The 72,089-nt window shown below is 40.7% G+C and overlaps 1 protein-coding gene across 1 annotated transcript; it reads right to left on the minus strand.

Moving 5' to 3' along the window:
- Positions 1-13,331: 13,331 nt before the first annotated feature.
- On the minus strand, positions 13,332-14,883 carry LOC147426976 (uncharacterized). Its single transcript, XM_086498747.1, has one exon. The coding sequence runs from the start codon at positions 14,268-14,270 to the stop codon at positions 13,782-13,784; it is 489 nt and encodes a 162-aa protein (XP_086354873.1). The 5' UTR covers positions 14,271-14,883; the 3' UTR covers positions 13,332-13,781.
- Between the last annotated feature and the right edge of the window lie 57,206 nt (positions 14,884-72,089).

Below are 72,089 nucleotides of genomic sequence, written 5' to 3' on the forward strand. Positions count from 1 at the left end.
TTTTTTCCACTGCACAAAGTCCTTTTGAGGTCCTTCTTTGGATGATTCTTTTGAATACCTCCAAGAGTGAGCTCCCCATGGTGCTTGCATGCATGCCACATACCCTTGACCTTATTTGGTAGGTCTATTATTGAGATCATGATATAAGTGAATAGTACAACTAAGAAAATCAAATATTGAGGGGTCTAAAAAAATATGTACATGTCAAATATAAATAATATAGGTGGAAAAAATATAAAGGGGTCAAAATAAATCTCTCTCATTATAAGTCTACCATAAACAGATGAATATTGTTGGTGGTCTAATTTATGAGAGTAATAGAGAATAGATGTAGGAAGGAAAAAAAAAAGTGAAAAAATATAGACATAAATAAAACTAGTTTTTTTGGAGTTTTATTGGGATGGAGTTACACCAAAAATAAGAGAAGCTTGCATGAAATTATTTTTATATGGAATAAAGAGTATGCAAAATGGTAAGAAAAAATATGGTAATGGTGAGTCAATGTACATAGCATAAATAACACACCATAGGTAGAAATATTTAAATAAATACCAAAATAATTATGAAAAATCCTTTTATTTAGGCCCTATATACAATGAAATATTTATACACAAATGGGCCATAATATTTTTTATTTTTTTGGCTCAACTAGCCCAGTGACTAGCTAATTGACGATTTTTAAGAAGATATGGGAAAAGTCCCCTAACTCACACACGCCGATGTACAGTGAAATGGTAGGCATAGCCACAGTGTTTGAGTGATTTGATAGGGTGAGGTAGCTTACTATGGCAATTATGGAAAGCCGAAAAACGGCTATCAACACCACCCAAGACATCGTAACCAAGTTTCCATCATGCCAACCTACTATGAGACTTGCTAATTGCTAGTTAGGATATTTGAAAATAAAAGGATATGGACCAACCACATGTTGAAGCACTTGAAATGCATCCATAAGATCACCAAGTAAGGAAAGATCACTTTAACTTGCTTCTCTATCGCATCCTCAATATCTTTATATTGGACAAACATAGGGCACGTATCACTGCGTACATCCTTTAGAGATGGCACTAGCATCAAATCCTTGCATACATAGACTGCCTTTCCATTGCTTTCATGATTCATTACCTTTAAATCATAACCACTAGAAACCCTAGCTCTAGTAAAGCACATAAATCAATGTTAAATCCACATAGCATTACTCTCTCCTACATCATCCTCATTTGGCATGAAAAATCTCGACCATAGTCCGTCATCTCATATTCATTACAACTATCCATGTCTTGCTTTTGTAAAGTTGATCCTTCCCAAGAAATACATTGATCTTTTTGCAAGGCTACCATGTCCTTTACAAATGGATTTTGTAACCTTATGTCATCATCACATATATTGCAATACCAACTATCACTAGATTCAGATGTGTCACTATCGTTCGATGCCTCATCCTCATCACTTTCATTCTTCTCATCTCCACTTTCCATGCTACGTCTGAGAAAATCACATTTATTTGTTGTGTCCTTGAAATTTTCCACCATAGGCATGTGTATGCTTTACATATTGCTATCCTTGCCAACATAAGCATTTGCATATTGTTTTCCTTGCCAACATAAGCATTTGCAACTATGACTTTATGGATGTTTAAAGCTCATCCACAGTATCCATAGTGGGTTTAGACAAAGGGTAATTCATGCCTATATCAAACACTGATTTCTCTCTTTTCGTAGTGCTATCTTCAATGCTCCACACATGGAATTGCGCTCTTTATCTTGCACTTTCATCTTATGGAATAGTTGCAAAACACTTATGAACACCTATATTCTTTGGCTATTTGTAAAAGTATAATAAAATTCCTCTTTAGGAATGGATTCCACATGCAACACAACATCTTTCCAAACTCTCCAAGAATCATCAAATCTTGCCCAAAATTCTGCAAGAGAATCATGTTCTTGCATAAACATACTAGTGACTTATTTCCATGCATCTTGGTGAGGGATCAATTTCTTTAGCCACTTTATAAAGAACCTCTTAAACCTATTTCTCATCTTGTCACAAGCTCTAGAACTAATCTTTTGCATTCTATTTAACCACAAAATTGATTCTTGCAAGCTTTTGTGTCTTACTTGGAACCACTCACCATAAACACATCAAGTTAAACTCATTATAAGATACTAGCCAACCATGTGCATCCTCAAAACCCATGAAAATAGATGGTTGGAATGGAACCACCATCATGGAATGTCCTTAACATTAAAAATTAGGAAACATCGTCACTCAAACTTCAACTTTTGAGTGCACAACCGGAAAATCTCGCACCCCAATAAGATCGCCAAAAGATGACGGAGCAAACGGCGCCGTACATACACTCACACAACGTTGCACCTTTACATAACACAAGTAATTCACTTTCTTTCCTCATCACCTCACACACATCCACTCAAGATCTCAATGAGAATCCTCCTCCCAACTCAATTTGAGCTCCAAACTACAAGCCCTTGCCTACCTGCAAACACTATGTAGTGTGTCAAGTTGATCAAGGTTTAGAATTACACTCAATCGCTACCAAAGGACACAAAAAATGCCATCAAAAAAATTGCAAGCACAAAAGGAAACTCCCAAACTATTGAAAAAGATTTGTCAAAGTCCACTCTATTGCACTCTTTGGTGTAGCCTCAACCCCTTCGTGACGCCGATACAAGGTCACATAGTCTTGGAGAAAGCCGCACCTTCTTCCCTCAATTCCTCGCACACACACATCCATGGAAACCTCAAAACTTCCATAGAGTCTCACAAGTGAAAATTTAAAGTGAATAAACTCTCATTCACTCCTCGATGCACTTAAAAATAGGATGCAAACAAGAGGGGACTGTGCAGTACCACCTCTAAAAACCTTTCTTCCTCTTCCACACAAATAGGTGAAAATCCTATTCTTTGATCATGCACACACTCCTTCACCTTATACACTCATGTAACATGAATAATGTGGCAAAAGTATTCCTTCCCACATTTTTTGACCTGTTTAGGTCCATTTTTTGCGAGTTTTGAACCTCAAAAGGCATTTTTTTGTGAGAAAATTCCCAAATGGACTCTGAATTTTGTATGTTTGATTATTGATACTCAACACTCATCTGCACATACCAAAATTCTATTTTTGACCTCTTGTAAGTCGATACATGCATCACTCCATATTGGGCACCGCAAAATAGACGTTATTATAGGTGTCAAACTTCTAGGCGGGATGATAGTACGCACACTTCCCACTTGCATTATTTACATTCTAGAAAGCTCTAAAATATACCCTGGAGTCAAAAAAAGTCATTTGGAACCACATCCAAGTATTTGACGCTATGTCCAAGCATGTGCATGTGCATGACTATCAAAACGTAAACATGACTATCTACAATACGTATCTTACCCTCGGGGGGTTCACTATGTGTAAAACTACCATATCACGTGTTAAGAATATAATGTACCCTTTTCTTTTAAAATTTGTAAGTTTTTTTCAAATTTGAAATAATAATGCCCTTCTGTATATATATTTCTGTAAGTTTCAAGAACTTTAAATACCTTTCTTTTGAACTCACGTGATAGGTTACATTTTTATTAGGTGACCTCCCCAGGATCTTACCCACCATATTTGAAACCCAATATCATGACAAACTTCCAAATGCATGTCTTTACATTTCTAATTACACATGCTCATGCATATACATGCTATTACATATATGACCGAAGTTGTTTATCAACGGCACACCCCTACCTTCTGAGTTCCATGCATGATACTACATTATGTGAATTACAAATATAGATGGATTAGTTACTCATGAGTAGCTTTGCATGTACCTTAGGGCTTTCATGCATCCCTGGAGCCTCATCTTGCATATTGTAGCCTAAAGGCTATGTAGATGTGGATATGAATATAGATCAGCACATGTGGAGGTTACAAAATCTACATCCACTATGTCAATACTTAAGAGGAGACCAGACAGTTGAGATGCTGATGTGATTCTTCTTCACTTACGTGTTTAGGTGTCCCTTTAGCTTGACAAGCTGCATCTACGGAGATACATGTTCACTAGATTTAAATAGCCCATTTAATGAGAAAAGTAGCCACCTCACTAGCTATGAAAGGGTACAACAATGGAGTGATTCTATTTGAATTTGATGAGCATGAGATAAGATAGTGGAGCTAGCTCCAAAAAAGGTTTTTTGAGCATTTGCTTTTTTGATTGTATGTACTATTTCAAAAATTGAGTGTAGTCAAAAAGATAAGTTGTGAGCTAGGATAGCTATCATGCCAATCCTGAGACCTCCAGGTTTCAACTGAAACTAAATTAAAGTTCAAATAACACTATAATCAAGACCTTTTATTTTTTACTTGACTATTTATTAGATTTAGAGATGCAAAATCCACACCCAAAGCTTCTCAGAGAAGGAGAGGCTCAAGGGACACAACATAGAGGTGATGTTACTTCGGTTGGTGTGCAAGTATCAAGATAATGGATATCCTAAAGCTCAAAGAGCACAAACCCTTATAGAAAGGGGGAAAAGTTTTACAATGCTCCTAAGTGTGCTCATTCGCATCACTAATATATCATGGTAGTAACTCCTCCCGGGAATGATGTGGTGAGCATGAGTTGGTACTCGTATGGGAACGTGCTAGGCCACTCACCGAATTGTGATCAATCCATAAAAGAAATTCATCCCAACGCTTTTATATTTTCAGAAGGCAAAGCCTTTATAAAGAGATTATAGGCTTATGTTGCATAGGTACATAAGCTTGACTAGCCTTGACCACAAAGGGTCCCTATAAAAGTAACAAAATCTCTATTTAAGAGCCTACCAATGCTCAGACCTTTGATTATGCATATATCAAATAATCTATGACACTCCAAATTTGAACAATAAGACAAACCCATCTCAAGACCAACCGGTGCTTGCAAGTTGAAGAGACAAACTAAGAAAAAAGAAATTGTATAAACAAGACCACAAAGTGACTCTTGGTTGAAAGAAAGTACTGGTGTTACAAAATGCGGTGTCCTTGACACAACAAACCTTTGGTGAATCTGATGTTGAAAAAAATTGAAGTATTATGTAATCCAGTTCCTTTTATTTTATATATTTTATAAGTGTACTCACAAAGTTGTGGTCTTTTACTTTATGGCAACAAGAGAATTGTCGGGTTGGGCATTGGAGACATGGGGTGCTTTTTTGGAGGGGGGAGAATGGGGAAGTGTATGGAGAAGGGAAAAACCATCTCTCTCTCTCTCTCTCTCTCTCTCTCTCTCTCTCTCTCTCTCTCTCTCTCTCTCTCTCTCTCTCTCTCTCTCTCTCTCTCTCTCTCTCTCTCTCTCTTTCTCTCTTTCTCTGTCTATGGCTCTCGCATTCACGGATTGTATGCCAATGGAAATCTTTAGCAAAAATAGCATGCTCCTTGTCCTGCTAGTGCTAGTCATGGTATGAGCAGCTAGAACCATAGCCATAGTAGCCTCTCTCTCTCTCTATGTGTGTGTGTGTGTGTGTGTCTGGGTGCAAGCTACACATAGTTCTTCACACGCCAATGGAGCTACCGGATTTGGAGAGCTTTGTGTCTTTTGATGCCAACAAGCCAACAATTGAGCATGAAATGGAAACTACATGAAGCATGAGAATTCAAGCAACTTCATCTCTCACAAGCCTCGCTTACATGAGAGATTATTGGGATACAAAGAAGTGTCAACAAAGAAGCAAGGAAACGGGTCCCAACATCATTGGGAGAGCTTCAACATGCAACTCAAGGAAGAATATTTGCTCAGATGTTGGTGCAACCAAACACGAGGTGTTTCAGCTAGCAAGAAAAAGGAGATCTTCTAGGAACTACTCCAACATAATACATTTCCAAAGCTCCAGGTTGCTGATGTTGAATCTGGTTTTGTGTTTGGCATCCACAATACACTTACACAGCTCAAGGTCTCTCGTTTTGCAAATAAACTTCTCATCAAGAAAACCTCTTTGAGCATGGTTTTAAATACTTTACGATGGCTTGGGTACTATCTCTCAGTACCAATTCCATGGGACTGCTATTATCATGTCTCTTTGTAGTGTTTTTTTTTGTGGTAATTGTTTGGTGGATACAGCGGAATGTCACTTAAAAGCTAGATACACACCAAACTTTGTTGTAATCAATCAATTCTCCAAAAGAAGCTATGTAATTCTGCTATATTTCATGATTCTCAAATTGTAAATTATAGTCTGTCATTCTCTCTTAGTCTCTCTGAGCCTACAAACCATGTAAGTGGCTGGATGGCCTTGGAAAAGGGCCCCAAGTTTTTAAGTCAAAATTCTTAGTTTTGCAACACACATTATCATTATATTGGGAATTATTGGACATCGACTGAGAGCTTCATTGCAGCTGCAAATTGTAATCAATCTTTCTCCTTGCCTGGTAACCAGAATTTGATTCCAAATAGCACATTGTGTTCCTTGTATCTTGCTCTTTAATTTAAGTGTAATCATTCTCAACTCTGTTGTAGTTTGCGGCATCTTGTCTGTGAGCTAAATTGATTGATTTGAGGTCTTAAATGGTTTTTTCTTAATGTTTTGACCTTGGAAGAGTGTTTCTAACCTTGAAGGAAACCTTTCCATGTATTTATGTTTTAGGTTTCTATATATATTTTTTGTGATGGATCGTGATTTATGTACCTTACCAGATGATTATACAACTTGGTAGGAATATGCACTTAGGTTTTATAACACCTCTCCTTAAGTTTCGTTTGGATGCTGAAAAGGTGTGATGACCTAGAGCGGTGAGATTGGTCATAGACTGATTTTCGGACTAGGAAGTGGTTGATTTGCTATTGGGGACGTATGGATAGTCCTTTAGGTTTACTTCGGTGAGATTGATGATCTCACTGAGTCTCTGTACCCCATCGCGAGTCACTTCCTTGCATATTGACATTATGTTAATACCAAAAAGCTATGATGTAGACGTCCGTCGCGGTGACCCGCTAGCATTGGCACCACTGCCAGGGACTTTGATCCTTAGGTGGTGAGTGACCTAGTTGTAAGACAAATCCTTTCCAAATATTTTGACACCCATTTTGTACACTTAGACAGTAAAGCATCTAGACGTAGGTTTAGTGCTTCGTAGACAATGGACTATAGGACCAGCCAGTGCTACTCCTTATGAGCAAAGAAAGTTGTGAGTGAAGTACAAAAAATATTTTGTTCTTTGATTTTCCCACGCGTCGAAAGGACCGTTTCACCATACAGTCCATTGTCATTTCGGTAATGTTGAATTCATTTATATTTGGGCATATACTTCAGTAATAGGAGTAGATTAAGTAACAAATTCCACCATCAACTTGGGCCAAAAGAATTAGGGTACAAACCTATCTAAAACCTTATTTTGGTCCCGAAGCCCATAACTCTGAAAAGTTGTGAAATTGATGGTCAAAGCTTCAAAGTTAAATTAGGCAAAAGGGGATATACAAGCTTGTAGGAAAAAAACTGATCAGATTTCTCCCGGTTTGCTTGTCCAACATGGATGGCAATCCATGTACCTTTCTGGCCAAATGAGTAGAAACTGTCTCCATTGCTGAGAGCTGGCTCTCAGACACCAAATCTTGATTTTGGTCAAAAATGGAGTGCTAAAAGAACATCCAAATCAAGGAATTGGGCTAAGCTGAACAAAACCTTGAAAATTGAGAAAATTTGGAGAAACTGAACTTTTATTTGTCCAAATTCAAAAAGGGGTGAGAATTGGGTTCAACTAAAGGCAAGGAGCCAACAAGAACAAAATTCATGATCAAATGCTTCCCAACATGGATCGCAATCCATGTACGTGGTTGACATTTGTACAGGACAATTGATCAATACACTCCTAAGAACTAAGGGAACAATTTTTTCTAAAGGGTCCACAATAAAAAAGTGAAAAACCTAATCAAAACACCAAAAAATAGTTGTTGCCAAAAAACCGCAAAGTAGACACAAAATATTGCTTTTGGCATGGAATTGAAAAAGTGGGTCAAATCCAAAACGACTTGGGGAAAAGTATCACCATAACCACTAATACAAACTCACTAAATCTCATGTCAAGATGATGCATAACATGGATCATGATCCATGTACCTTCTGGGGATTTGATCTGATATTTTCCAGGTGGACAAGTGATAAGATTTTGAATACTTTTCTCTAAACAACTAGTGCCAAAAAAGTTCAAAAAGTGGGTCAAAAGGGCATAAAACAGCTCAAGGTGGAAACCACTGGAACAGACACAAGGATCGACTTTTAGTTGATCTAATAAAGTCCAAATTCTACAAAACCCCTAAATTTTGACATCAAGTAGCCCAAAGAAAGATGTGTGCTAAGTTTTAGCTCAATATGCCAACTAGGTACATGGATCGCGATCCACGTTCCTCAGACACGGATTGATCCAAAACTTGCACCACGTCTAAGGAACATTCTAGGGACTCTAGTGATCATTTCAAAACTGAATTGGAATATCCAAAATCAAGCCAAAGTCCAAAATTGTCAAGCATTTTGAGCAAGTGCCGAAACTGTCCTAATCTTAAATCCAAAAGTCCATTTTAAGAAATTTTAGTGCCAAAGGATCTACTAATCATGGTGATTCTGTTGGTACCAAGAAAAGTCGTTTGCCCTCCCAACATGGATCGCGATCCCTATTCCTTTGAGTCAGAATAAGATCAAAATTTGACTAAAGAGAGTGATAATCCCCAAGAACCTGGTGGCTTTTTCAAAATTGAAATTGGCCCTGAATTGTTGATTCTGTGGGCTAAATTATGGAGTAATGAAGTATCTGATTAAATTTTGTTGATTGAAAGCTTGAACTAACAAGAGAGGCTGTAAACTCATAGCCATCAAGCGTTTTTGACAACTTACAAGTGCTAGAGAGTACAACTCAACAAGTAAGACCTAATCAGGGAAGTCAAGTCAGCCAAGGAGGTAACAAGGTTTGGATTTTGTAAGATCAATTCTTCATGTGTTTGCGATCAGGAAGATTGTACCAAATATCAATCCCAATGTCATAGACCACGTGAGCAATCACTCAACTAAAGATAGCATGAATGAAAGACCACTACATTCTCTAGAAGCTATTATAGAGGAAAGTTTTTTTGATACCTCATCAGAAAGATCATACACCCTAATGATTGAGGAATCCAGCAAGGTGAACCCTAAGGAAGGAACTTCCATAGGGGTAGGTCCTTCACAGCCTGCATCTGATGTAAGATTGTTGTATCTAAAATTTCAATTCGAGAATGTACTTAAAGCCAGAATCTATAAGGATGGAATGGACCGCTACTATGTTAAGTTGGAAAACAAACTAAGCGAGTTCTAGGACCTTGTAGATGTGGAATGACGGAGATAGATACTTTGACCAAGAGGGTATGATGTACCTAGTTGTTCACAACCCTTTTTATTGTGGACAAATGGGGATTGACGGGCACCAAGGACCAGGAAGATGAAGAGTTGGTAGATGAACCACCCAAAATGTACAAACAAAACGTTGTGCTCAGGTGCAATAACAGAACGGAGCAGTATCTTGCCATGGCACGAGCATAATGTGAAAACTAAAATATCTACCTCACTCTCAATGCTTTTGTTATGTGGGACCGAATGCTATAATGTACATAGTGTGATATATCTGAGAACAGATGCCACGATTGCAGTCGTGTACATACCTTATCGGGTGGGCAACGCCCTCGACGTGGCACTATGGCATGAATTTTTACATAAATATATGACTATTTTGCTTTAGAATAAATGTACAAATGTCAAGTGTATCTAAGTGGCACGCTCACTTTGCCTAGAAAGTTCAATGCGGACAATCTCGACCAAAAATAGCAGGTTTTGTACGTGGGCATAAAAGACATGTCCAAAGTGCTTACCAAGTGGTAAAATTATGTCAACACGAAATTTTACCTAATGGGATTTTTAGGGATTTTTCCTAGCTCATTTTGGATTTTTACGGACAAAAAGAGGTATTTTTGGGCAAAAAATGGCCATAAATTGGTCAAAAACAACCTAAACTCAGCTCAGAATGCCACATCAATGACGGTGTCATATTCTCTCAAGTTATGTTGGAAATTTTATAGCCAAGAATGAGCTCATTTGGGCACATGAGCAAGGAGATACAGCCATTCCTTCACAAGGTGCTAATGCAGTCTCGTGCTGCTTTCACTACATGGTTGAGGCTATGAGGCCTCCAATTAGGGTTTCCCCTCCTCAACTAACTACTTGGGCTTTTCCAATGAAGTATTTAAGCTTCCATGAAATGCTCATGACGAAGAATCAAATCGTAAATTAGGGTTTTTAACAGGTCGAATGAGCAATCCATCTGTGCAATTAGGAGCGAGGCTACACCTACTCTTCACACACACAACAATTTTGAGTTAATCTTGGTTCTTTTTCAAAATGGAATTTTCATAGATGGAGTTTTGTTCTTTTTTAGTGTGTTTTTTGATGCAAATCATCTACGCCTTGCTTGATTTTGCTACGAATCCTCACACTCAGAGGCCCGGCGCTTTCCTAGTCACATTGTACACTTCTTGACACATTTTTGGTGAACCCGATGCGAAGTAGCCTAGGGTGAGGGTTCAAAAGCTTCATTGAAGGTCTCAAAAAAAAAGGTTTAGAGCTATGGAGCAACAAGTGCTACAAACAGGAGCGCAGAAGGCCCTGCAAAATAGAGAAAATAGCGTATTGCAAGCCATAAGCAAACATGACCGCATACTTGGCACATCCACGAGTACATAACCAACGTTGCACATGAACAAAGAGAGACAAAGAGTGGGAGAGAGGGAGATAGCACGTGCAGGTCACCTCCCAGAGTGAAGTGATATGTCGGCACGGCGAGAGAGAAAAGAGGAGAGGAGGGAAGAACAATGTGGACACTGGGTTTCAACCTCCCCTCATGAAAGAGTGACCATTTCCCTCTTACATGTATTTGATTTATAGATTTCTTGAATGGTCAAAGTGATTACAAACTAGCCGGCCAGGCATAAATGGCCAAAGCTCATAAAAGAGCACTTGAATAATAAAATATACATAAAATGTAATGTCCTTTTGCAATAGCCTAGCTCAGTCAAGCCTTCTCCATGTGTCGGTTGTAATAAATAATAAAATATCAAATCCATAACATACCTCTCCATTGGAAAGCAATTGTCCTAGGTTACAAAGATAAGAAATCTGCAAAGGATACTTGTCAAAAAGAGTGATTAAAAATCTGTGTCAAAAAATAGCATATAGTAAAAACAATGAAACTAAACAACATTGCATATGCCTGCAATCATCCACATACTACCTATTCTAGTGTCCCATACCACTAGAATAAGCAGTATATGTCATATCCTGAGGAATCAAGATATCATTGGTCACACTCATTATTTCTCATCAATCTCAAGTACAATTCCACCCATTTCACATCCAAATCCAAAATCCACGGGTAGCAAAATCATACCAGTTACAATGGTGGTTAGACGCTGCAGCATGATTTCGTGATTGGTGTTGCCTAAATCGACGAATCTACACCAATAAGACGTGTTGCCTAAATCGGTGAATCTGCACTAATGCTACCTAAATCGGTAAATCTGCATTTGGTAGTGTTAAAAAAGTGTGAATCTCTAGTTTGTTGGTGTGTTGCCTAGATTGGCTAATCTGCACCAGATGAGCATTGACACACTACTTAAATCGGTGAATCTGTGTGCATGTGACCAATGGACTAGACTGGGCATAAAAACATAAAAAATATACTACCTTGTTCACACCACATTGGAGTAAGGTTGATTAACAAAGTATTGACAAATTGTTATGCATTAGCGGAAGCACCTCAGCTCATGTGAGTATCTGCATAGCTCAATGTGAAAAGATCGCAGTAGCAATTTCATTTAATACAAGTATTAGAGAATGCAGGTAGTTAAAAGAGCCATACTTTCTGCTAAAAGATAGATGTTAATCAAGCTGATAACTAAGCCATGTGCGTTGAATTTATGTAACCGTGTTGTTCTCTATGGGATGGTATATGTGTAGGACTTTGAAAATCATAGAATTTTGAGAGAGTGCTACTAGTGTATGATTGCTTGTGCTTATGAGAAGATTTTTCAAAACCAAAAATTGAAAATGCGGAGAGAACTTACATGTGTGCTTTTCGTAGATCATTAGACTCTGGATGATGTACTACATTTGAAAATATGTACCAGTTTGTGCGTGGGGAGAGAGGTACAAGTTGGAGACAACTATAACTAGCACATCAAAGTATAGTTGACAAACTCAAAATGTGTTCATTTGGTGTTAATAATTTGCCATGAAATAAAAGCATATTCCGTCTTATTAGTTTATAGACTGGGTAGGGAGAGGATGACAACTGAGTAGGAAGAAAAACTCTGCAGTTTTAATTTTAATAGCTTAGATCCACTAGAGTCACAAACATACATAAAATATAGAAACCAGATCCAATTTGATTGTATAACGCAATTTAAGAGACAAAATTACATTGATTACTTACAATCATTTATTATGATTAGCCTTGGATCGATTAGAAAGTTAGATGGAGTAATAAATTGTTGATTGTTTTTGTTTGAATATATGGAGAAGTCCTCTTGATATTGCAAACTATGGTAAAGGGCATGGACTAGTGTAAAGTCATGATATCACAAGCATACATCTTTTATATCATGTAAAAGCCAGGCTACAAATATGAGATTGATAAAAAAATATATAAACAATGCCAAAATTCATTGGATCTAAGCTGCTCTTTCCTAGAAGCCTCTATTTACTACATGCATTTCGAGTTAGACATACATTTATGTAAAAGAATCTATGTTTTCTGTGCAAAATCACATACTTAAGCTTATCGCTTAAACTTGTAGTGGGTACAAATTACCTAAACTAATCTAAACAGTGCCTGAAAAGTGAGATAATGTAGAACACACAAGGTATAGTCCTGTCAGTCAAAATTAGGGTGAAGTAAATGTCTAATTTTCTTGAATAGAAGAAGAAGGGTCCATCAAGTGCGGATGCTAGTCTGTGCATTAACAAGACACTCATGTGTCTGTGCATGCATATATCATCCGAATTGACAAGTGAATGTGTGTGTAAGTGTGTTTAGTTCCCTCTAGAAAATGCGATATAAAATTAATTCCCTTAACATTTGTTAGGTGACTACATGAGGTATGGTTGCTAATGAGTTACAAAAAAATATAACTACTCTTAGTTGAGGTCAACAGCTTGGAAAATCAGCCAAAAATAACAACATGTCAAAGAAAAATAAATAAATAAATAAGCAACGAACGGCTCCTTGGCAGTGAGGGCCGTCTTATGAGAGTTGTGTTGCAGGTGTGCCTAATGGAATTACAACACTCAGGTGATGCAAACAAATCTACAGAGCCCAAAGACTTCAAGAATCACGTAAAATAGTCCAGCCAGGCACAGGTACCCGAACAAGAATAGACAAACTAAAATATTTCTAAGTTGTGACTTAAAGAAATTTTAAGGAGGTGCCCAGATTTATCATTTGGCATACATTTGCCTATGCACCTTACAACTTGTAAAACTCACAGAGCAAACCGATATACCAACAAGAATTTTGTGCCACAAGGTGACCAACTAGATGAAAAGATTTTCCAAGAAAAACATGTGTTTTTAAGCTTTATGAAGAGTAAAACTTTACCACGTCTGCAAACACAAAATCCAATTCTTTACTTAAATTTTCTCTATGGAACCCTAATTCAGCTGCAGTCTGGAATCCTGCCATCTTGAACTTACTTAAAATTTTTTTATGGCACCCCAATTCAGCTGCAGTCTGGAATCCTGCCATCTTGAACTGCAGACACGAAGTCTGCAGGGACATTGGAAATATCTTTTCCAAGGCTTGCCAGCACTAGTATAGCCTCTATGCGGTTCTTTTCAGAATCGTTGACGTCTGTACCATCACCACGAGAACCATCATTATTGTCATTATCATTACTATTTGCGTCATCACCACCTCCCTCACCTCCACTGGCCAGCTCTGTTGGATAGAGAGTGGAGGAAGCACTTTGACTAAACCTGAACCTTTGAGAGTGACATGACTCTTCAACAATTCTTGTGCTGTTGTTGAAGGTTGCAAGATGCCCTACCGAAATTAAGGAAGGTTCAAACAGGGAATATAGTGAGTCCCTTATGCTTGGTTTACAGCTAGGCTGACATCCATTAAGGGAAGAGGCAAGAATTGATAGCTTCTGAGGAGCAAATACGCTTGGAGAAGATGGTGAGTGTAATGTCGTCAGATTTAGAGCCATCTTGAGGTGCAAAGGAGGGATTGCTACATGGAAAATACCACAATGAATGACAGAGAAAATCCTCTTTCACTCCTTGAGGGGTGATGAGGTGCAAGTTTAGGCCAAACGGATACAACTCGTGGGACTCTAATACAATGCTTAGGTAGTAAAAATGAAGTAAACTAAGAGTACTAAAATCGTCAGGCTAAAGTCAGCAGCAATGACCTGCATCGGCCATCGTCAGAGAAAGTATTGCAGCGGTCGCCGTAGAGTTTCGTCAATGTCCACTGTTGTAAGCAGTCTTTTGGGGGGGGGACGGCGGGGGTAGCAGACGAGGGGGAGAGAGAGCGAGCGAGTGGGGGTTTGGTTAGCGTAGAGAGACAGAGAGAGTGTGAGAGCCGAGTTGGACGATTGCAGAGAGCTAGAGAGAGAAAGGCGTTGATGAGTGCATCCCACTAATGGCCGCCAGGGTGAGAAAGAGAGAGAGAGCTGTAAGAACTCTGTGTGTGTGTGTGTGTGTGCGCGCGCACACGCGCGTGTGTGTGTTTGGCCACCAGTAGGCTTGAGAAAAACGGGTGGACGGCGGTTGCAATGGGGAAGTGTCATTTTGCAGGATTGTGCGTGAAAATGGCGACTGCAGTTGGTGAGACGGAGGTTATAAACTGAGAAAAGGGAGAGTTAAAAGAGAGAGTTGAGGGAGAAATTGTGAGGATGGCCGCCACACACAGTTGTGGGTGGTGGGGTTGGAGAACTGTGGCTTTCGGCATCCTCTGGTGGGTGTGGTTGTCCAGTTTTCGGCCACCAGTACTGGTGCATGATATGTCATTTTAGTTGGTGGGGGAGAGTGGTAGAAGAAGTTGATTGCGTGAGGGCAAAGCAAGTGTTATGGTGGGCGTCGTGATTCAAAAGTGTAAGTGTGTGTGTGTGTGGGGGGGGGGGGGGGGGGGGGGGGGTTTGGTTGCATGGTTGCAACTTCTCTTGCAGTATGGCCGGACGAACATCAGTGTTTCCGTATAGGTCCTGCCGTTGACTCTATTGTATGCAGTCGTTGCCGTTTACGGCCTGCTGCAGACGCTATTACTGCACACCGTTGCAATCTGCTCTATCTCGCTTGCAATCATTCACTCGCGGCTATTGCACATGTTTGTGGTCATCGACCTTGCACTACGTAGACATGGCACGTTCTGTCTCTCCTTTTTGTTATTTTGAAAACAAGAAGCTTATTAGAAAATTATTATTAGTATTAGAACCATTTTATTAATGGATCTTTCAAGCGCTATTTTATCGAAGATTGGGGCGGGGTCCTTTGGAGTCATCATTTCATGATCGAATTGATATGTCATGTATCTAGAGGATTTGATTCCTACAACTCTAAATTTTCCCTTCTTCCTCTCCTTACAATGTACCCTCATTCTGCCCTCCCATTACTTCTCAAAGTAGGTACTCTATAAGAAATTCAAGATTAAAAATAATCGTCCTATTAGGCTTACTAATAATCATAAAAAAAAATTAGTTTGTATGTGCGCATTTGACAATTTAAGGTTCGCATTTCAATTATCATTTCTCAAACGAGATACACATGTATTCCTATATATGAAAGAAAGGTGGAGGTCGCTTAGCTCTATTAATTGTAGCTCCTTTCCTTGTCATATCCATGCATAGTTGTGATACCAGGATCATTTCCAAAGATTTGATACCACTCCTACAAACGAGAGCACAGAAGGCCCTGCATAATCGAGCAAACAGTGTATTGCAAGCCATAAGCAAACGGAACCGCATACTTGGCACATCCACGAGTACATAATCAACGTTGCAGACGAACAAAGAGAGATAGAGAGCGGGAGAGAGGGAGAGAGCACGTACAGGTACACCTCCTAGAGGGGAGTGCTACACCAGCACGGTGAGAGAGAAAAGAGGGGAGGAGAGAAGAACAACGCGGACATTGGGTGCAATCTCCCCTCTTGCAAGAGTGACCATTTTCCTCTTGCACGTATTTGATTTATAGATTTCTTGAATGGTCAAAGTGAGTACAAACTGGCCGGCCAGGCATAAATGGTCAAAGCTCATAAAAGAGCACTTGAAAATAAAATATCATAAATGTAATATCCTTTTGCAATAGCCTAGCTCAGTTAAGCCTTTTCCACCTGTGAGCTGCAATAAATAATAAAATATCAATTCCATAACAACAAGAGCAACAGGGGGTTTGGTTTGATCCAGTCACAATGCAAATGTTTCAAGCTTTTGCGGTGTTTAATGCAACAGTAGGAAGCTACCAAAAGGAGGGAGTTTTCCTCAATTACCAAAGCACTTCAATTTGTGGTGAAGAAAATGAATCAATTCAAAGGTAAAGGTGTAACAAAGAATCTTTGTAGATATGTAAAGGAGATGGAGCTTCATCGAGTGCCCGAAGCAGAGATGGTGCAAAGTTTTGAACTAGCTGTGGTTCCCGAGATTAGAGAGCTTGTAAGGGGAATTAGAAATGAGCATGGGGCAACTTGGGAAGCATTCAAATTAGCCTTGAAGGAAGAGTATTTCATGGAGGACTCTGAAAGGATAACAAAGAGAACTTTTTTAGAGTGGGTAGTTTGCCAAAAGAGGGGATTTCGCCTACCAAATTGCTAAGGGAATTTGAACGCCGATATGATCTATTGTCAAGGACTAAAAAGGCTACGCTAAACTCGGAGAAGATAGAGCTCTTTTTGTAGGACACAGGTAAAGAGATTCAAGAGAAGCTAGAGCTACTACTTGAGGATAAGGATGCAGAACATGGTTTGAAGACAAATTGGAATGAGCTTGAAGATGCATTTCACTGCTAGCTAAGGACAACGACGGAGAGACAAGATGCTAGTTAACCCTAGTCAATCCCCAAGTGTTCGTGAGAGTCCCATAAAGCCTGTTATTGTGGTTTTAAAGAGTGACAAGTCCATTCTAGATGATATTGTCAAGGGAATACAAGAGCTCAAGTTAAAGCTTACAAGGCTAGAAGAAAAGGGGCAACCATCAAGACAATTTACAGAGCAAAGACCTCAAAACAGAGAAGGCTTTGTAAATAGATGCATATGGTGTGATAGTACTGACTATGGAAGGAGGGATTGTGAAAGTTTTAAAGACGCTTGGACAAAGGAGCTTGTTTTCTTTAAAGATAAAAAAATTCACTCAAGTGAAACCAGTAAGCTTCTTTGGAACAAACTTTGGAAAAGGTGAGATGAAGAAGCTAGTTGAGGACATGGCTATTAGCCATGCCATCTCAATGGTTGAGGAAGCTGCCTATGGGTTGAAGGTGGAGCCTATAAAGAAAAGAGGAGTCAAGGTTGGAGAAGAAGCATCTAATGGTATTAGAGAGCATGGCCATGCGCTACAAAATCTGCTATGAAGGCTAAAATGACTATAGAGGTTTTACATGAAGCTGTAGACTGCATTTAGCTAGAAACAGGTTGGAATGACCCTGTGGAGTACTCTTTGTCAATGCATGCATACATTGCCAAATGTCAAGCCAATGAGGCCATTGTCAAAGAGAAACGTAGGCGTGAGAAAGGGGATAAAAGGGCCTTCAAAACGGGCGACGAGGAGTGGAGGCAAAAATGACACAATGCGTCCTAGATCACCTTCCCCGCAACAGATGCATGTCCCTGAAGTGCCTATGCAAGAAGCCTCTACAGAAAAGAGGAAGGAAGCAACAAAATCCAAAGCAAAGGGCCTGTCCTACAAACTCCAATCCGATATAGAGGCAGCAACCGATCTCAAAACGGTTTGGAAGAGAGGATTTAAAATAGTAAGGTGGAATTTACCTTGGGTGAGGTCCTTGGAATAGCAAAGAGGGAGTTTCATGAAGAAATAATTGATATCATAAAGAGGAAGCGGAAATCTCTTATTAAATCTATCCATGTACAAGGTGAAGAAGAGAATCTAAATGCACACGGAGTACAGGTCTATGGTGAGCAAGGTGATCAAACTATTTCTGGATGCTGCAAGTCTAGGAGAGGAGTAAAACACGTTCGCTGCATGGATGATGAAGATGAAGTTGAGACCACTCACAAGAGTTACTACTTGAAGAGTCACTAGGCAAGAGAAACTACTCAGACCCTAGTAAAAGTGGGAAACATAGAAGAACCATACATTGCGTTGCTAGATCATAGGTTAGAAATTAACCTCATGTCAAAGAGTCTTTATCAAAAAGGAAAATGGCCAATTGATATAAATCATGGATGGATGATTCATGCAGCAAAAACTCATCTGGGGAGTTGTACGGAGCTTGTCTAAATGTAAAGGTGACTATAGGGGATGTGAAAGATGACCAAAATTTCTCTGTGCATGAGATGTTTACATACCCTCTTATCCTTGGGCAGCCATACATCACTCCTCCTCTCATGGATACTAAGATAATGGACGATGGGTCAGCTTATGCTAGGATAAGGAGCAGGGATGGGAAGCGTACAGTACAATTCTTTATTGTTTGTGTGGACCATGAAAGGAACCGTGAAAGTCTTAGATGTTCAGCTTATATGTGAAGCTACTAAATATATGGCTTCTCTATATACCCAAGTCCCCTCTATATATACATCATCTCATGTGTGTAGTCTACACACTTTGGGGTTCTATTTCTGTGCTCTCTCTCTCTCTCTCTCTCTCTCTCTCTCTCTCTCTCTCTCTCTCTCAACATGGTATCAGAGCAATACGTTTTCGTTTTTGATTTTTCTCATGATTGAAAACGATTTTGCAGAAACTATACGCCAAAGAGAACGGAATCGATGTGGTCTACAACTTTGCAACTGAAAGTTTTTTCAAATTCTGCACCGATTTTTAGTTATTGTTCGCGGACTGCGTACATGTCCAAAAAAAAACTTTCAATTTTTATTTTCGATTTTTCTCTTGATTAAAAACAATTTTGCAAAAACTACCCTCCAAAGGGAACGGAATCAATGTGGTCTACAACTTTGCAGAAGAAAGTTTTTTCAAATTATGCACCGATTTTGAGTTATCGTTCGCGTACTGCGTACATGTCCGAAAAGCAACTTTCCTTTTTTGTTTTCAATTTTTCTCCTAATTGAAAACAATTTTGCAGAAATTACCCACAAAAGGCAACATAATTGATGTGGTCTACAACTTTGCAGATGAAAGTTTTTTCAAACTCTGCACCGATTTTGAGTTATTGTTCGCGGACTGCGTACATACCTAAAAAGAAACTTTCGCTTTTTGTTTTCGATTTTTCTCCTGATTGAAAATGATTTTGCAGAAAGTACCAACGGAAGCACTGGAATCGATGTGGTCTACAACTTTGTAGAAGAAAGTTTTTTCAAATGTTGCACCGATTTTGACACTACAACATAACCCAAAGTTATCGATGCTCTATATATCGACGCCCGTACCTTTCCACGCACATATCGACGTTGTTTGACCCCGTCGAAAGACGCGTCGATAAGTGCGTCGATATGCGTGTGGAAATACGCGTGGAAAGGAAAACATTTTCATGCGTATATCAGCAGCTATTTCGACGCGTATATCAACGCACTTTTGGACGCTAAAAAATTGGGGAAAAAAAAGGGGAACCCGCGCGTAGGAGCCATTTTCGCCCTCAACGCGCGCGCTCAGATCTTGGCCGAAACCTGCTGCGCAGGTATTATGGCACTCTTCCGCCCCCCCAACCCCTTTCTCTCTCTCTCTACACATCGTGTGTGTGTGTGTGTGTGTGTGTGTGTAGGAAAGAGATAGAGAGAGAGTGGTGTGTGTGTGTGTGTGTGTGTGTGTGTGTGTAGGAAAGAGAGAGAGAGAGAGAGAGAAGTGTGTGTGCATGTAGGAAATTAAAGAGAGAAAAATGTATGCGTAGGAAATTAAAACTAAAGAGAGACACACACACACACAGAGAGAGAGAGAGAGAGAGAGAGAGAGAGAGAGAGAGAGAGAGAGAGAGAGAGAGAGAGAGAGAGAGAGAGAGAATTAATGTATACGTAAAAAATTAAAATTAAAGAAATAAATGAAATGAAATGTTATATTAACGTCTTCAAAAGGCCAAAGTGACCTATGAGACCAGAAAGTTACAATGTGGTGGATCTGATACAAAGTCAGAATAACAAGATGACAAAATGACAAAATAAAATATTATGGAATCCTAAACTGCTGGGTGTGGACTAAGCAGCTAAAACAGCTAGCTAGGATAGGTAGATCATAGGAGATCCAGCATTCGCTGGCGGACCTCATCAATCTCCTCCATGGTTAGTAGTCTGACCGGGCATTGTGCATGTCGAGCCAAAGTGACCTGGATCGTCTGATGCAGCCTCTGTCTATGTTGTGTAGTCTAGCCTCCGCAGTCATGGGCGTCTGGATCTCCCTAGCCTAGTCGCTCGTTCGATCAGTACGTAGAGAGATAGGGAAGTAGAGAGAGAGAGAGAGAGAGAGAGAGAGAGAGAGAGAGAGAGAGAGAAAGAGAGTGATATATATATATATATATATATATATATATATAGAGAGAGAGAGAGAGAGAGAGAGAGAGGAAATAGAGAGAGAGAGAGAGAGAGAGTGATATATATATATATATATATATAAAATATATATATATATATATAGAGAGAGAGAGAGAGAGAGAGAGATGGAGAAGTGGAGAGCGAGACAGAGAGAGAGATAGGGAAATAGGAAAATAGAGAGAGAAAGAGAGATAGTGAGAGTGAGATCGAGAGAGAGAGAAAGGGAGATAGCGAGATCGAGATTGAGAGAGAAAGAATGAGAGATAGGGTACATAGACAGAGAGAAAGAGAAATAAAGAGATAGAGAGTGATATATATAGAGAGAGAGAGAATTAACTAGAGATAGCTACAGAAATAGAGAGAGAGAGAGATAGATAGTAGATAGAGAAAGAGTTAGGTTGGCTAACCAATTGCATGTGTGAAAAGGACAGAAACTCTCTCTATCTCTCTCTCTCTCCCTCTAGAAGAAACTATGGAACTAAAAGAGCCAAAGGGGTTTTGCCCGCTACATGCATTGCCATGTACACCTGGGAGTGCACGTATGTGTCTATCCATATAGGATTTGACCAATAAAGACGAGATTTTGACCCGGTGGTCCTGATCTCCATACACCTCTGGACCGAGGTGTACGGAGATTGGGCAAGACTAGAGAATGCGAGGTAGTTTACATTGTGAGGAGTATATATATTAAACAACATTCATAATCATTGTAGATAACAACGTCATCAACTAACATGGAGGAAAAGATTGCATGCTCGTGCACGCTCTGCAAGTATCAAATCCTGCACAAGCGTAGGATATGTAATGACCATGTGCACAAGTACGGAGAGTTTGCTAGAGAAACCGTACAAAATCTACGATACGACTCCTACAGAACGGGCATCGATTTTCACGACATAGCACCTATATCTGAGAGAGAGAGCAAAAGGATTATGCGTGAAGGTCCGACCAATATAGAGCCAAGGATGGAAGCACAAAAGGGCTTAAAGACAAAAGACGACGGCATGGAGGAGATGTTGGATCCCTTCTTCTAGACAAGTGCGGAGAATGCTAACGAAGTAGCACCAGAAGCCATGCGCCTATCTCCTGAAGACATGTTGAGGAAGTTGGCACGTCCACCAATCTATGAAGGTGCCAAAATATCTCTGCTTCATACTTGTCTGGCATTTTTGAATCTTCAGTCAGTGTACGGGTGGTCAGATGCAAGCGTCACTGCTTTGTTTAGGTACATAATTTACAAAAGAGATTTTCCGATTGCAACGGTGAGGTTGATGGAGCAAAAGATGTCGTGTGCACACTCACACACCCAGACAACCCAACACAACACAAGGAATTTACTTGAATTCCTCACCTCACTCACTACCACTCAAAAGCTCCCTAAAAACTCTACCCACAAGCTCAATTCAAACTCCAAGCGCCTCGACCTACAAGCTCTTGCCTGCCCGCAGACACTACAAGGTGAGTCGAGGTGATCAACACTTGAAATCACGCTTGATGGTGACTAAAATATACAAAAAAAACCATAAAAAAACCAAAAACTCCAGCCACAAAAGGCCACTCTCAAACCATTGCAAAAGCTTCACTAAACTCCAGTCTCTTGGACTCTTTGGAGTAGCGCCAACCCTAATGGCACCGATACAGGGTCACATAGTCATGCACAAAGCCGCACCTTCTTCCTTCAATTCCTTGCACACACACATCCATGGAAACCTCAGAACTTACATAGACTCTCCCATGTGTAAAATTGAAGAGAGAAAGCTCTCATTCACTCCTCCATACACTCGAAAACAGGACACGAACGCGACGGGACAGCACTAGACCACCTGTAGGAACCCTGCTTCCTCCCACACACAGAGGGGTGAAAGTGTTGATATTTCTCTTCAAAAGTCCTCCCTCAGCTGGAACATGCACGCCACCGTGAGTGATGTGGCTATCAGAAGCCATTTCACACCTTTTTTGGCCCAATTTTGGCGAGTTTTGAACCCTGGCAGGCATTTTTCGCAGAAAAAACCCCCAAACGGACTCCAAAATTCACCAAATTTTGCACGCTTGATCCTCGATACCCAAAGAACATTTCCACATCCCCACATTCCATTTTTGACTACTGCTAGGGCGACGCCGTATCACCGCAGATCAGGCGCCGCAAATAGACAGATACCGCATGTGTCAAACTTCTCGAGCGTGATGAGAGTACCCACACTTGTCACTTGCATTATTTACATTCTAGGAGGCTCAAACACATTATCTAGAGCCAAAATAATCCACCTAGAACCATATGCAAGGCCACGATACCCTATCCACGCATGTGCGTATGCTCGACTGCCGACACGCAAGCATGAATATTTACAATGTGCACACGTTGCCCCATTTTTAAAACTTGAAACCACTTTGTAAATCTCCCAAAATGCATGTATTTACATCTTTTTGTACATATGACCATGCATATACGCACTACTTTGTACATACCAAAAGTGGTTTATCGTCATTGCCCAACCCCAAGTAGAGCATTTATGCTCAACACTTGCATCAAAACAGTGACAAAAAAACTGCAAAAGTGACCCAAAAATTCCTCCAGGATCATAGGGAAACTCATCAAGATTTATAGCAACACCTATGTGCCCAAGAATTCCACTCACACCAAATAAGAAAGCTTTTATCTTCTTGCATGAATGCCATCCTCCACCTGGATCCCAGGATAATCTAAATCTTCTCCAAGGTTGGCACATGCCATGTTGTACCATACTTTGTTCCAATCTGAAGAACCCACAAATACCTCAAAATGCAACTCATAACTAGAGCCCATTTGATTTACAACCATAAATCCCACATTATCTTCTTGATGCATTGATTGCTCTTCACTCCCCACGCCCAAGAGACCGTCACTCCAAGCATTAACAACTCCATTCCAAAATTGAAAACACGCTTCAAAAAAACTATCACCAGCATGTTCTTCTTCCAGAAAAGACATTTTCCACTTGAAAAGACAAAGACATGCATACAAGGCCACATAAGACATCATTACCCAGTCTTCATCATGCCGACTAGCCCCAAGACTCGCCAGTTGCCAATCAGGATCTTCACAGATAAAGGGATAGGGGTCAAACATACATTCAAGCATGTGAAATGCATCCATAAGATCACTATGCAAGCAAAAAGTCACTTTACCCTCCTTGTCATCCACATCCTCAAGAAGTTTATACTTAACAATCGCATGGCACATATCATGACGGACATCCCTTGGAGACGGCACTAGCATCACGGACATCCCTTGGAGATGGCACTAGCATCAAATTCTTGAATACATAGAACTCATCCCTATCACCTTCATGACCCAATACCTCTGCATCTCAACCACTAGAGGGTTGCCCAACCCCCAGCTTTGGTAAAGCACATGTATCCAAGGTCACATTGACCATCATAGCATCATCCTCTCCTGCATCATCTTCACTTGTCGATGGAGAAAGTCTTTTTCCATAGCCCACCATCTCATCATCAAAGCAAGCATCCATATCATGTTGCTGCAAAGCTCCTTCCCAAAAGATACGTTGCTCTTTGTGCAAGGCTACCATATCCTTCAATGGATATAGTGACTCTATGTCATCATCGCACCAAATCTCACAAGCATCAGATGTGTCACCATCATAGGTTACCTCATCCTTGTCAATTTCACTCTCATCATCTTCACTTTCCACACTAGTGATCAAACTTTTGCATTCATCTACGATGTCCTTGCCATTTTGCACCATGGGCATGTGTATGGTCTCTAAAATTGCTTCACATACTTCATTTGCATTGACTTTGTGCATATGGGCATCCACACCTATATCCAAGCTATTATCCTTGCTAGCATGACCACCTGCAATCATGACTTTATGCACATAAAGGTCATCCATGCCTCTAGCAACACACAAATTTCTCTCCTTTCTTAGCGCTAACTTCAATGCTTCATGCATGGATTTGGGCTCTTTCTCTTGCAATTTCATCTTTAGGACCGGCCGCAATAGACTCGTGAATACCTGTATTCTTTGGCTATTTGTAAATGTAGAATATAATTCCTCTTTAGACATGGCTTCCACATGCAAAAGAGCATCTTTACACACTCTCCAAGCATCATCAAATCTTGACCAAAAATCTGCATCAGACTCGTGCTCTTGCATAAACAAACTAGTGACCTCTTTCCATGCATCTTGGTGAGGGATCACCTTCTTAAACCGCTTCAAAAAGCATCTCTTAAGCATGCCCCAATTCGCCTTCTCATCCTGTTGATAAGCCCTCGTACCATTCTCTTGCATTACCTCTGAACACTAGATTGATACCTCCAAGCTTTTGTTCCTCACTTGGAACTCCACAACATAAACATGTCAAATCAAACTCATATGATGCAAGCCAATCGTCTGCTTCCTCAAAACCTGTGAAATTTGATGGTTGCAATGGAACCACCATCATGAAACTCCCCTCAACATCCAAAATGTGCATACATCACTGCTCAAAATCCAAATTCTGGGTGCACAACCGGCAATTTTCAATCCCCAGTAGGATTGCCAAAGGATGATGGAGCAAAAGATGTCGTGCGCACACTCACACACCCAGACAACTCAACACAACACAAGGAATTTACTTGAATTCCTCACCTCACTCACTACCACTCAAAAGCTCCCTAAAAGCTCTACCCACAAGCTCAATTCAAACTCCAAATGCCTCGACCTACAAGCCCTTGCCTGCTCGCAGGCACTACAAGGTGAGTCGATGGTGATCAACACTTGAAATCACGCTTGATGGTGACCAAAATATACAAGAAAAAAAAAACCAAAAAATAATGCCACAAAAGGCCACTCGCAAACCATTGCAAAAGCTTCACCAAACTCCACTCTGTTGGACTCTTTGGAGTAGCGCCAACCCTAATGGCACCGATACAGGGTCACATAGTCTGCAGAAAGCCGCACCTTCTTCCCTCAATTTCTTGCACACACACATCCATGGAAACCTCAGAACTTCCATAGACTCTCCCAAGTGCAAAATTGAAGAGAGAAAGCTCTCATTCACTCCTCCATACACTCGAAAACATGACACGAACGCGACAGGACAGCACTAGACCACCTGCAGGAACCCTGCTTCCTCCCACACACAGAGTGGTGAAAGTGTTGATATTGCTCTTCAAAAGTCCTCCCTCAGCTGGAACACTCACGCCACCGTGAGTGATGTGACTATTTGAAGCTATTTTACACATTTTTTGACCTTTTTTTGCCCAATTTTGGCTAGTTTTGACCCCAGGCGGGCATTTTTCGTAGGAAAAACCCCCAAACAGACTCCACAATTCACCAAATTTTTCATGCTTGATCCTTGATACCCAAATCACATCCCCACATTCCATTTTTTACCACTTCTAGGGCGACGCCGTATCACCGCAGATCAGGCACCGCAAATAGACAGATACCGCATGTGTCAAACTTCTCGAGCATGATGAGAGTACCCACACTTGTCACTTGCATTATTTACATTCTAGAAAGCTCAAACACATTATTTGGAGCCAAAATAAGCCACCTAGAACCATATCCAAGGCCCCGATACCCTATCCAGGCATGTACGTCTGTTCGACTGCCGACACGCAAGCATGAATATTTACAATGTGCACACGTTGCCCCATTTTTAAAACTTGAAACCACTTTTTAAATCTCCCAAAATGCATGTATTTACATATTTTTGTACATATTACCATGCATATACGCACTTCTTTGTACATACCAAAGTGGTTTGTCAACGTGCTTGGAGAGCTTTTTAATTTAATGTGGCTTAAAGAGGTCCTTGCGGGAGCAACTTCTCCCGGCTGGCAATGAAATGCCCCCCTCCAGGCCAGACGCAAAGCAACTATTGACCTCAGTTGGCTTGGACTACAACAAGATTCATGCATGTGCAAACGATTGCATTCTTTTTTGCAATGAATTCGCAGATTGTCTATAGTGTCCTAAGTGCAGAGCAATGCGCTACAAACAAGATGCAGGTGGCAAGACAGTGCCAGCTAAAGTGTTGCGGCATTTCCCTATTATTTCTAGGACAAAAAGCATGTTTCGTTGTGGTTCCATTGCAAAGTTGATGCGGTGGCATTCTACGAATAGATCCACTGACGCAACATTTAGGGTGCCCACTGATTCAAAGGCCTGGAGGCACATTGAAGATACCTGGACAAATTTTAAGAGTGAACCACACAATTTGCGTTTGGGCATGGCAATGGATGGAGTCAATCCATTTGGCTTGAGAAGCTCGTCATGGAGCACTTGTCCTGAGTGCCTTATCAATTACAACCTCCCGCCGTGGCTTGCCATCAAGAAGGGTCATTTGATATTAAACTTGATTGTACCTGGTAAGTTCAAGGCAAAAAACATGGATGTTTATCTAGATCCACTAGTTGACGAGCTCCAGGAGTTATGGCATGGGATCGACATAGCAGATGTGGTTGAACCAGTAGGAGAATAGCATGCAAGGATCCATGGACTTCTTATGTCGACTATGCATGATTGGCCAGGATACGGAGAAGCTTCTGGTACGTAATGGTTCTTGATATACAAAATTCTCGCTATTCGCAATCACTTTGCCTTGGCATGATTCATGCTTTAATATATGCAGGGCTAACAACTTCGGGATACAATACATGTCCAATTTGCGGGCAGTCTTTGGATGTGCGCTATTCTGCCTCTCTTCGAAAGACAATTTATCAAGGCCACCACCGTTATCTTCAAGATGGCCATCACTTCTGCGAAGGTCAGCTTGGTCGTGTCGAATGTCGTCCTATGCATGTACAAGAGTGGCATCGCCAATGGGAGCAACATGAGGGGAAACCTGTTCCAGGAATGAAACGTTTGTCCATTCTCCATACGTCGCCGTACTGGGGTGATCTACTAATTAACCATTTACTGGATCCAATGCATATATTCAAGAATGTGGGAGAGCTCCTCTGGAAGACAATCATGGGAATGAAAGAAAATCGAGCTTCACGAGATGATTTGCAGTCAGTTGGAAAGATGCCAGAGCTGTGGCCTTTCACCAATGCAGCTGGCCAAACGAAACTTCCAAGAGCGCCATGGGTATTGCTAAAAAATGAAGAGCGACAAGTTAAAAGGGTGATTTCAGAGTTCAGGACGCCAACAAGATATATGCGATGTCTCAAGACAGCATTCACCCGTGACGATCAACTGTCAGGACTGAAATCGCATGGTTGGCATAAGTTCTTGCGATTCATTCTTCCAATTGCGATCAAGGGGTGTTTAACGGAGGAAGTGCGGACCTGCATATACAAGATTTCAGAGCTAGTGCGATGGATCTCTTCCAAGGAGATACGAGAGGAATCTATTGCAGTCGCAAGGGCTAACTCCATTGAGGCAGTTTGCATGATTGAGAAGTATCTACCCACGAGATGCCTAACTATCCAAATTCACTTGCTTATCCATGTAGTAGATGAGGTTGCAGTGGCAGGTACAGTCCACAACCGTTGGATGTTCTTTCTAGAGCGGTTCATGAAAACACTTAAGGGTTTTGTTCGCCAAAAAGCGCGTCCAGAGGGGAGCATGGCAGAAGGATGGCTGGTGCAAGAGTCTCTTGTATTGACGACCGAATTTCTATCCGTTTCTGACCCAGAAATTCCTTGACTGTGGAGCGATGAGGAGGATGCAAGACTGGTGGGAGAGGAGCTGCAAGGGCAAGGGGTGCCGAAGAAAATGAACGACGCCATGCGAGAAAAGATCATGAAGTTCTGTATACTAAATTCAGCGCCGATGCAAAAATGGCTTAAAAGGTACGAAGAAGAGAAAGAGAGATGCAATAGGGAGCGACACGATTTCATGCGAAGCCGAACGACTAGAGGCTTACCCTTGCCAGACTATCTCGCTCCTCTACCTGAATTCCCTACAATGGCATGGTTGGACAAGACAGTGAGAGCAGCTTGACAGATCAAATAACCCATATCTCTAGAAGAGGAAGAGCTGGCTATTGGATGTGACTGGAAGTATCATACATACATGGCACTGTGGTCGCATGGAAAGAATTTCAGAACACAACAAATTGATAGCAGAAGAAACACGTTTGACAGTGGGGTAATGGTTAGTTTCACGCAAAAGAGCAGGGCCAGTGCCAGAGACAGGAATGAGAGCACTAGCAACCTGGATTACCGTGGTCTGGTGTCAGATATCCTGAAAGTCAGCTTCACGCGGTTTGAGATGTTTTTGTTGGATGTGAAGTGGTTCAAGGTGATTACTTCTGGTCGCAATGCAACGGTACGTAGAGATGGAAAGAAACTTGTGCAAATAGATTCTACAAAGGTTTGGACAGATGCGAGCGACACATTTGCTCTCCCTGAACATTGCGAGCAAGTGGTCTTTGTACCGGACCCTTGAGAGTGACAATGGTGGTTTGTGGTTCAGGTTGCTCCAAGAAATAAACAAGTATTTGAAGGGCAAGATCTCGTGGAGGAAAGTCAGTCAGACGACGTCCATACTACTGTGACATTAGATGAGATGGACGAAGGTATGGCAGAGGAAGCTGACAGATATATTAGGGATGACACAGACAAGGCAGAATTGACACTTGTAGATGAAGATGCAATGGATGAAGACAATCTGCCAGAACGGGTTGGGACAGATTTATGTTTGCAATTAGAGATAGACGATGATACGATGCAAGATCTTATCGATGATGCCTCACTCGTCAAGGCCTAGGCCTGTAAGTGTTTGTGTAAAGACGTTGATTTAAAATTAAGCTTAAACTTAATTTAAAGAAAGGTGTTCTGACGCTTTATTTTACTTTCTTTGTGCAGGACTTTAGTATGGCAGACCAGTTTCCAGATCCCGCTGCTATGAGTTCAAATGCATTCATGGGCTTCGTCACACGGATGACGCCTGCTCAGATGGCAGAGGCTTCTCAGTACTGGGTAGCCAGAGGCACGGGTACTACGCCTCCGGGCTTCACACCCGAGGGTGTGACGCCTATGGGGGGGATGCCTGGGGGGGGGGGGGGGGGGGGGGGGGGGGGGGGGCGCTACTGGTACGACGCCTCCGGGTACGATGCCTGCTTCTCCCATCACGGCCGCTTCAACACCTAGGGGTGCGGCAGAGGCGGGTACATGCTTATCTCAGCACAGGCGTACTCACCGATCTCGGCGATCGTCAGGTGGAGGTGGTGGTTGCTGTGGAGGAGGGTCTATAGATGCTTCAATCCCTCCTCGCTCACGACCCCTGTCCTACCCAGACACACCTCTCGACACACCTCGGACACCAATGGGGACACACGATCCTAGTGCCTCCAAGCTCTATACTGTACGGACGGATGGTTCTGTTGACATGGATAGAGTCGGGACTGAGATGAGACAGCGGATTCGCCAGCTCGCAGAGTTACAGTTTTCGACCAAAATTCTGATGCCTTGGCTTGAGCAGGATGAGGACAAAGTCAGTTACATAGTGGAGATCATCTAGAGAGAGTACTAGCCTGCTCCCGGTTCAAAGGCTGTTCCGAGGAGGTGGATCAAGGGTGTTGCACGCGACACGTGAAACATCAACGAGATGCAGCTCAATAGGCTTTCAGGACCGGCTCACCGAAGCCTTCGGGCATCCCACACGAGACGTGGCTGCAGATCAGGGAGGATGAGCGAACAGCGGACACGCGATTCAGACAGCAGCGTTAGGCCGCGCAGATACGCGAGATGACCAGGGGGACATCTCATCTTGGCAGCGGAGGCTTCGACACCTTTCGCTATGAGTTTGTAAGTTTCTAATCCAATCCTAACTATGACGTGTTTTAAAACGCGATGAATCATGTATTCTTATTACTTTTATTTTTGTATAAACACAGAATCTTGCGATGAATCGAGCCCCGACACGCCAACAGGAGACAGATGGATATCACAGAGGTATCGACACAGAAACGCTTCTGTGTCTCTTTTTCGTATAGACATATATGGTTATGGTTATTGTTCATACATTTATTGTTTTCCTTATGGTTATGGTTATTGTCATTGTCATTGTATAGACATGGTTATTTCTCCTATTCTTGTATAGACATGATTATGGTTCTTATTTTGTTTATGGTTATGTTTAACTTTCTGGTTATGCTTATGATTATTGTTAATTTTGTTTATGGTTATGGTTATCTGCATTATGGTTTTGATCAAAGTGGTTATGGCCGGTTATGGTTTTAATTTGGTTATGGTTTTGCACAAATTAAGTTCGTTATGGTTATGCTTTTAAGTTGGTATGGTTATGGTTTTTCACAAAGTTCATTTCATTTCTTTCATTGGCCTTAAATCTCATGTGAGATCCTACATGGATAGCATGTAGGAGGCGTATACATGATATGGTTTTTTTTGAAAAGTTTATGTAAAAATGAAGAGAAATCTGCCAAAATTTCTACAGGAGCACGGTTGATTTTGGTGCTGCTCGCTTTCTTGGGCAGAGGACAGGCAGTCTGGTTGTGGCTGTGTTCATCTTTTCATTGGGCACAGGCCAAGCTGCCTGTCCTCTGTCCAAGAATTTTTTTTTCTGTTATGGTCCTCGCTATGCGCGACGCTAAGCTCGTCGAAATACGCATTGATAATATTACCTTTCGACGCATATAGCGACGGTTTCGTAGGGATGCGTATATCGACGAGATTTTTGAAGAAATGCGTTGAAACCTGCGTCGAAGGTCCCTTGTTTTGTTGTAGTGTGAGTTATTGTTCGCGGACTGCATACATGCCTGAAAAGAAACTTTTCTTTTTTTCTTTTGATTTTTCTCTAAATTAAAAATGATTTTGCAGAAACTATTCGTTTGAGCCATCGGAATCGATGTGGTCTACAAATTTGCAAAAAAACTTTCTTTAAATTCTGCACCGATTTTGGGTTATCGTTCTCGGACTGCGAACATGTTTGAAAATGAAATTTTACTTTTTGCTTTTGGTTTTTCTCATAATTGAAAACTTCTCAATTATATTTTCTCTTCATCAATCATATATTTGTTACTGATGTAACTTTGCTGCAAAAGCCAGTTACATATCGTTCCGATTCAGTCGAGGCGTTGATGATCGTCCAAATTCTATCGAGCTATTGTTGGTACATGATCTTTTGTTATATGATATATTCATTCATTGATTCTCGTATAATTATTCTTTTAGAGATATAATTTACATCGTTTTATTGATAATCTCTCGTTGATACCATAGTGATTTTGATGGTACCATGATCATGTTTTGTTAGTACTTTGATCATGGTGATATTCGTTGATACCATAATGATGTTTCATTGATACCATGATGTTGTTTCGTTGATACCATGGTTATTCTCCGTGATACCGTGATATTGTTTTGTTGATGCCATGGTTATTCTTGTTGGAGCTATATATGGCTCACTCTACTGAACTTGGTCTCACCTATATATTTGTATCTTGTCCTCAATATGAAACAGTCTTTGGGAGCGTATATGGTGTGTCTCTTGCCTCGTCTCTCTCTCTTTCTCTCTACATCTCAACATGGTATCAGAGCGGTAACGATCACGCACCGATTCAATTCATGGTGACACAACAGTATGTGTATGTGATTCGCATGTAAGATTCAAAATTGCTACAAATTTTATTTTTGAGCGTTGATTCTTGTTAACTGTGGTTGTTTTGTGTTAAGAAGAATATGATTAGTGTTTTATGTGGCGTTTATTTCTAATCAATCTAATCGTTGATTACGTTTTCTTGTTGATGACACCGTGAACTTCATCTCAATTTTTCTTGCAGTTCTGCTCAAAATTTGAAGAAACGGGAAAAGCATCCTTCTTATGTTTATCGTTGACAAAACGCAGTACTCATATCTCTCTCATTCTCTATTGCGGCCTTCACCATGTATGGTGTGCAGATTCTGCGATCTTATCTTATACGTCTTCTCGCAACAAGATATGGCCATGAATATTCTCATCAACGGCTTTCCTTCTGGCCAGCGTTCTGTTCTTCCTTTCCAAGGTCAAGGATTTCCAGGCTGGAAAGCAAAGATGTTGTTAATTCTTAAAGGTGATGAACTCTCCGATGTTGTTCTTGGAAATCGTGTTTGTCCACGACGTATGGAAGTACCTTATTGCAAATTTTTAGAAGAAATCTGTTACAGAAATACTTTATTTGAGAGGGTTGCTTAGCAAGTTACAATATGAAGTTGGTACTGCCATGACGGGACAATTTGAATCTTTCAAATCTATTATTAATCAACTTGCTGCTACCGGTGATCTTGTTCCACAAAAGCAACTGATTACACTTCTCCTTGATACGGCGAAGGACTCTTCTTATGATAACATTGTTACTATTCTCTCTAATAAAGATGGTCTTGATTTCGACCAAGCTTGCATGTCTTTAATTGAATACTCTCAACGTCAAGAACATCGGAATGCTGGTCACGATACAGCTATGATTTCACAAGAGGAGACTGAGTCACAACAGATGGAACGTGCTTTTTATGCTCGAAGGCGTCCATTTCAACGAGGAAACCGCAGAGGTGGCCGTCGTGGTAATATTTTCTCTCGTCTCAAATTTCCTAATAAGCAATGTTCTTACTGCAACAGAAATGGCCATACTGAAGATGATTGTGGGGCACGTCAATATGATGAAGAACACAATATTACCACAAAACAACCACGTTTATCTAGAGACTCTTCTTCTTCTTCTTGTGAATATTGTAGACGATCTGATCATCCCACTCATATGTGCTATAAGCGTCGATTCGACATAGATCGGAATAGAGCATATGCTACTGAACATCGAAACAACATTGTACCAGAAACAAGCTGCATCCTATGTTCAGTTGCTCCAGACAGAATACTTCATGTACGTGATGGATCACTTTTTATTGTCGATTCTGGTGCTACAGGAAATATGACATATCAGTCTAAGTGGCTCCATAACTATCATCCACTGCCAGTTCAACGTGTTGTTTATCTTGCTGATGATACTACTTGTCAAGTAAAGAGTATTGGAGACTTATATCTTGGTACCTTATCTTCTTCCACTCGAATTTAGCGAGGAGTATTACATGTACCAGATCTTCAACGTAATCTTCTTTCAGTTGCTAGACTTGTTGATCTTGGTCTATTTAGTGGATTTGATCATACCAAATGCCGAATTGAGAAAGATGGACAGACTATAGCCACTTCTCCTCGAAACGGTAATTTGTTTGAACTCTCTCTCAACGATGTTGTAGCAAATATTGTCACTGCTCCAGGTGATCATGATTGCAAAGTATGGCATCACCGTTTTGTTCATGCTGATTTCTCAAAACTCCTTGATCTTCAACGTCGTGATCTTGTTCATGGCATGGATCTTAAAGCCCATCCCCATATGGGAATTTGTGAATTTTGTGCTCTTGGGAAACACAATCGTAAACCCTTTCCTCTTTCAAATACAACTCATTCTCATGACATATTGGATCTTGTTCATACAAATATATGTGGACCTCTACCTTCTTCGAGATCACAATATCGCTACTTCATTACTTTCATTGATGATTTCTCAAGGTATACGACTATATTTCTACTTAGACAAAAATCTGAAGCCTTATCTGTTTTCAAACAATTCCACAAGGCTGCGGAACTTCAAACTGGTCGTCGCCTTAAGAAGCTTCGTAGTGACAATGGAGGCGAATATGTTTCTCGAGAGTTTGTGAGTTACTGTGCTGACAGTGGAATTCATCATGAACACACTATTCCATATTCGCCTCAACAGAACGGTGTTGCTGAACAAAAGAATCGCACTATTCTCAATGCTGTAACAGTACAAGAGGTTGTGTGCTCTTGTGACGTTGTTAGCGACGGAAATACACTGGGTTTTTATAACCCCCGGCGTCGCTAAAACCGTCGCTAATAGCGTCGCTACGAGAGCGTCTCTATATGCGTCGTTATAGGCATCGCTATATGCGTCGCTATATAGAGACGCTCATAGCGACGGATATAGCGACGTTTACACAGAAGTCTATAACGATGCTTATAGCGACGCTCCAGAGCCATAAATAGCGACGGTTATAGCGACGCCCGAGAGAATTTTTTTTTGGTGACAGGGCATTGAATGCCCTTCCACCCATCAACCATATTGTACTTGATTCACTTTTTAAAAAAAGTGCAAGGGTAGATAATAGACCCAAAATAGTCACCCACAAGACGCATTGTTTGCAAAATTGACAAGCGTAAAATTGACAATTGTACACATCATAGGCAAAATGAATTGATTGGCAAATGTAATAATGAGAATTGTACAACATCATAGGCATAAAGAATTGATTGGCAAAATGAACTGCGGTGACAAATGTAATAATATACATGGTTCAATAAGACGTATAAAATCCTTCTCATGATACATAAGCTATGAGAAACCCTAAACTAATGCTATCTAGCTACGGCTAAACTGACGTCGTCTAGTCAGACGTCTCATCGCGTCCAAGCGGCGTATCTGTCGGATTCTGCAAAAAAAGACAATAAGACAGCTTTCAGTAAGTATAAACATATAACGACATTTATAAAACAATACAAAAAATAGAAAAGAGTAAACCCTAATACTAACCATGCCGCCGCGAGAACTGAGAATGTCCATTAGTGCATTTAAGCCCTTCCTGCCTGCGTACTCGCGCTCGTACGGTGTGGGATCACGTCCTGTCATCGACCACTGTCAAAACATACAAAGATTTCATTATGTTAGAATTAAAAAACTCATAAACCCTAAACTATCGAACATAAAGAGCAATGCGAAAACACTTACAAAATCGGCCTCAAATGATGCCCATCCACCGCTCCCCAAGTGGTGCGAGCTCCCTGCCTCTACTCGCGCTCTGGCTGCATCCTTTTGTTGCTTCCACTTATCGGGATTCTCGCGCGCTGCTTTCTTCGCATTCTTCCAATCTTCTTTGGCCAGCCAATCTGGCCTGTTCGACCCATGCTTGATTGCTTTTTGCACTTCGGAACGCTTGTGTTTGCAGTATTCGCGCATTCGAATCTTCATCAGGTCTTCATTGAAGCGCTGATCCCGTGTTGGAACGGGAAACTCATCATGAAGTATGCTGATGACTCTGTCTTTTAAATCACTTGGTACTTCACTCCATTTGTTTAGTATGTGGTGTCTAAACAGATGAGAGCAAAGACCACGCATGCGCGAGATCACCTTCTTGCCGTCATCATCCATGATGATGCCGCCGCTGAAGTCGATGGAGTAAGGCAAGCCCTCTGGCCGGTGACGAGTGAACCTGGGTGTCCCGGCAGGGGTCTCTAGCGCGTGTCGATGGGGGTACGGACGTCAGGTGTCTCCACCGGCGTCTGGGCCCCGAAGCGAGGAGTGTCGAGTGGGGTGGCTCCTGGCGGAGTAGGTAGAGGTGTGTAGCTGCTAGGAACAGTCAGTCGCGCAAAACCTGGCGTAGATGGCGATGCTGTGGCTGGTGTGGGGGCGGGCAAAGAAGGGGAGGGTAAAGAGCCTCTTCGAACACGAGGCGGTGTGGAGGCATCGGCGGCAGAATCCCCACAACAACCGCCATCGCCACCACTAGAGCGCCGGTGTCTAGACAAGTGTGAAGATCGTCTCGTCGACACCGAAGCTTCGGAGCGTGCCGAATGCTCCGAAAGAGAGGGAGATGCGGATGGAGTAGGAACGCGCGATGATGCGCCAGAGCGATGACGCTCCACGTACCACTGTCTCTGCTGCGGTGACGAAAGAGAAATAAACTCCTCATCATCCATACCTGCATTAAACACACGAATATTTAAACTTAATATTGAATGAATAGAGTAGACAATGACGCAAAGACCATTAAATACAATGACGTAATGACGCATATAAATACAATGACGCAATGAATTGAGTGATAGAAGAGGCAAGTCGAAAACTCAGAATTTTCAATCAAAAGATGTGAGCGCGAGTAGAAAAGAGCGTTATACACCATGGAAGGTACTTAGAGAGCCAGAGCTTTTACAACACGGAGCAAAATTGTTCAAATACAATATTTGTGGCTTTAAGAGATCTCTCTCTCATCCTCGCATAACTCAGCATAACTTCCTATATCTATATAGAGCTCTCCGTTTAAACACATATCCTCTGTTTCATTTTGTAGATCCTCTGTATGCACCCCATATAGAGTAGTAGCATCTTGATGCTCGTCTAGCACCACCGCAGCGGCTTCTGATTGAGCATCTTCTCTGATCTCCTCCATTGATGCCGTTGTGATTCGCACATGGTAGCCTTCATATGTCCTTGCACTACGAGGGGCTACCTCTATGACGTACCACCAGTTTGATGTAGACTTTGTAGGATGAAATATTACCTGCCAGAGCCACATAACTTACATGAGAGCTTTCAAGCACATAACTTGTAAAAGGGGGATGTTAACTATTTACATACTTACTTGTTCACAATGCTCGGGTAGTACGAAAGTGTCTCTTAGGTCAGTCCATTTCTTAGTAGAATCCACCTCAAGAAAACCCGACTCTCCACTACGCACAGTAGCGTTGCGACCCTCCATGATTATCTTGAACCATTGCACGTCGAACAAGTCGACAAAAAATCCTCTATAATCGATCCTCAAAATCTCTTGTAGCGTGCCGAAGTAAGTGAGTTCCTCCACCACAGGATCTGCATCAGAGGAACGTCGTCGACTAGATTGTTCAAATTTTGCCATAATTCCACAATCTTGAGTAAAACGCTTTTTGTCGATCCGTTCCACCCTAAAATGTCAACCTTTACACCATGCTGGTGTGTATGACTTATACTACAACGAACAAAGATTATGAGTGGCCGTTCAAACGTTTAGAAATAAAGTCACTAGCTAGTCGTACATTGCAAACTTACCTTGGTCGCGCAACCCCGAGAGTACTCCCACTCTTCCTCAGTGACTTCGTCACCGCATTGTTGTGCGCTTTTCAATTGGTTGTGCAACCATCTTAAGCTCATGAATGTTGGTAGGCTCTCCAGACCCGTCGGATAGTGCATCGGTGATCGTCTTCCCCGTCTCCACTCGATTCGTGCCCTTTGTCGCTCTTGCTTTGCATCCTCATATTGTGAAGTCCATTTTTGCATCACTGGATTGTGAAGCATGCAAAATCGGTTGATTTTAGCCTCTAGATCTTCCGTCATCTTCTTCTCAACACCGAGATTGCACATGACAATCCCAGATATGCGCTCATCATCTATGGTTCGCCATAGCGTGTCCCGGGCTTTGTCAAATCCGTCTAGCCACTCTCTAATGTACACTAGGGACTCTAATACCAACCAACCTTCTGCCATGCTACCCTCCGGACGTGCCTTTTGACGCACATATCCCTTAAGCGTTGTCATGAAACGTTCTAAGAAGAACATCCATCTGGAATGAACTGTGCCAGCTATTTCCACCTCATCAACTATGTGAACAAGAAGATGCACCTGAATGGTTAGCATGGTAGTAGGAAAATGTTTCTCAAACATGCACACAAGCTCCGCAGCATTTAGTTTGGCGAATGGTATGGAGTCTACGTTGATCTCCTTTTGTGAGATCCATTGCACCAGCTTTGCAAGTTTGTAGATTGTGTTACGGACGTCGAGAGACAAACATCCCTCAATGGCAACCGGTAAAATAAACTGTAAAGTATGTGCAGCAATGATATTAAAGTCCACATTTTATGCAATGATATTAAAGTCCACTATGAACGTACCTGACACATTTTATGCCAATCGTGTGACTTCAAACCGGTAAGCTTTCCTTCTTTAGTAAAACACGTTCGGAGCGAGTGCATTACGCCAGTGGGGGTACGCAAAGATCGAATGGTCTCTTTTACTTTGCGTTCTTGGGCTCCTGTGAAAATCCATGGTGCTTTAGGGAGTTTTATCGATCCATCAGACGCTGTTTGCGGCCAATATTTCTCCATACGATCCACATTTCTAAGGTCAACTCTGGCTCCCAAAGTATCTTTCTTGCCGGTCAGATGGTCCCATAGTAGATTACCCACATTCTTGAATATGTGCATTGGATCGAGCAAGTGATTGATCATGAGTCGGGGCCAGTATGGTAACTCGTACCATAGAGATAGTCTCTTCATCCCTGGAGGCAATCCGTCATCGCACATCTCCTTCTGCTCTAACCATGCTTGTGCAGACATCCTTGGTGGCTCTCTTCCCAAAAAGCCGTCGCGTAACACATGATTCTCTGGAAGATACGCTTGATGACCTTTGTAGATTTGCTTCTTCAGTGAGGGCGCCCTACGTGCATTCAGTCTAGGTCCACATGTGACACATGCTCTGTATCCGCTTGTTTGAAGCCCTGCATGTATACACATGATAATAGATCAACTATGGAAAAAAACAAGATTTACAATGTCTGAGTGAGGAGTGTCAATAGATCACCTAAGCATTCTGTTAGCCCGAGATAGTCATGCATGGTCCACATTAGAATGCCTCTGATCAAAGCATTCCGTCGTCCTGTGTGTCGGCTCATATCCAGCACCTCTATGCCAATCCACAATTGTTGTAGCTCTTCCAATAGTGGACGAAGATACACATCCATATTCTTCACTTTATATCGCCCTAGCACAATCAAGCTTAGCCATAGGTGCCCCTTCTTCGTAGTCAACCACGGGGGAATGTTGTAGTTGACGATGACAACGAGCCATACACTGTAAGATGTTGATCTTTGACCAAATGGATTTACGCCATCCATAGCCAGGCCTAAGCGCAAATTTCGAGCTTCCCTGGCAAAATCCGACCATGTTCCATCTATATGTTTCCAGGCTGCGAAATCTGCAGGAATTCGTAGCACACCATCCGAAGATTTATTCTCCTCATGCCATGATGCTAGGACGGCCATGGACTTACATTCGAAGAAATGCTTGATGCGAGGAAGCAGAGGAAAATGTCGCAAAACCTTTTGTGGAATTTTTGTCCCATGGAGATCTACTCGATATCTTTCGGAATCACATTTCGGACACTTCTCCATGTCTATGTATTCCCCTCTGAAAAGAATGTAGTCATTAGGACAAGCGTGGATAGAATTGTAATCCATCCCCAAGTTTCGCAAAATCTTTCTTGCTTCATCTCAGGAATCTGGCATCACATTGTCAGCTGGTAGTATGTGCTCTTTAAGCAATCTACACAACATAAAAATACGATACAGTCGTGTAAAAATCTATCAGATCATTATACATTTAGAGTTTTATTAAAGTAAACTAATTGTAATAGATCACTTGAAAAGCGCTGTGACGCTAGTGTCACTCCATCCAAACTTTGCCTGCTTGTTGAGAAGAACCAAGAGTGCTTTCAATCTAGACATACGTGCTCCATTATACAATGGCGTATCGGCTTCACTTTTCATATCATCATAGATAAGCCTTTCTGAATCCATGATCGTCTCGATCATTTCATCAATCTCGGGCTCAAACATTGCCTCGTTGGGAATGTGCTCTGTATGATCATCCCCCGAGCTGTCAGAGGCTACATCTTGTGGCCTCACATATGCTGCTTGACCAAAGCGCCTGCGAACACGTCTATTGGGTTGCAAGATTGCTGATTGTTGGCCAGCGTCAGAGTCCGACGAGTTATAATTGGCAACAACTCGATCTATAATAGATGGATCGAACTCGCCAAATTCGCGAACGTGCTGCAAAGAAACACGTCTTGTCCGTCGCACAGCATGCTTGCATTGATTACAAGGACATAAGACCCTCGTTGAGAGATAGGTGTTTCGGTTGGACGGTCCCACATCCTCGTCACTACTTATAATGAGGATAAAAATCTTATAACCTGGACAAAAAATTGGCATTCTTCATCTTATCTCTCTCTCTCTCTCTCTCTCTCTCTCTCTCTCTCTCTCTCTCTCTCTCTCTCTCTCTCTCTCTCTCTACCTCACATTCTCAAGTCATGTCCAATCCCCGCACACCTCGGTCTAGAGGTGCACGGAGATCAGAACCACCGGGTTATAATCTCGTCATTATTGGTCAATACCTATATTTGTGGGTACAAGAAATCTACAGACCCACGTCTACATGATACTACATGTAGTGGACAAAACCCCTTTGCCTCTTCTCTAGCTGTAGCACTTCACAGCATCTTAACATCTTTTCACAGTAGATCTTTTCACTGTTCGTTTACTTCTAAACCCTAAACCATAAGTAATTCTTGCGTGGACTCGATCTAACGTAAATAAGCGTAAATCTAACTAAAAATAAACCTAAATCTAATTTAACGTAAGTCTACATCTAACCTAATCTTTAACGTCTTTTGGGATAGTTTCCTACGACGTTAAAACTCTCTTCTTCTTGTGTGTGTGTGTGGGTAAACCTAAATAAACCTAAGTCTAATCTAATATAACATAAATCTAAATCTAACGTAAATTATGTTATATTAAAAACAAAGAACTAAACTAGCAGGGATTATAAGAACCTTAAAACTGATTTAACACATAATTTTTCACATAACTCGGCAAGAGTTGGCATTCTCATCACTAAAGATGTGAGAGTTAACTTCCGGCGGTGACGCTGCCTCATCTCCATCCACATCTGACGACAGCAATTGGCCCTTTGGACCGTTCTTGCTCTTGTTACTAACTTTGAAGTTGCTGTTGAATGACTAGAGGTTGTCTAGATGGTCATTGTCGGGGATGTAGTGACTCTTGCCGCCCTGAAGATCCACCTTCTTCCCTATCTTCTTAAGACATTTCACCAGTACTTTTGGATCGACGAAGCCCACCATGAGTGAAGGCAGCAATACCCTATATTCCATTGAGGGCTTTCTTCACCCGCTTCATGCAGGCATCGCAGTCTATGGAGACCTAAATCTAATCTAATATAACGTAAATCTAAATCTAGCGTAAATAAACGTAAATCTAACTAAAAATAAACCTAAATCTAATCTAATTTAACTTAAATAAACCTAAATCTAATTTAACGTAAATCTACATCTAACCTAATCTTTAATGTCTTTTATGATAGTTTCCTACGACGTTATAACTCTCTTCTTCTTGTGTGTGTGCGCGTGTGTAGATGTGTGTGCCAATAAAAAGAGATAAATGGTATAACCTTTCTATCACCCATGCAAAGTATGATAGATTGGTTATGCCATTTCCCTCTTGAATAATAGGTCTTGAGTTCAACTCCTCGTCGGCTAGATCTTTAGGTCTTTTAATTTTAATTAGTTTCCTACGACGTTAAATTAGTTTCTCTCTCTTTCTCTCTCAATGTGTGTGCATTTTTTTGTTTATGCATGTTTTCTCTCTCTTTTCCTCTCTCAATGTGTGCGTTTTTTGTTTATGCATGTTCTCTCTCTCTTTTCCTCTCTCAATGTGTGCATTTTTTGGTTATGCATGCTCTCTCTCTCTTTTCCTCTCTCAATGTGTGTGTGCATTCTTTGTTTATGTATGTGTGTGCGTTTTTGTTTATGTTTGTACTCTTTCTCTCTCTCTCTATCTCTCAAAAACACTATGTGTGTGTGTGTGTGTGTGAGAGAGAGAGAGAGGGAGAGAGAAAGAGGGGAAGGGAACATGAGAGTGAGGAGAGGGAAGGAGCATACCTGGCTCTCCTTCCTCTCCTCGTGTGTGTGTGTGTGTGTGTGTGTGTGGAGAAGAAAGAGAGAGAGAGAGAGAGAGAGAGAGAGAGAGAGGGAGAGCGTTACCTGCTCCTTGCTTGAGGGCGCCGAAAAGCTCAGATCTGAGATCTGAGTTTTTTGGCGCTCTCTGTTATTTTTTTTAGCCCAGCCGGCGTCGCTTTGAGCGTCGCAAATTTACTTGTAAATTTGCGACGCTCATAGCGACGCCGGGAATTATTTTTTTTTAGCGTCGCTGTGTGAGCGTCACTAATATGAATAGCCTCTTGTAGTGTAAGATGTATGCTGATTCATTCTGGCTTATCTCGTGTTTTCTGGGCTGAAGCTACTTTCATGCCTTCTCACCTTCTTTCTCCATTGCTCTCTAGCAACCTTTACTGCCTCATTGTAGGTCCCTGGGTGTTGGAGCTATATATGGCTCACTCTACTGAACTTCGTCTCACCTATATATTTGTATCTTGTCCTCAATATGAATCAGTCTTTGGGAGCGTATATGGTGTGTCTCTTGTCTCGTCTCTCTCTCTTTTTCTCTATATCTCAACATGGTATCAGAGCGGTAACGATCACGTGCCGATTCAATTCATGGTGACACAACAGTATGTGTATACGATTCGCATGTAAGATTCAAAATTGCTACAAATTTTATTTTTGAGCGTTGATTCTTGTTAACTGTGGTTTTTTTGTGTTAAGAAGAATATGAGTAGTGTTTTATGTGGCATTTATTTCTAATCAATCTAATCGTTGATTACGTTTTCTTGTTGATGACACCCTGAACTTCATCTCAATTTTTCTTGCTGTTCTGCACAAAATTTGGAGAAACGAGAAAAGCGCAATGGCCCTTTTCATCCAAGACTTGTTCGTCTCCTCGAGCTCTTCGATTTGAGTTCTAGGTTTGCGTCAATCGGAGTTTGCAGCAAAAAGTTATGCTGTTTTTATTGCAATTGAGCTTCACGCAGCTTTCTTCGTCCTACTTCTTCGTGAAGCGTCCGCGATCGTTTTTCTTATTTTGGCGTTAACTTTTTCGAGAAGATTTAGCTTTTTGCTATTCGTATTGTGGCCGTCAATCTTGCGTCTCACGCCACTCTATTTTGAGGACTTGTTCATTATTAACGTCTCCTTTACCCTGCCTTTTTTGGGTGACGTCTCTCACATCTTTGGACGTTCCTTGAGCATCCTTCTTACGTTTATTGTTGACAGAACATAGTACTCATATCTCTCTCATTCTCAATTGCGGCGGCCTTCACCATATATGGTGTGCAGATTCTGCGATCTTATCTTATACGTCTTCTCGCAACAAGATATGGCTATGAATATTCTCGTCAACGGCTTTCCTTCTAGCCAGCGTTCTATTCCTCCTTTCCAAGGTCAAGGATTTCCAGGTTGGAAAGCAAAACGTTGTTAATTCTTGAAGGTGATGAACTCTCCGATGTTGTTCTTCGAAATCGTGTTTGTCCGCCTCAGCCAGTTGATACTGATAATGATAATGTGCTTATCACTGAAGGACCTATATTTGAAGATTGGAATGTTGCCTATACGGATTGGCAACGGCGTGATAAATCAGCTCTTCGGTATATTCTTTCTTCTCTTACTGATTCCCTTTTGCTTGATATGTATGAACTGCCTACTTCCCACGACGTATGGAAGTACCTTACTGCAAACTTTCAGAAGAAATCTGTTACAGAAATACTTTATTTGAGAGGGTTGCTTAACAAGTTACAATATGAAGTTGGTACTGCCATGACGGGACATATTGAATCTTTCAAATCTATTATTAATCAACTTGCTGCTACCGGTGATCCTGTTCCACAAAAGCAACTGATTACACTTCTCCTTGATACGGTGAAGGACTCTTCTTATGATAACATTGTTACTATTCTCTCTAATAAAGATGGTCTTGATTTCGACCAAGCTTGCATGTCTTTAATTGAATACTCTCAACGTCAAGAACGTCGGAATGTTGGTCACGATACAGCTATGATATCACAAGAGGAGACTGAGTCACAACAGATGGAACGTGCTTTTTATACTCGAAGGCATCGATTCCAACGAGGAAACCGCAGAGGTGGCCGTTGCGGTAATATTTTCTCTCGTCTCAAATTTCCTAATAAGAAATGTTCTTACTGCAACAAAAATGGCCATACTGAAGATGATTGTTGGGCACGTCAATATGATGAAGAACACAATATTACCACAAAACAACCACGTTTATCTAGAGACTCTTCTTCTTCTTCTTGTGAATATTGTGGACGATCTGATCATCCCACTCACATGTGCTATAAGCATCGATTCGACACAGATCGGAATAGAGCATATGCTACTGAACATCGAAACAACATTGTACCAGAAACAAGCTGCGTCCTATGTTCAATTTCTCCAGACAGAATACTTCATGTACGTGATGGATCACTTTTTATTGTCGATTCTGGTGCTACAGGAAATATGACATATCAGTCTAAGTGGCTCTATAACTATCATCCACTGCCAGTTCAACGTGTTGTTTATCTTGCTGATGATACTACTTGTCAAGTAAAGGGTGTTGGAGACTTATATCTTGGTACCTTATCTTCTTCCACTCGAATTTTGCGAGGAGTATAACATGTACCAGATCTTCAACGTAATCTTCTTTCAGTTGCTAGACTTGTTGATCTTGGTCTGTTTGTTGGATTTGATCATACCAAATTCCGAATTGAGAAAGATGGATAGACTATAGCCACTGCTCCTCGAAACGGTAATTTGTTTGAACTCTCTCTTAACGATGCTATAGCAAATATTGTCACTGCTCTAGGTGATCATGATTGCAAAGTATGGCATCACCGTTTTGTTCATGCTGATTTCTCAAAACTCCTTGATCTTCAACGCCGTGATCTTGTTCATGGCATGGATCTTAAAGCCCATCCCCATATGGGAATTTGTGAATTTTGTGCTCTTGGGAAACACAATCGTAAACCCTTTCCTCTTTCAAATACAACTCATTCTTATGACATATTGGATCTTGTTCATACTGATATATGTGGACCGGTACCTCTACCTTCTTCGAGATTACAATATCGCTACTTCATTACTTTCATTGATGATTTCTCAAGGTATACGAGTGTATTTCTACTTAGACAAAAATCTGAAGCCTTATCTGTTTTCAAACAATTCCACAAGGCTGCGGAACTTCAAACTGGTCGTCGCCTTAAGAAGCTTCGTAGTGACAATGGAGGCGAATATGTTTCTCGAGAGTTTGTGAGTTACTGTGCTGACAGTGGAATTCATCATGAACACACTATTCCATATTCGCCTCAACAGAACGGTGTTGCTGAACTAAAGAATCGCACTATTCTCAATGCTGTAAGATGTATGCTGATTCATTCTGGCTTATCTCGTGTTTTCTGGGCTGAAGCTACTTTGACAGCAACATTTATTTAGAATCATCTTCCTACTACTGCACCCTCTGGTAAGATACCTATCACAGCATGGACAGGTGACATTCCTTCTGTATCTCATTTTCGAACCTTTGGATGTATTGCTTATATTCATGTTCCCAAAGAAACACGAACAAAGCTTGATGCTCTTGGTCTTAAAGTTATTTTTATTGGATATTCTGACACTTCCAAAGGCTACAAATTCTATGACCCTTCCTCCAAGAAAGTAATTGTGAATCGTGATGCTACTTTTAACGAACAGCTTATGGGAGGCTCATGGTCCATGGATGATTCTGATGATACTGAATCATTGCTTCAGGCTTTTCCATTTCTTTCAGAAGATAAAACTCTTCCTATAGAGCAACTTTCCTCTTCACAACCATCCATTCCAAATGTTGCCAATGATGATATTGATATTTTTGTTGATCTGCCTATTGATTTTGAACATGGCTCATGTCATGTTTATGATGAAGATATTGCTGATAATGCTTTTTCTACTTCTGAAGATCCCGTTACTTATGATGAAGCTATCTCTTCACCACAAAAGGATCAATGGCAAGAGGCTATGGAAGCAGAGTACGATTCTCTTATCTCTAAAGGTACATGGATACTAACTGAATTACCTCCTGGTCGTACAGCTATTAAATGTATGTGGGTGTATAAGACAAAAGTAAAAGCAGATGGATCTTTTGACAAGTTCAAGGCGCTTTTAGTTGCAAAAGGTTACTCCCAAGTAGCTGGTGTTGATTATCAAGAGACTTTTTCACCAGTTGTTCGCATTACAAGTGTTCGAGTTTTATTGGAATTTGATGTTCAATTTGATTTAGAAGCTCATCAAATGGATGTGCGAACTGCTTTTGTTAATGGTGACTTGGAAGAGGAAATTTATATGGGACAACCAGAAGGGTTTGTTATTCAAGGTAAAGAAGACCTTGTTACTCAACTCCATAAGGCACTATATGGTCTCAAACAAGCTTCGCGAGCCTGGTATACAAAATTTGATCTTTTTTTCACCTCTAAAGGATTCATCTCTTGCTCGTCAGACACCAACTTATACATAAAACGCCAAGGTAGCAGTTTTGTGATTCTTGCTCTTTATGTGGATGATACCATCCTTGTTTCCAATGATTTGGGATTTCTTTAGCAAGTGAAAAAGTTATTGTCTTCTGCATTCGATATGGTGGATCTTGGAGAGATTCACTCTTGTCTTGGCATTCAAATCCAACGGAACCGTACAAAAGGTATTTTATTCCTTCGACAGTCAAAGTTTATTGCAGATACTATTCAAAAATTTGGTATGGAATCTGCACATTCAGCCAACACACCATGTCTTGCGAGCTCTACAAAGAATACTTATGACAATGGCGGTCAACTTATCACAAATGAACCTTATGCTAACTTGATTGGATGTCTTCAGTTTGTTGGCATGAACACTCGCCCTGATATTCTGTTTGCTGCTAATTATCTTGGACAACATCTTGCATGTCCTTCTCTTAAGCATTGGTCTGCTGCAAAGCGTGTATTGAAATACTTGAAAAGCACTATAGATTTTGGTTTAGTCTATCGACGACAACTCACATCGGATTCTATGCAATCTCTTTCTCTTTTGGGTTACACAGATGCAGACTGGGAAAGCTCACATTTATCCATGCGATCTACTAGTGGAAATTGCTTCTTTATAAATGGTTGTCTTGTTTCTTGGACCAGCAAGAAACAACGTTATGTTGCAGTTTCTACAACTGAGTCAGAATATGTTGCGGCATCACTTGCAGCTCGTGAGTTAATTTGGCTTCGACAAATGCTGGTTGATATTGGTCACTCTCCTCTTTCTAGCACACCCTTGCGGTGTGACAACCAAAGTGCTATTAGTCTTGCAAAAGACTATGTTCAACATAATAAGTCAAAGCACATTGCTGTCCATTATCATTATGTCAGGTATGAAGTACGCAAAGGAACCATTATGGTTGAACACTGTCCAAGTGACCAGATGATTGCAGACATTTTGACCAAAGGCCTTAATGAGTCACGTTTCATCCTCTTGCGCTCGGAGCTTTGAGTTGCTTCGGTCTCAGTCTTTCTAGATTAGCTTCTTTGCTATTGTAATAGCTTCGTACATATGACATTGTAATCTTTTAGGTACCATGCACTATGCACACTCCACATTTGCACCTTGTGATATCTAAGTCACTTGAATATTTGTACATAGATGCACAATTCACTTTCACATCATCACCGCTGGTTCATATTTCACATTGTATAGGGGCTTGGGTTTTTCCCTTTAACTCTCCAAGGATTTTTTCATCCAATGCTAGAGACCTTTATTCGAATGGGGGTGTTGGAGCTATATATGGCTCATCTACTAAACTTGGTCTCACCTATATATTTGTATCTTGTCCTCAATATGAATCAGTCTTTGGGAGCGTATATGGTGTGTCTCGTGTCTCGTCTCTCTCTCTTTCTCTCTATATCTCAACACTGGGTCCTTGAGCTCCACCTTGTCTCTAATGATTTGATGTAAGACAACCACACACGTATTTGTCTTCAAGAAATCAGGGGGCATTTGATTCTCTTCAAGTCCCTTTATGATCTTTCTCCAACAAACTTCAAACCTGTTTATGTGCACATTGATGTCTTCATGTTCTCGTTATTGCAGCTTGCTTAGCTCTCTCCACAAATACTCAGGATCATCCTCCTTCGGCATGAGAAAGAAGATTCCAATCTCCCTTTGCATCACCTTCAAGCCTATCTTCATACCATTCATGTGCTTCACCTTCAAGTAGAAAACTCACCAAACGTACCTTGAATGCACCATCGTCCCTATTGCTCTTCAATGCAATCAATTTGATCCTTCGGATGAACTTGTCCACCTCTTCTCCTTTCCCACCCTTGAAAACTTCATACCCATCTCCCGCCATACGCCTTGAGTTGATCTTCAAATGGATGCCAATCTGTAGATCAAAACCCTGTTAGAAGGATTCTCTTCTTCTCAGTGGGGGGACCAGTTTATGTGAAGGATTGGGGGGTTGGCCTCTACAACACCTCAAACCAACACCAAGAAAAGAGGATGAAGAGTATAGCTCTCTCAAGATAATATGGGTTGATCTTCTCTCACGAATTTTGACAGCCTCACTCACACGCAGCCTCAACTAGCTTCGACTAGCTTCCCTCTACACCGCTACAACTCCCACTATATTTGGATGCACCAAAGGAAGCAAGGGAACCAAGAAAACCAAAGTAAAAAATTAAATAAAAACAATGGAAATCTCTGCACTTTTCCTCAGAAAACCAAGAGCTTCACTTCTTTTCAAACGCCCTTCCATGTGCTAGTAGAGATTCCATAGGCGCTCCCATACATAAACATGGCTTGACCAAAACCCATCCAAATCAAGCTCAATTTGAAAACCCACAAAGTTCAGCAAAAAAACTCATAAAAAGTGATGGAAAACTTGGGGAAAACCTTGCCCTTTTGCGTATGTACAAGCAAGGAATTGCAACGCATATTCTACCCTCGACTAGCTGTACCAAAGGGAACCACAAACAACATGGCTGCCATACTTCAAACCAAGATAAAGAGAGGTCAATATGCAGAGCTAAGCACCCACTTTCATCAGCCCATTGAGGAGAGACACACTCTCAACTCACCACATTAGGCTCTCGCAAGGCAAGAGGGGCACCTCTACACCAAAACCCCCACCCTTCACCGCAAGCTACAACAACACATAGTGTCTTCTTCACAGTTGAATATCTTTCTTCATTCACGACCCCAGGCTAATAAAAGTTCAGTTTTTATTTATAGTTTTTAAGCACTAACTCACAATTTGAAGTCTCGACACTTCTAATGTACAAAAACAGCAAAACTATGTACTCCGCATAACTGGCCCTCATGCGTAGAGACAACTGGCACACATCGTCTTTGTACACTTTGTACAAGCATGCTTTATTTACATCTAAGGCTCCCAAAAGCATTAAAAAATATATCTCAAAGACTTTGAGGTGGTATGCACCATTTTGCCAAAACACGTCACAACGCGTGTGTGTGTGTGTGTTTGAGAGAGAGAGTGAGAGAGAGAGAGGTTGCATCGAAACTTACATAGGAGATGCTTGTTTAACAATTTAGTGTTATTTTAATTTTTTTGTGAGCATTGGTGGTTTCACGGAGCTGTTCGATTGGTTAGCCTTGTCACTATATCACACGAGATCGGGCCAGAGGGGATCTAAGGCCGAAAATTTGGGGACACTGAGCGGCTTTTATCTCAGCTGTCCGATGTACCAAGGGGTGAACTCCACGCCCAGAAATTTTGGAAAAACTAAGAGAAGGTTCAAAACTTTATGAATCAAATGACTTAATGCATACGAAAACCTAGCCGCGAAAGCTAGCCTCCTCCGCGTCCGGCTTTTGTACTTCCAGCGTGTGTGCTTTTCGGCGAATGGATATAAGCCCATGAATATCCATCTGCAAATGCACATTTCTGCACGTCACATTGCATTATTACCCCTCGACGATCTGTGCTAAATCTCCATGGCGACTTTGTCGACGACAGCATCTCATCATTCTCTGTTTGGGGTCTGCAAGGCGTGGGCAGACTACGCAGACGAAGACGATCGCGACTTCTACGCGACTGTGCCTCCTCTGCCTCATGTCTTCGTCTCCACAGGCGCGGCTCATACTAGTACGTCACGAGAAACTCCATCGCCATTAACGACTCGCTCCCGCTCGGAAGTACAGAACCTCTACGTCCATCCGCGTGCGCGGTCCTTGCCCACTGTGCATGAGCTTCTCGATGAAGGCCAGGATGAAGTAGCTGATGCTTATGAAGAAGAAGAGGAGGAAAACGCAGAAGAAGAGACAACGTACTCCAAGCCAAGCAATGATATTATACCTGCACACAAGCAGCAGGTCACGCCAAGTACTGCAGCAGTGACCATGTCCAAGAAAGAGCGCAAGAGGCAAGAGCTCGCGGAGCTTGACACGACCTTGGCAGAGCTCGGCATCACACCGTCAATACCAGGCCAGCAACAAAGCAGCTCTGGGAAAAGCACACCTCCTCATAATTCTACATGTAAGCCAGCAAAAAAACCAGCAGGAGCCCATGCGCCGGCGCCAAACCTTGTGGCCGCGAGCGCCGAAGCAAGTGTGAGGGCCGCAAAGGCTGCTGCGGCAAAGAAGAAGAGTAGAAGGCAGAAGCATTCCCAGGGCTCTCATAGAAGATAGAGAAGATTTATTAGCCTTAATTCTTCTTGCAGGCCTTTAATTCTTCTTGGAGGCCTTTAATTGATCTACTTATTTTGTAATATTAATGTGCCAATCCAAGCTTCTTCAATTCATAATTCATAGCATTTCTTTTGTGCAGTTTTCGATTATTTTTATTTTGCAATCTTTTGTAAGCATGAACAATAGGCCTGTAATCTTTTCTACGTTGTTATAATGTAGGATATGATCCGTGCAAGGTCTTTGCGACAAAAAATGCAATAGTCCTTTCTCACCTCTCTCACTATCAAAATTTGAAAACGTTTATCGCGAGTGGCCTTTTTCCGCAGTTTGTAATAATTAGAGAGAGTCCAATATGGGTTGGCCAAAGAAGAGAGAGGGGGCCACAATGATATTTTTTTACACCTTAAATATTACCACATTTATTATCGCGGTTATTTTTGCACGTATTATTGCTTTTATTATCGATCGTTGCTTTGGCGCTAAAACATTCATTTTTGGGTATTTTTCTCTATTTTTGCTTGTGATTTTTTTCAAAAAAAAATATGGTTTTATTTTTTTTAAATGAATAAAAAACAACATTAAAAAAATGAAATGATGGCTATTTTGATAAATTAGGTTGCGGACCGCTTTGTAACAAATATTGGGCTCAAAGTAAGACACGCATCGTGTCCAAAATAGAAGAAGCTCGCAATCCTACCCTGAATATCGCACATGCATTTCACCCAAGCTACTACATCCATGCATTCTTTGGATATTTTGAAAGGCTTTACATAGTGGTGACGACGAGCTCTCTTACTATGTCTCTAGAGGGGTTGAGCAAGAAGTACAATAACGGAGTGCTTCTTCAAAGTAGTTTTCAATAGTGGAAGCACTCTTGCATTCCGCACAATACAAAACGCTACTTTCACCTATAACTCTTTAGAACAACGGAAGAAAATGTCATGTAAAGCTGTATGTTAGAAAGGGAGAGAGGTTATAACCTTCTTTATTGCCTCTAGCATTGTCCCACAATGATTTAAAGTCAAAATATGCAAATTGAGTACTTCGCTCTATTTTTTTGAAAAATTAGTTACAAAGCATGCATTTGTTATTAATCACACCACTTGATTAACATAAACTATCGGGCTTGATAAAACGAGAGAGAGAGAGAGAGAGAGAGAGAGAGAGAGAGAGAGAGAGAGAGAGAGCGATGAATGGGCGCCACGACAAAAATAGTTATAGAATAAAATATACAAAATATTTATAAATCATCTTCCAAAAGTTCTCTACAATAAGTAGCTTGATCTAAATCTAAACCCCATAGCTCCTAAATCAATAAAGAGAGAAATTGAATTGTCGTTTGTGGATGTGCTAGATTTAGCATTTCAAACTCGTCATTTTTTATCTCATCATCATTATCATGGCAATATCCTCATTAAGATTGGTGGTAATGGGACTTAAATCATTGATCTCTTTCTCCCTTGTCTCCCCCTTATCTAAAGTAATAGGGGGAAGAGGGTTGAAGGCAAGTACACTTCATTACTGCAAAAAATGGTTCTTCCCTGAGGTGTTAAGGGAGCTACAAACAAAAGTTTTGATTGATGGATTCATGATGGGATATAGATAACCTATAGAAGAGAAGTTCAAAGTGAGAGACATTGGTGTTATGTTACAAGCAAATAAGGTTAAAGAAGGTTTCATTAGAAAAAAGTGAACCCTCTACTAGGGGCCCTTTAGGATTAATATAAGGGTCTTATCCTACCCTTTATGCAAGGCCAACATATCTAAGCCACCGACTTAAAAGAAGAAAAGTAAAAAGAAGATACTACTAATAATATAAATAATAAAATGTTTGAGTAAATTTGGCTCAATCCAAGCACCGTAATGTACTCGCAAGACGCTTTCGGTTCACAGCATGGGAACATGGGCATAACCAATAAATGGAAATTAACTCTGGATTTTGAAAAAATTAGCATAAAGAAAAAGATAAGGAAAAAGGAAAAAAAAAAGAAAAAGAAAGAGAAGATAAGGATAAGGATGAGGTGAGTAAGTAGCTTGTGGAAGAAGTTTTGAAAAGCAAGATAAGTTATCAAGATAAGGAAAAAACTTATCGATAAGGAAGATAAGCTGTCAAGATAAGTGAATGCACTTATCTAAAATGTGCATCAAAAGAGGGCTTCTCTTATCATTTTACACTTCTATCTTTCATCTCTCAAGGTACAAACTTAAGAGTCATCTTGTGAAAGCCATAGCTAATCCTCTTTCACACACACATCTCCCACACACACATACCCCTCTCCAAGAGAAGGCCTAGCCAAAACCCTAATCAAATTTATCAAAACTTGATCTTCTTCTTCACATTGCACTCCCTCTATCCTCTCTCCTAACCCTCAAGCTTTCCCTAGATTGAATTTCATTATCTCATTCCTTTCTCTCAATCCAAGTAGCGAAATTGGTGGTCTTCAAGTGAAGGTGAAGAGGGAGAGAGTCGACTTTGGTCAAAGCCAGGAGAAACTATACCATACACACACTAAGGAAACCTTTTCTTATTTTTTAAATTCTATTGCACTTGCTTGAAAGTGATTTACCTTGCATGCTTACTTAAATTCATATTTAATCTCTCATGTTTTCATAAGCAAGCCTTTTCCTTTAATTGCTTGGTAAGAAGAACAACTTCTTAATTTTGTTTTTCTTTCTAACTATGGTTCATTAATAATCATAACTAGCCACATTTCTAACAACTAACTACGATGTTATTTTAAGTTCTTTAGATTGCCATACTAGCTAATATGGCATAGAGAGAGTAGAAAGCACTCTCTTTAACCATAGGTGATTGCAAAAGATCATATTTATCCCATGAGGAATGGTAACTAATATCTTTAATTATCCCTTAATCTCTTGCATAAATTTTTTGATTTTTTTAATCTACTTTTATTATCTTACCTAAATTACTCTTATAAAGCTAAATGCTATAAATCAAAAGCAACTAAGTATTAGAATTCTTTTTGGAACTAACCTTCTTCTCTAAGAGAGACATTGTAATACTCTCATGAAAGACTCACAGCTTTTGCTTAATTATGCACTCATCTTCCCTCGCTACATAGTATGTGTGTGAGATTCTTTTTGGGATTATTACCTAATTCTCTGAAGAGGAGTTTGAGCTTTGAAGGATAATTTTATCATAATCAAAGGAGTTTTCCTTGGAAGAAGGATCCCATTCCAAGTAGGGTTATCCTTCCCCTCTCTTGTTAATTGGAAAACCCCAAATCTTTAAACCAGTCCTAGCTATGGAATTAATCCTCTCCACGATAGCTAGGTATGCCTAAATCCCATCTCAAAGAAGGATTTTTTAACCATTCGTACTCAATTGCATGAGCATATATTTTCACTACACAAGCGTACCCACTCTTAGGATCTTTGCATTTTACTTTTAAACTATTACTCATCGAATGGTTCTACTCTTACACAATCAAGCATTGACTCTTGCATAATCACTCAAAAGAAGTTTACGATTGTAAGTTGATGCACTCTAAATTTCTATATTTGCAATTCATGACCCACTCTAAAGCAAAGATCATCATAAAGAGCATATGCATTGTTCTTTTCAAGTTTATATTCCTTCAAAGTTGTTTTGCAATTGCGTTATGGGGAGGAGTAAGGGGATAGCTTCACGAAAGTGATGACCGTGTTTCTTGAACATAAAACTTCCATCTCTTCCATGGAGATGTCCCATGGATGGCAAATGATGCAAGAAAAACAAATGGCATTCGATCGCCCAAGACTGGGTTAAGTTGAAATTGACGTCGAGACAACCCTAAACTCCGAGGAGGCTCGTTGTTTTCTTAAGGTATTTTTTGAGTAGACATTGAAAGGAAATAGAAACTAAGGGATTAGTTTCTATTGGTGTAGATTCACGATTTAGGCAACACCAATCACGAAATCATGCTGCAGCGTTTGGCCACCACTGTAACTGGTATGATTTTGCTACCGAGAATTTGGATTTGATTATTTGGATTTGGATGTGAAATGGGTATATGTTGGCAGATATTTTGCATTGGAATTGGAATGGATAATGATGATTTTTTGTGGCGATAGTATTTGTGGAATTGTACTTGAGATTGATGAGAAATAATGAGTGTGACCAATGATATCCTGATTCCTTAGGATATGACATATACTGCTTATTCTCGTTATATGGGACACTAGAATAGGTAGTATGTGGATGATGGAAGCCATATGCAATGTTGTTTAGTTTCACTATTTTTACTATATGCTATTTTTTTGACACAGATTTCTAATCACTGATTTTGATAAGTATCATTTACAGATTTGTTATCTTTGCAACTGAGGACGGCTGCTTTCCAATGGAGAGGTATGTTATGGAATTGATATTTTATTATTTATACTGACAGGTGGAAAAGGCTTGACTGAGCTAGGCTATTGCAAAAGGATATTCATTTTATGTGTATTTTATTATTCAAGTGCTCTTTTATGAGCTTTGGCCATTTATGCCTGGCCGGCCAGTTTGTAATCACTTTGACCATTCAAGAAATCTATAAATCAAATACATGCAAGAGGAAAATGGTCACTCTTGCACGGACGGAGATTGCACCCAGTGTCCATGTTGTTATTCTCTCCTCTCTTCTTTTCTCTCTTGCCGTGCCGGCATAGCAGTGCACTCTAGGAGGTGCACCTGCACGTACTCTCTTCCTCTCTCCCACTTTATGTCTCTCTTTGTTCGTGTGAAACATTGGTTATGTACTCGTGGATGTGCCAGGTATGCGGTTCTGTTTGCTTATGGCTTGCAATACACTATTTGCTCTATTTTGCAGGGCCTTCTGCTCTCCTTTTTGTAGCACTTGTTGCTCCATAGCTTTAAACCTTTTTCTTTGAGACCTTCAATGAAACTTTTGAACCCTCCTTCGTGTCGGTTTCACCAAAAATGTGTCAAGAAGTGTACAGTGCCACTAGGAAAGCGCCGGGCCTCTAATTGTGAGGATTCGTAGCAAAATCAAGCAAGGCGTAGATGATCTGAAGCTAAAAACTCACTAAAAAAGAACAAAAGTCCAGCCATGAAAGTTCCACTTTCCTACTTTTAATTACTTTTATTACCTTACCTAAATTACTCATATAAAGGTAGATGCTATAAATAAAAAACAACTAAGTATTGGAATTCTTTTTGGAACTAACCTTCTTTTCTAAGAGAGACATTGCAATACTCTCATGAAAGACTCACAACTTCTGCTTGATTATCCACTCATCTTCACTTGCTACATAGTATGTGTGTGAGGTTGTTTCTGGGATTATTACCTAATTCTCTGAAGAGGAATTCTACTCTTACACAATCAAGCATTGAGTCTTGCATAATCACTCAAAAAAGTTTACAATTGTAAGTTGGTGCACTCTAAATTTCTATATTTGCAATTCATGACCAACTCACAGCAAAGATCATCATAAATAGCATATGCATTGTTCTTGTCAAGTTTTATTCCTTCAAAGTTGTTTTGCAATTGTGGTATGGGGAGGAGTAAGGGGATAGCTTCACGAAAGTGATGACTGTGTTTCTTCAACATAGAACTCCCATCGCTTCCATGGAGATGTTCCATGGATGGCAAATGATGCAAGAAAAAAAAATGGGATTCTCCCAAGACTGGGTTAAGTTGAAATTGACGTCGAGACAACCCTAAACTCCCAGGAGGCTCGTTGTTTTCTTAAGGTATTTTTTTAAATAGACATTGAAAGGAAATAGAAACTAAGGGATTATAACTCAGAAAATTTACCAAGAAGATTTGACACGGATAGCCCTAACATAACTTAGAAGTTTGAAGTGTGGAACTTGTCTTGCATGTTTGGAAAAAAATTGGTGCATGTGTTTACCTGGGGGATGCAATGAGGGATGGCCCTTTCTTTCTAGGACTGATAACCGTTGGTCTATATTTTGAGCTTGGTTCATTCAATGCCCTGAAATGGAGATTGGATGGGAGTATGTCCCAGCCAGGTAGTGAGACCTGGGGATACATCTAGAAATTGTTGTAGTCGAGGTAGGCTTGATGTCGACGGGAATGGAGGAAAAATGGATCCAAAGTGGGATCGGATAAGGGAGGAATAGCGGATTTATTTAAGGAATTGTGTGGTAAAAAGGAGCCTTGGAAAGGCTAGAAACCTAAATGGGCTATTCCTCCCTTGTCCTCATCAGCTTGACCATTGCTCTGCTTCTTGCAATGTTTATTTAAAGGAGCTTAAGGTAGATTGATTTTGTAAGACTTTCCTAAACAAGATAAATAAAAATAAGAATTGGAAATTGTGTAAAGGCACCACCTCCACACGTGGCAAAGGGGACATGATATCTGAGTCCTAGGACGAGGATACAGATATGCCTGGAGAAGTATATGTGATTTCTTGTAAGACAACTAGATAATTTTATTAATACTAAAGAAAGAAGTAAATGAAACATTTTAAAACAAAAAAAGATGGAATGACCTAATAATTGCACACTTGCAAGGGTATGCAGCAGTTTGTATGTCGCTTTCAAATTCTTGAAATGTATTCTTGGTTTGACATGAATGAAGTATTATTTTCTAGTATCAAAGTACTACCTTGGAAATGTGCATTTACCAAACAGTTAGGTGGGAGGGTGGATTTTGGAGGGTTAATTTGTTGGCCGGAAAGTTGAACCCAATTTTATGTTTCCCATTAAGTCAAGTGAAGAATAGGGAAAGGGATTCCAACCTACAAAGTCGGAATCAAACTTGGAAATGAGAGATTCGTGTATTTAGTAAATACACTCATCTTAGGGGAACACACTAACGGTTGTGCTCGGTCATAACCGGGAAAAAAGCATGAGTGACCTTGAACCAAGGTGCATTTAGAGTCTAGTCAAATCTTATCTTCACGTCCAAAAGTCAAAACATGCACGAAAATGCCCTGAAGTTACGCAAATCTACTGAGGTAGGAGTTTGTAAATTGATCTACACACTTTGTTAGCCATGGATGAAAATCCAGAGACACATGGGATGCACTTTGATCATGTAGTCATGAAAATGTTTCTAGCATTTGTCATGTATATGTTGCAATAGCAAGCAATGGATTTCAACCACCAAAGAACTCCAATCTATTGTGAAGCGTATTGACCAATTTGATGGCAAGGACATCACAAAGTATCTACGAGATTATATGAAGGAAATGGAGCTAAACCGAGTGTGTGAAAAAGACATGGTTTAAATTTTTGAGTGAGTTTGTGTCCCAAAGATCAAAGACCGTACTAGGGCAATCCAAAACGTTCATGGAAGAAATTGGGAGGAATTTAAGCTTTCTCTAAAAGAAGATTACTTTATGGAGGACTCTAAGAGGGTGACTAAATAAAATTTCTTAGATTGGGTTGCAAAGCGTACAAAAACAAATTCTGCCTACAGAGATTCTCAGAGAGTTTGAGTGATGCTATGCTCAATTATCACAAAGTGATCAAGCTTCCTTGAATAGGGAGAAGGTAGAACATTTCCTACAAGCAGCGGACAAAGAAATCAAAGAAAATTTAGAGATTATCTTGGAAGACAAAGATACTAAGCAAGGTTTGAAGATGAGGTGGAATTATGTACAAGATATAGTCTCCCTATTGGCAAAAAGGCATTGCAAAAGAGACAAGATGGTGGTGAACAATTTTTGCTATTTCTAAAAGTAGCCAAAACCTACTATTGTATATTATAAGGATGATGGATCTATGCTTGAAGAGCTTGTGAAGGGCATACGTGAGCTAAAATTAAAGCTAGCAAGGATTGAATGAAAAGGGCAAACATCTGGACATCCGTCAAGTCAAATAACTCAAAACAGAGGGGGGTTTGTAAATAGGTACATATGGTGTGACAATAGACCATCAAAGAAGGGACTGTGAAAGCTTCTGAGATGCACTAGAAAATTTTGGAGGTCTTTGGGAGAGCCTTTGAGTAGAGAGAGAAAAAGGAGCTCCTCCAATGAGAGAAGAGCCAACGTTATGTAGAAAATAAGCCTTCTATTAACAAACATATGAAAAAATTATCATCCACATAGTCAGTGATGCAATTGTTCTTGAAAACAATCACTTTTTTACTTAATGCAAGTGAATAGAATATCAGAGAGTTTGAGACTTTAGAGCCAATTTGGGAATCACTAATGTCTTGAAGATTTGGCCATATGGAAAAATCTCAAACAATTTTTGAAAACCTAGAAATTCCACAAGGTAGTATTGGAAAAGGACTTTCAAATCATGCTCTCAAAACTTTGGCTAACATTTGGCCATGTGGTCAAATCTTAAACTTGTTTTGAAAGTAGGAATTGGAAAATACCAAATTCACTAATATAGTGTTAGTGTCTTTTTCACGAGGCCGGTGCCACTCATTCAATGTGACTTGCATCATCATTGAAATGAATAAAAATCAGAAAACCATCAACTAGTGTCAAAATTTGAAGATTTTGACACCGCTAATGTGTCCAAAACGCCCAAAACCTATAAATCTACTTGACCTATAAAAGTTTGAAGTGGCCCTCGCGCGCCATTCAGAAAATACCCTCTTTTAGAGGTTTTTTGGCAATTTCTTCCTCTCCGGATGTCACAAAAGAGCAAATAGACATTCACGATTATTAGGTTTTTGGGCGTTCTAGACGCATTAGAGGTGTCAAATCTTCAAATTTTGACACAGCTAGTTGACAATTTTGTGACTATTTTCATTTAAATAACGACGCAAGCCACATTGAATGAGCGGCACCGGCCTTGTGAAAAAGACACTTGCATTCAAGGACTTCTGAAAAGTTCAAATGACCTCTTAAATCTTCAAATGCCTCGAGAAAAGGTCTTGTCTTCTTCAAAGAGGGAAATATACATCTTAGTGAAACATGAGAGCCCTTGGAAACCAACTTCGACAAAGGAGGGATGAAAAAGCTAGTTGAGGACATGGAAACTAGCTATGCTATCTCAATTATTAAAGAAGCGGCATTTGGCTTGAAGGCTAGTCAAGTAATGCTCAAAGGATCAAAATTTATTGAAGACATTGTTGGCCGCATTTTGAGAGCCCCATTTTTCGTAAATTTGTACATATGGACATGACACTCAATGTCAAAAGTGTGTGTGGGATTTATTTTTGTGGGTTTTTTGGCTTGCTTTAGTACGCACATGTACATACACTGCAAGTCGCTAGTGTAGCGCTAGTTGTCACATTACTGTAGTGCCGTTAGTGAGTTTTATGAAGTGAGACTTATATATAACTCAAACTCATATAAAAACTCAAACAAATTCAGCCAAATTTCAAAAATTTGCAGGTTTTAGGTCGTTGTGCCTCCTTGATGGTTTTGGATGTAGTTTTTGCACTCGCCTTGCCTTCTCTACGTGTAGTTGTAGCGGGACAACTCTTTGTACATGTCAATTTTTCATGTAGAGGCATGTAGATTCAATTTTGTTCATCTTTATCTTTCTCTCCATTCATTTTTCAAGCTTTCTGCCAAACTTTAAAGTGCCCCAATTGGAGTTGTGCTCTTTAGGTGACGACTAGTTTTATGTAGGGTTATGGCTATGGCAGCCTATTGGCAAATTGTTTGCAGACAAATTGGGAGGACATGTATCTATGGATTGTGGAATTGATGTTGAAATTGTGATTTTGTGATGTTCAAATGTGAAAGGGGAGGCCCTTGTCTTTATATGCATTGGTCGACGTGTGCTATAAATCTGTGCTTTGTGACAGGGTTTCGCTCCTATGTGCTATGGTGCTTTGGGTGGATGTTGTCATGCCATGGTACATGCATAATGTGAAAATAAAAATATCTACCTCACTTTTAATGTTTTTGATGTGTGGGACCAAATGTTACAATGTACATAGTGTGATATATACAAAAATGGATGCCATGGTTGCAGGCATGTACATACCTTACCAGGCACTCAAGGACAAGAACGTGGAATCGTTGAATGTTTCAACACATTAAAATATGCCTAATTTTCTTTAGAAATTTAAAAATGGCAAGTGTTTCAAAGTGGCACGTTCATTTTGCCTAGAAAGTTCAATGCGGGCGATCTTGGCAAAAAACAACAAGTTTCATGCGCGGATGTAAAAGACGTATCTAAAGTGCTTACCAAGTGGAAAAATGAGGATCATTGAATTTGATCTCAATGGAATTTTCTCAGCCCTTTTGGGCATTTTATGGACAAAAAAGGGTATTTTTGGGCTAAAAATGCTAAAAATGGCCATAAAATGAGAACGAATAGCCTAAAAATAGCTTAAAATGGTTCAAAATACCACATAAACGACAATTTCCTCTTTGTTAAATTTGAGAGGGAAATTGTAGAGCCCAGAATGAGCTCATTTAGGCATATAATCAAGAAGATACATCCATTCCATTATAGAGTGCTAGTGTAGTCACGTGCTGCTTCCACTAGCTACATGTTCGAGGTTGTGAGGCCTCCAATTAAGGTTTCCCCTCTTCAAATAACTACTTGGGCTTCTCCAATGAAGTACCAAAGCTTCCATGAAATGATCACAAATGAAGAATCAAAGCGTCAATTTAGGTTTTTAACAGGTCGAAAGAGCACTGCATCTGTGCAATTATGAGCGAGGCTACACCTAATCTTCACACAAATAAGAGTTTTGAGTTAACATTGGTCCTTTTTCAAAGTGGAGATTTTATGGCTGGAGTTTTTTTCTTTTTGAGTGTGTTTTTAGCTTCAAATCATCTACACCTTGCTTGATTTGGCTACTAATCCTCACACTCAGAGGCACGATGCTTTCCTAGCTGCACTGCACACTTCTTGACACATTTTTTGTGAACTTGACGCGAAGTAGACTAGGGTGTGGCTTTAAAAACTTGATTGAAGGTTTCAATTAAATCTTTTGAGCTATGGAGGAACAATGCAAACATTTCAAGCCTTTGCGGTGTTTATGCAACATCAACAAGCTACTGAAAGGAGAGAGCTTTCCTCAACCGAAGCGCTTCAATCTAGAGTAAAGAAATTGGACCAATTCAATGGTAAGGATGTAACAAATTAGCTTTGTGGGTATGTAAAGGAGATGGAGCTACATCGAGCGCCCAAAGTAGAGATGGTGCAAAGTTTTGAACTAGTTGTGATTCTTGAGATTAGAGAGCATGTAAGGGGAATTAGAAATGAGCATGGGGAAACATGGGAAGCATTCAAATTAGCCTTAAAAGAAGAGTATTTCATGGAAGACTCCAAAAGGGTGACAAATAGGACTTTTTTAGAGTGGGTAGCTCGACCAAATGAGGCAGTTTTGCCTACTAAACTACTAAGGGAATTTAAATGCCGCTATGATCAAGTTTCAAGCACTAGTAAGGCTACCCTAAACTCAGAGAAGACAAAGCTATTTTTGTAGGCACTAGGTAAAGAGATTCAAGAGAATCTAGAGGTACTACTTGAGGACAAAGATGCTAAACAAGGGTTAAAGACCAATTGGAATGAGGTCGAAGATGCCATTTCACTGCTAGCTTAGCAGCAACATCAAAGAGATAAGAGGATAGTCAATCCTACTCAAGCCCCAACTGTTTTCGAGAGTCCCATAAAGCCTGTGATTCTGGTTCCAAAGAGTGACAAATCTATTTTGGATGATATTGTTAAAGGAATGTAAGAGCTTAATTTAAGGCTTATAAGTCTAGAAGAAAAGGTTCAACCATCAGGTCAATCTGTAGGACAACGACCTCAAAACAGAGAAGTCTTTGTCAATAGATGCATATGGTGTGATAGTACTGACCATCCAAGGAGGGATTGTGAAAGTTTTAAAGACAACCCTACAATCATTGAAAGTACCAAACATTATTGTATGCACCAAAGACCAGGGAGATGGCAATGCAATCCCAAAGAAAGCTGTGATTGGTGGTCTTTCAAGGAAGCCTCAAGGCAGTACCAAGACAAAGTAAACTACCAAAGTTAGGTAGAAGTCATAGAAAAATTAGTTGGGGTAGTGTCTATAAATACCAACGAGACCATGGAAAGGTACCAAAGACAATCCTGTGCAGTAGTCAATAGTACCAAAGAGTATTGTATGCACTAAAGACCAAGGATGGTGATGAACAAGGGAAACCTTTGACTATATGCAAAATCCAAAATTGCAAGATGTACTACCAAGATGCATTACACAATTACCATGAAGTATCAAATGTACCTAAATGCCCTAATGTAAAAGATACGAGTCCCTAGTCATATAGACAAACTAGGACTAAGGGAACATTTACCATACATGCTCTTGCTCAAGCTCCATTTGGAGGTTTTGTATGTCCTGAGTGATCCCTAGGCATTGTAGCATACATTGGTTTTCTACAAGATCAACTTCCACCTCCTTCACCTCATCATCATTAATTGGAATTTGGTTTAAGAGCTCTTGCAATTGCGATGTATATAGTTTGATGTCCACCTTTATCTGCTTGGCCACAATGTTGGACCCTCACACCTGAGCAGTGCCTCATCTTTTAGCTAGATGGATGTCCTCATCTCAAAGAGCCTATCCATATTGTGCTTACTCTTGGCCGGCATTATTTCCACCAATAAATCCAAATCAATGACATGGTCACAAACCAGGAAATTATGCCAATAAGCAGCATCCGGCCTGGTCTCCATGCACAAGTTGCTGCTAGACTATGTAATGCGAGGTTTTTTCCCGCTATGATGGGCAACCTCAGAGGCACCCTTTTCATTTCTCCAACCCTCAATATTTTGCTCTAACCCCTCTCCTCTTTCTCTACACATCAGAATAACGTTCTCACCAAACTTGGCCCATGCCACAGTGTGGCCTCCAGGGTCTTTCATCGCAGCATGGAAGCTCTCAAAAGCATACCCTCGAGCAAGCTTTATTGTAATCTCTTCCCAAGATGGTGATGCTTGATACACCTTGTGGAAGAGCAGTAGCCTGGAGTTGTCTATGAAGCGAGGGTGCACGTGATTAAGATAAATCTTGGCATCTTTGTTGTGCTTAAACTTGAAAATTGTTAACCACTGATCCTGTAGGAGCATAACTTCATTTAGATCATATGAAGGAACCCCTAGTAGGCTTAGCCCATACTCCTTGTGTAGCTCCTCTACTGTATGACATAATTTTGTGAGCATGGGGTAATATTCCATTATGTTTTTCCCTATAAATATCAAGTCAATTCACACATTCCAACATTTAAAATGCTTTTTTTAACAACATGCATATATTATTGAATCTCGTAACATGAAAATTGGCATGTGCATTGCAAATTTCAAACATGGAGCTTGCACTAGGACACATACTAGACCTTGATTTGAAACTCAGCTACCCTAAACCCTTAAAAAATACATCATTATTTATGTATTAACATACAAATCAAACCATGATCGACTAATCTGCATTAATAGCGCTGCATGCAAAAATGTTCAATCTACAGTTTTTAACACAACATGGACACAACGCACCTTTGCTCTTTGATGTAGGTCTGTCATTGTTGGAAAGAATAAAAGACCCTCCATGTTCAGATTGAACAACTGAGAAACACAGCTTACTTGCGCGAGTATTCAATGTCCTTACTTCCTTGGACGTCACAAACGGTGTGGTCTTGGTGCTGCATGGAGACATGAGCTTAGAGTTTCCCTTGGTAGGCTTGACTACTCTCTCATGAGTGGACTTAGTAGCAGCAGCCCTCCGTGGGGACCTCATAGCAACCAACAAAGGGGATGCTCCTTGCACGTTTGCAACCTCTCTTTCTCATACCCTGGATGAGGATATGTTAGCGATCTATGCTCTTGGGTTTGATTGGGTTTTAGTCTTCAAAACCCAATCAAACCCTTGGTAGGCCTGACTGTTCTCTCATAAGTGGAGTTAGTAGCAATAGCACTTCGTGGGGACCTCCTAGCAACCAACAAAGGGGACGCTCCATGTACATTTGCAGCCTCTCCTTTTCATACCCTGGATGAGGATTTGTTAGCGATCTATGGTCTTGGGTTTACCTGGGTTTGATTGGGTTTCATAGGCCTTTAAAGTTGCATCTATGGGTTCAAAGACTTTGTCGACCAAAACTAAACCTCCCGAGTTAGTCTTTGACTCCTTAGGTCCCTTTGCGTTTTCTTGCTTTCTTGCTCTCGTCAAAGTTTTTCTCTTGTTTTATTCAGTTCAATTTCTACAGCAGCTTTGTCTTAAAGTATCTTTGCTCTCAATTTGTCTCGTTTAGCTTTCCAAGATTTTCTTCTTGTTCTCACCAATCTGTTCTCGATTCCTATTTGAACAGGCAATGTGTCTTCCTCCTCAAAGATTGTGTTTTTAGCAGCTTCTTGAGCTTGAGCTTGAGTCATCACGTTTAAAGGAATGGCGGGTTGTACCTCGGATCCGCTTGAAGAAGGAATCACGCCTACAACATTCATTGTTGCTTTCCCTTTGTAGTCTGGATTTTTAGCACAGTGTTGGCGTAGATGGTGTCTCCCACAACCGTCACATAATAAAAATAATTCTATTTGTGGCCCCTTGTTTGGACAACATCTTGCCCAATGGTCACCTCCACATTCATAGGATGGACCTTATTGTTTCATAGCTACTGATCCAGCCAATGGTTTTTCTCGCGTGGTAAGAATGTTCTTCGAATCATACTCCCGATTGGCTATAAACATGAGCATATTCGCATCCATGGAGTACTGGTTTTTCACAAGTTGAGGCCCATCTGCTAGTTGAGTGTAGTTGACTATCACTCTACCATCATTCAAAAGATGGGGTTGTTGCCCTATAATTTTTTGCGGCTTCCGCTGAGTGCTACACCATGGAGTGGGGGTGATCCCCTCCACAAGTATTAGATATCCTCAGTTGAGATTGTCGCACATTTAGGTTTTGTTTATAGCCTTGATTTATTCTTCTAATCACCCCCTCAACCACCTGATCAATGATTGCTCCCCAAGGAGTTTGAACATCTCTCTTTGTTGTTGATTCACACTTTAAGAAATGAGTCACTACTAGTCGTGTTGTCTGTATCTTCAGTCACCTCTCCGTAGTAGGCCTTGCAATTGTCAACTAGATATAGAGCTTCTCTAGTGACTTGCTCAAATGTTGTGCATCCTTTTAAATGTAGGTCCTTCATTAAAGTTTTTTTCTTTAAGACCTCTATGAAGAGAACTAAAAATCTCTCATCTTGCGGTAGCTTTCTCAGAGGAAATCTCTCGATGTATTGTTTTAAGTGAAGCAAAGCTTCCTTCACTTTTTCGTCCTTTTTCTATTTGAAAGCTTAGATATTTGACACTGTGTTGTGCTTGATTTTCCTTTTTGAGAACTCTTCTAAAAATTCTTGTAAGATTTGTGCTATGTTAGGAAAATCATCTATATTTAGTCCTTGGAACCAAGTCAAGGCTGTTTCTTCTGATGTCAAACCAAATCCCTCATACTGAGTATAGAAATCTGCAATCTCTTAACCTCTCAAAACTTGTTTGAAGAGTGAGACATGAGCATATTAATCCCTTGACCCATTGTAATTTTTCTTGACACATTGGTCCACTTGAAATGGTCTCAATCATTGTGGTCTAGTCACCAATCTAACATTTCATGGTTTCTTGGAAAGACGTTGATGGAGCAAAAGATGTCGTGCGCACACTCACACACTCAAACAACTCAACACAACACAAGAAATTTACTTGAATTCCTCACCTCACTCACTACCACTTAAAATCTCCCTAAAAAATCTACCCACAAGCTCAATTCAAACTCCAAATGCCTCGACCTACAAGCCCTTGCCTGCCCGCAGACACTACAAGGTGAGTCGAGGTGATCAACACTTGAAATCACGCTTGAAGGTGACCAATATATACAAGAAAAACCATAAATAGAACAAAAAATCCATCCACAAAAGACCACTCTCGAACCATTGCAAAAGCTTCACCAAACTCCACTCTGTTGGACTCTTTGGAGTAGCGCCAACCCTAATGGCACCGATACAGGGTCACATAGTCTTGCAGAAAGCCGCACCTTCTTCCCTCAATTCCTTTCACACACACATCCATGGAAACCTCAGAACTTCCATAGACTCTCCCAAGTGCAAAATTGAAGAGAGAAAGCTCTCATTCACTCCTCCATACACTCCAAAACAGGACACGAACGCGACGGGAGTGCACTAGACCACCTGTAGGAACCCTGCTTCCTCCCACACACAGAGGGGTGAAAGTATTGATATTTATCTTCTAAATTCCTCCCTCAGCTGGAACACTCACACCACCGTGAGTGATGTGGCAATTTGAAGCCATTTCACACCTTTTTTGACCCTTTTTGGCCTAGTTTTGACCCCTGGCAGGCATTTTTCGCAAGAAAAACCCCCAAACGGACTCCAAAATTCACCAAAGTTTGCACGCTTGATCCTCCATACCCAACTAACATTTCCACATCCCCACATTCCATTTTTGACCACTTCTAGGGCGACGCTGTATCACCGCAAATAGACAGTTACCGCATGTGTCAAACTTCTCGAGCGTGATGAGAGTACCCACACTTGTCACTTGCATTATTTACATTCTATACAGCTCAAACACATTATCCATAACTAAAATAAGCCACCTAGAACCATATCCAAGGCCTCGATACCCTATCCAGGCATGTACGTATGCTCGACTGTCGACACGCAAGCATGAATATTTACAATGTGCACACGTTGTCCCATTTTTAAAACTTGAAACCACTTTGTAAATCTCCCAAAATGCATTTATTTACATCTTTTTGTAGGTATGACCATGCATATACGCACTACTCTGTACATACCAAAAGTTGTTTATCATCATTGCCCAACCCCAGTGACAAAAAAACTGCAAAAGTGACCCAAAAATTCCTCCAGGATCATAGGGAAACTCGTCAAGCTTCATAGCAACACCTATGTGCCCAAGACTTCCACTCACACCGAATAAGAAAGCTTTTATCTTCTTGCATGAATGCCATCCTCCACCTGGATCCCAGGAAAAATCTGAATCTTCTCCAAGGTTGGCACATTCCATGTTGGACCATAATTTGTTCTAATCAGCAGACCCACAAATACCTCAAAATGCAACTCATAACTAGAGCCCATTTGATTGAAAACCATAAATCCCACATTATCTTCTTGATGCATTGATTGCTCTTCACTCCCCACGCCCATGAGACCATCACTCCAAGCATTAACAACTCCATTCCAAAATTGAAAACACGCTTCAAAAAAACTATGACGAGCATGTTCTTCTTCCAGATAAGACATTTGCCACTTGAAAAGACAAAGACATGCATACAAGTCCACATAAGACATCATTACCTAGTCTTGATCATGCCAACTAGCCCCAAGACTCGCCAATTGCCAATCAAGATCTTTACAGATGAAGGGATAGGGCTCAAACATACATTGAAGCATGTGAAATGCATCCATAAGATCACTATGCAAGCAAAAGGTCACTTTAACCTCCTTGTCATCCACATCCTCAAGAAGTTTATACTTAACAATCGCATGGCACATATCATCACGGACATGCCTTGGAGATGGCACTAGCATCAAATTCTTGCATACATAAAACTCATCCCTATCACCTTCATGGCCCAATACCTCTGCATCACAACCACTAGAGGGTTTCCCAGCCCCCAGCTTTGGTAAAGCACATGGATCCAAGGTCACACTGACCATCATAGCATCATCCTCTCCTGCATCATCTTCACTTGTCGATGGAGAAAGTCTTTTTCCATAGCCCACCATCTCATCATCAAAGCAAGCATCCATATCATGTTGTTGCAAAGCTCCTTCCCAAAAGATACGTTGCTCTTTGTGCAAGGCTAACATATCCTTCAATGGATCTAGTGACTCTATGTCATCATCGCACCAACTCTCACAAGCATCAGATGTGTCACCATCATAGGTTACCTCATCCTTGTCAATTTCACTCTCATCATCTTCACTTTCCACACTAGTGCTCAAACTTTTGCATTCATCTACTATGTCCTTCGCATTTTGCACCATGAGCATGTGTATGGTCTCTAAAATTGCTTCACATACTTCATTTGCATTGACTTTGTGCATATGGGCATCCACACCTATATCCAAGCTATTATCCTTGCTAGCATGACCACCTGCAATCATGACTTTATGCACATAAAGGTCATCCCCACTATCAATTCCGAGTATAGACAAAGGGCACTTCATGCCTCTAGCAACACACAACTTTCTCTCCTTTCTTAGCGCTAACTTCAATGCTTCATGCATGGAACTGGGCTCTTTCTCTTTCAATTTCATCTTAAGGACCGGCCGCAATAGACTCGTGAATACCTATATTCTTTGGCTATTTGTAAATGCAGAATAGAATTCCTCTTTAGACATGGCTTCCACATGCAAAAGAGCATCTTTACACACTCTCCAAGCATCGTTAAATCTTGACCAAAAATCTGCAACAGAATCGTGCTCTTGCATAAACAAACTAGTGACTTGTTTCCATGCATCTTGGTGAGGGATCACCTTCTTAAACCGCTTCAAAATGCATCTCTTAAGCATGTCCCAATTTTCCTTCTCATCTTGTGATAAGCCCTCGTACCATTCTCTTGCATTACCTCTGACCACTAGATTGATACCTGCAAGCCTTTGTGGCTCACTTGGAACTTCACAACATAAACATGTCAAAACAAACTCATATGATGCAAGCCAATCGTCTCCATCCTCAAAACCTGTGAAAATTGATGGTTGGAATGGAACCACCATCATGAAACTCCCCTCAACATCCAAAATGTGCATACATCACTGCTCAAAATCCAAATTCTGGGTGCACAATCGGCAATTTTTGCTCCCCAGTAGGATCGCCAAAGGATGATGGAGCAAAAGATATCGTGCGCGCACTCACACACCCAGACAACTCAACACAACACAAGAAATTTACTTGAATTCCAACCCACACACACCACCACTCAAAATCTCCCTGAAAACTCTACCCACAAGCTCAATTCAAACTCCAAACACCTCGACCTACAAGCCCTTGCCTGCCCGCAGACCAAGGTGAGTTGACGTGATCAACACTTGAAATCACGCTTGATGGTGACCAAAATATACAAGAAAAACCATCAAAAAACCAAAAAATCCAGCCACAAAAGGCCACTCTCAAACCATTGCAAAAGCTTCACCACACTCCAGTCTGTTGGACTCTTTGGAGTAGCGCCAACCCTAATGGCACCGATACAAGGTCACATAGTCTTGCAGAAAGCCGCACCTTCTTCCCTCAATTCCTTGCACACACACATCCATGGAAACCTCAGAACTTCCATAGACTCTCCCAAGTGAAAAATTGAAGAGAGAAATCTCTCATTCACTCCTGCATACACTCCAAAACAGGACATGAACGCGACGGGAGTGCACTAGACCACCTGTAGGAACCCTGCTTCCTCCTACACACAGAGGGGTGAAAGTGTTGATATTTCTCTTCAAAAGTCCTCCCTCATCTAGAACACTCACGCCACCATGAGTGATGTGGCAATTTGAAGCCATTTCACACCTTTTTTCACCATTTTTTGACCATTTTTGGCCCAGTTTTGGCTAGTGGCGGGCATTTTTCGCAGGAAAAACCCCCAAACGAACTCCAAAATTCACCAAATTTTTCATGCTTGATCCTCCATACCCAAAGCACATTTCCAAATCCCCACATTCCATTTTTGACCACCTTTAGGGCGACGCCGTATCACCTTAGATCAAGCGCCGCAAATAGACAGTTACCGCATCTGTCAAACTTCTCGAGCGTGATGAGAGTATCCACACTTGTCACTTGCATTATTTACATTCTAGAAATCTCAAACACATTCTACAGAACTAAAATAAGCCACCTAGAACTATATCCAAGGCCCCGACCTATCCAGGCATGTACGTATGCTCGACTACCAACACGCAAGCATGAATATTTACAATGTACACACGTTGCCCCATTTTTAAAACTTGAAACCACTTTGTAAATCTCCCAAAATGCATGTATTTATATCTTTTTGTACATATGACCATGCATATACGCACTACTTTGTACATACCAAAAGTGGTTTATCAACATCTCTCGTGCTCTCCTCTCGTCTTGGAGGGAACCCTAGTGGAAACCTCTCTGATATGTGCTATGGCATAGTTTCTAGCTGAAAGTAAGTAGAGATTGGAGTACCCTTGTACATATATCTGTCTAGGTCAATTGGATCGACAAGTACATAGTCACGTCTATACTTATCTACCATCAAAACTTGCACTCCCTAGGCATCTGTATATGTAAATGCATAGAGATTCTTATGGGTGGTCAACTCTCTAGCATAGGGTTCTACACACTTGTAAAATATATATGGATCCCCGTTTGTGAATCTATATAAGCCCTCATAAGTGTAATCCTTAAGAACTCGCATGGTCTCATTGGTTCTAATGAATCTCACGTTTGGTTTGTTGATCAAAGGATGCCTCTCCTCTATGCATGCTCCTAGTCCCACTATTGAAGGCATTCCAATGTTTCTTGTGTTTTTCATGTCTCTATGTGAAGTAGAAAACCCTGATGGTGGATGATTTGTCATGGTCAAGGCATCAAGGCTCACTCAAAACTCTCAGAGATAGTCCTTCACAAGCCCCCTTTGTCTTATTGCAACTTATCTTTTTTTGCCCCTGGTAAGGTCTCTCAAAAGTCAGGAATTTGTGACTTTTTGGTCTTTGGAAACTGGTCTTTTGAAGTTGGACTTGGGGATATACTTCCTTGTGTATGTACTAGTGATCTGGAAGTTTCAGGTTAAGCTATCAGTATGGGTACATGGATCACGATCCATATTTGGAGCCCAAATTGACTTTGTTTTTTACTATCAGAATAAGCATAATTAGTAGGTCATATGGTATCAAAGTTTTTGAAAATGGACCTCTGGATTGAAAATTAGGTCAACTATTGCACTTTGTCAAAGTACTTGGCAATTTTGGGATTTTGGTCTGGTTTTTGATATCCAAATTCACTAAAGTGCAAATTTAAAACCACTAGACTCCTTGTGATGTCCTCTAGCTATGGTGCAACTTTTGTATCAGCTTATGATAGAGGAACATGGATCGCGATCCATGTACCTCTATGTTAGATGTCAATGAAACTTGACTCACAACTTTCCCTTGGTCTCCTGATCCATACTATATCATTTTTGTGTGATCTGGACTTTTTTAGGTTCGGCAAAAGTCAATTCACATGTATGTTTTAGGGTTTTCACATTGAACTGTTTTTGGCACTTTTGATAAGCTTTTTGGACCTTTTTGACAAAACTCCTTTGGAGACTTTTGTTCACAATGGTCTCTGCTACAAGTTGTAATAGTTTGTGTCCAAAAATTTCTC

The sequence above is a fragment of the Adiantum capillus-veneris genome, chromosome 24 (assembly GCF_014529385.1).
Source record: "Adiantum capillus-veneris isolate H3 chromosome 24, ASM1452938v2, whole genome shotgun sequence".
Lineage (NCBI taxonomy): Eukaryota > Viridiplantae > Streptophyta > Polypodiopsida > Polypodiales > Pteridaceae > Adiantum > Adiantum capillus-veneris.

Coding starts and splice junctions, on each gene's coding strand:
- LOC147426976 (XM_086498747.1), bottom strand. CDS start 14,270: ATGGCTCTAAATCTGACGACATTACACTCACCATCTTCTCCAAGCGTA.